Source organism: Cornus florida, unplaced genomic scaffold, assembly GCF_030987335.1.
Source record: "Cornus florida cultivar Cherokee Brave unplaced genomic scaffold, ASM3098733v1 CherokeeBrave_3.0.0_Hap2_Chr06, whole genome shotgun sequence".
Lineage (NCBI taxonomy): Eukaryota > Viridiplantae > Streptophyta > Magnoliopsida > Cornales > Cornaceae > Cornus > Cornus florida.
The window spans coordinates 48,268,794-48,340,882 of NW_026775576.1; the positions used below are offsets into that span (position 1 = coordinate 48,268,794).

The window sequence follows — 72,089 nt, forward strand, 5'->3', positions numbered from 1 at the left end:
TATCTGAATTTGACGAAGAACGAATGAATTCTGCTTTTCGGAATTTCTGAATCTTCAATTATGCTTCAATTCTGATGAGAATCACTCTTGTGTTTATATGTGTGCTCTCAAAAATAAAATTAGAAAAATTGATTGATTTTTTGAATAAAAATATTTCTCAAAAGGCTTTCTTAAAATAATGAATTTTTGTTGCTAAAAGCCATTAATAAGCCTAGATGACTATCAGTGTTTATATAGAGTTTAGAATGTACTAATCCCTCTGAAAATATGAAAAAAATTCGTGCATAAGACTTGGAAGGAAGTTTGGTCCAAAAAGGAATCAAAACGGATAAGGAAACTGAATTTTGGAAACTATCAGGACTTCTTGAACCGGAATTGGATTTTGGGTACCGGTTCAGGATGGTAAAAAGGTTTCTGACTCACTTTGGCTACTGGTTCCCAAAGTGGCTACCGATTCCCAATGGACAGAAGTGAATTTTTCAATTGGCTACCACTACTAGATTTTAGCTACCAATACCAAATGGACAGAATGTAATTTTCTAAACACTTCAAACTTCAAAAACTTCCTAAGTGTTCTTACAAACTCACATACATTTCTAAAGCATTGTTCTCATCATCCCGGAGTGTATTAAAGTATGAACACTTGAATATCTTCAAATCCGCTTCCGATCTTCAATCTTGATATTCTAAACCAAAATATTACAACTCGATCGAACTTATTTTGACAACGAAATTAGCCAATATACAATATATATATATTTCACAATCTCCCCAAAATATTTATCTCACATGTTTTGATTTCAATCTTGGATAGACTTTCTTTATATTGTGTATGCACAAAATTGACTTGGTTTCCAAGTATTTTTAGATCTTCCAAACTTCTATATGATCTCTCTTTTACTTAACATTGAGATACGGCTTTTTGGAACAAAAATTCATTATTTTGAGAATCTTTTGAGAGAAATTTTGCAGAAAATCAAATATGTTTTTTTTTTTTTTTTTTTTTTTTTTTTTTTTGAGAGCACAAACATATATACAAGGGTTATATAGGAGTGTTGTTCTTTATCTCATTGGAATTGGAGCTTAATTGAAGATTTAAAAATTCCGAAAAGCATATCTATTTCTTCTACAATAAATTTAGATTCGAAGAAGAAGAATTTTTGATCACACAGTGAATGGATCAAAGCAATTGCATAGTGTTGTTGATCTACCAGTAATCCTTTTACAAGGTTCGAGGTATAAGTCTGAAGTTGAGAACTGTTAGATAGGAAGTCGCAAAACCAGAAGTGTTCAGCAAATTGGGTCTTAATAAAGTGAAGGGGTGTGGACTTGAGTCAAAGTTCAGTTTACTTTGCTTCATACATAGTGGATCATTTACACTCGGGATAGTGCAAAAATTCTCGAGGTTTTCCAATTGGGTTCCTTACTAAAATCATGGTATCATCTCTCTAACTTTACTTGATTTACTTTTCAGTATTTATTTTTATGGCTGTGGATATTTAATTGATCATATTCTTGGGTAAATTAATTAATCACAAAATTTAGGCAAGTTAACCTAATAATCTCATCTAGGTCTTTTAGGGATTTAATCACAACTAAATTAACTATAAGATTCCGCACTGCGTAACTCAAATTTGGTATCAGAACAAGTTACTCAATATACTGAGTAATCATACTTGTTGATTTGTGCAATTTTTTCATCATGTCTTATAATTCATCTTTTGTTGATGTGTTGCGTCTACCTCCTATTTTTTATTCTGTCACAAGCATGCATATTAAGTGGTTTAAGAAAAAGGATTAAATTTGTTAGAGAAATTAAAACTTGTGGAACTTAATTGACAGAAATATTTATAAGTTAGAAGTTTTTTTCTCTAATAAAATTTGGAAGAACTTGGCCATAAAAGTTTGAATCTTCTTCATAAGGTTGATTTTATGGAAAAATAAAAATAAAAAATAAAAATAAAATAAAATCTTGAACAGGTAAATAGATTTAATAAATCACTTGAGCTTAAAATTAATAGTTTGAGTTACCACTGATACTTGCAAATTTGATAAGTTTAAAGGAGTGGTTAAGAACACTAGTAGTAATAAAGAGTTGGTTTCAACTTCAAATGATTTGTATTTTAAAAAATCTAAAGAAGTTTTTGTAAAAGTTGAAACAGAACCTTCTGTTATCACTAGTTCTCCTAAACTTATTTCAACATGCCATTTTTATGGAGAAAAATGGCATATCAAGTATAAGTGTCAGAACTGAAAAATCGAACTTGGGAAGAATTTGAAAAATCTAGAGAGTTCAAAAAAGAAGAAGAGAATGATTAGAAAGAAAAAGTCTTCTAAGCCTTGTGACACTTTACCTAGGACAATAGGGAATTCATTGCATAATGAATCTAAAATTGTTTGGGTAAAGAAAGATAGTTTTAAATGCCTTGCCATGCACACTAAACTTAGAGCACTATATCCATGTGGTTGGTACTTTAATAGAGGTTACTCTAAGCATATGATAGGGGATAGAACATTGTTTACCATTTTTAAGGAATGCTCAGTTGGAACCATTACTTTGGGTGATGATAATGCTTCTATTATAAATGGTAAAGGTAAGATCAAATTTCAAGCATTGAGGCCGGAGTTAAAAAATGTTCTATATGTTAAAGGATTAGCTGTTAATTTGTTGAGTATTAGTCAAATCTGTGATAAGAAGTTTCAAGTTAATGTTACTCAACAAGGGGGTTTTGTAACTAATGAAAAAGGTGAATGTATTTTGAAAGGAACTAGAACTTCTGATAATTATTATGTTATATATTCAGATCTTCACTTATGTGTTTTTCTGCAATTACTGATTATCAAGGCAATTTTATAGCATAAAAGACTTGGTCATGTGAATTTTAATGAATTGGTGAATTTGTTTAATAATGATCTTGTTCGAGGTTTGCCTAAGTTAAAACTGCCTAAGAATGAGATATGTGACCCATGTCAATTAGGAAAATAAACTAGAGTGTCACATAAGAGACTTAGCCATAGAGTCACTACTTTACCTTTAGAATTTATATATATTGATTTTATGGTCGCATAACACCTGATAGCATTGGAGAAAAAAGATATTTGCTTGTTATGATTGATGATTATTCTCGATTTACATTAATTTCCTTTTTGCAAGAAAAGTATGATGCTTTTGCGAATTTTAGGTCTATTCGCTAACTAATTCAAAATGAGAAAGGATATCGAATAACTCGAATTAGGAGCGATAATGGAGGTGAATTCGAACATAAAGAATTTATTGAATATTGTGATAAGTTTGGCATTAAGCATGAATTCATTTTTGGGCTGAGTCAGTACGCACTACTTGCCATTTCTTAAATAGAGTGTATCTTAGGTCTGAAACTAAAAAGACTTCATATGAATTGTGGTATGATAGAAAGCCCACTGTTAAATACTTTAGAGTCTTTAGAAGTAAATGTAATATCATTAGAGATAGGGAACACTTGGGAAAATTTGACTCTGAGAGTAATTAATGTGTCTTTTTGGGGTATTCACAAACCAGTCGGGCTTATAGGATTTTTAATCTTAGAACCAATGTTGTTATAGAGTCAATTAATGTTATGTTTGATGATACAAGTCCTAAAGTAATCTCAACTCAACTCGATGAGGAGGAGACTGATTTTGAAATTGTAGGAAACAGAGAAGAACCTATAATTCATAAGGAAGAAATGGTTGAGAATTTAGGTGGAGAAGGTAAAGAGGTTGAAGAGTATTATTGACGAGGAATTAAAGATCATCACTGATAAACTTATAGGAATTCTGGCACATTTTTTAAACATTCCCATATCTGGTAGTTCTAAGGTTCAATCAAGTCATCCAGTTGACAATGCGATAAGCCCATAGGATACACCGGGTACTAGGAGTATAGACCGTAGTGATCAGTTTGGACACTTATGCATTGTAAATAATATAAGACACTCATGTCATATGGCTCAGTTTGAACCAAAGAATGTTAATGAAGCTCTTTAAAGTTTTGATTAGCTTATGGCTATACAAGAAGAGTTGCTTCAATTTGTGAAAAATGATGTTTGGGAATTGGTGTCTTGACCTAGTAATGTTAACATCACATGGACTAAATGGATCTTTAAACATAAACTTGATGAATATGGTCTTGTGATATGAAATAAAGATAGGTTAGTTGTACAGGGATACACTCAAGTTGAGTGAATTGATTTTGATGAAACTTTTGCACATGTTGTTATAATTGAGTCTATTCATCTTCTTCTTACTCTTGCATGTCACTTTAAATTCAAATTGTTTCAAATGGATGTAAAAAATGCTTTTCTTAATGGTATTTTGTGGGAAGAAGTTTATGTAGCACAACCAAAAGGTTTTATTGATCTACATAATCCTAATTATGTTTTTCATCTTAAAAAGGTTCTTTATGGTTTAAAGCAAACACCTAGAGTATGATATGAAAAGTTAACTTTTTATCCAATGCACAAGGGCTTTTGGAGAGGGGAAGCGGATAAAACATTATTTATTTTCAGGAAAGGAAAATATTTTCCTGTTGCTCAAATTTATGTGGATAAAATTGTTTTTGGTGCTACTTGTGATAACATTCTTCATGATTTTGATTTAAAAATAAAAAATAAAAAAAAATAAAAAAAATAAAAAAAAAAAAACCTTTTGAGATGAGCATGATTGGTGAACTAACTTTTTAGATTCAAAGTAAAACAATTTGAAAATGGAATTATCATATCTCAATCAAAATATGCAAAGGAGCTAATTAAGAAATTTGGTTTGCAAGATTCAAATCATGTGCAAACTCCTATGAGTATTTCATCCAAATTGCGTTCACACCTTATTCGATGGGACAGTCCATCACTTTCTCGAATTATCTTAGGTTGCATTTGCTCCTTGCGCTAGTTGATTTCATGTACAACTTTTAGCCATAGGTTGATCCCTAAAACAATACGTTACCAAGTTAATGAAGACATAGGAAACAATATGTTACACTAAAGAATATCCTTTGATAGCAGTCAGATAGTATTTTCCTTTAACTAGTTTGATAGCAGTCATAACAATATTTTTTTTATTATTATTAAAATAAAACAACACACAGAATTTCAAATACTTTGAAAAGGTTATATATATATATATATATAGTTAGAGAAAGTAAGAATAAACTGTATAATATAATCAATAATATATATAGTATATATCGTATATCACGTTTCAAAAATTTTAATAGTGTAATGAATATATACATTTGATGTATCATATATTACTATTACTATTATGCAAGTTATAGAGTTTTTATAAAATTGCTATAGGCACAATATATATCTAACAGACTTCTTTTCTTTTCTTATAGCAGCTTTAGATTGATGCATAAATAGTGAAAATAATGTAACAATATACAAATACTCAAATAACCCAAACACTAGTATAATATATATTAATAGAAATTCAAATACTTAATGCCAGTTAATGGTAAATAACATAATTTATCCTTATAATATAATGACAGAAATATGTATAAAACGGTAAAAGAAAGCTCTGGCCTGGGATATGGTGAGGCACGTGTTGGATATGCTCTCCTAAAGCTGCTATTTCTTCCCTACGTGCAGGTGGTGATGGCTATAGCAGTTCCAAAACACAACCCCAATCGCTCATAACCACTGACTCCTCTATCTGCACATTGATAGGAAGTATTTAACCAAGTAGTGGATCAATTGCCCAAAACAAAGTATTATAATAATGGTAGGTGACTATATAGAAGGGAAGGAAGAAAAAGAAGTGAATAGTTTGATGGGGTTGTGTCTATTTCTCTGAATTGTTGGACTCCTATGTATAGTCTGGGAGTCCAATGATAGTAAACAGAGTATGAGAAATATATACTAGAATGTTGACAAAAAGTCATAACAAATTGCAATCTTGAAAGTCTAAAAAAATCTCAACTACAAAAGGATTCCAAAGCAACCGTTCAAAGAGGTTCTGGAAATCTTTATAATATATTAGGCTTGACCTGCATGGGCTCGTGCACGCTCCTTAAATTCCGGCTGGATTGACTCTTATATATACTATATGATAAATGCGAGTGAATTCCTAGTCGAAAATGGGGAGTGTACACAAACCCATGCAAGTCAGGCTAGCGTGGATGTTGGGTCCCAAAAGAGCGTAATTGTGACATGCATCCCACATCTCTTAAGGGAAGAAGTTCCTAACATTTATATGTGTGGACACTTTTTAACAATATAGACGCGTTTTGAGGAAAATTGTGAACACGGAGAGAAAAGTGTATGATGTGGACAACTAGGAAGCACATATACTTCCCTGGAGGTGTCATGGCGGTGTCGGATATGTGTCCAGTACTGATACGCCTAGACACGTGACCGATATTGGGAGAAGTATCCAATTTTTTAAATAAATTTTTTAATTTCGGATACGGCTAGGATATGCCAAGGATACTTCTGGGATACGGTGGGGTTCATATTGTAATATTTAAAATCATGTAGGATGAAAAATGGGGGTCAAATTATAATAAAACAAAAAAACATTTAAAACACTAAAATTACCAAATCAATCCCCACAATTGTTCTTAATTCTCATCCCGTAATTGTTTTTAAAGTCAATTGTTTATTTATGCTTAATTGCTCATGTGTTTGATCTGTTCTTACATTTTTTTTTGGTTTTTCATATCTAAAATTAGTGTTTTTCTTCTTCTATGTTTTTCCTACTCTTACTCTGTAACAACTTCTCCTTGTATATTTTCTTTACTTGCTTTTTTATTTATGAACATGTTAATTAGTACATTTAGATTCATAATATTACGTGTGATTAAAAAACAAAAATTATTTTATTTATTATATAAAAAATATTGCCGTATCCCGTTATACTTGTATCCTACTTTTTAAAAATTTGTCGTATTTTTATATACGTTTCGTATCGTACCTGAGTCGTGTCCGTACTTCTTAAGGGGGCAATATCTACATAGGACATGACAGTCTTGACAAAACCATCTATCAATAATAGAGGGGTAGCTTCTCTCCAATGAAGGAACAGATCTCACCATGAACAAAGTTGTGGGAGCATGTGAGCCCCTTGAATTACCCGCACATTGGGGAACAAAAAAAAAAGGACCAAAACAAAAAAAAAAAAAAAATTACCCTACAGCATTTTCTTCATGCTTATGTCAAATATTGATTCCTTACCAGAATAGTATGAATTAATTAATTATTAAATCTCATGTGGGTCTCACACAATGTTATCTCATGCAATGGGTCATTAGTCCAAGTTATAAACATCTCCCTCCCTCAAAAGGGAGGAATGAATTCTTGTATCTTACTTTGCAATTTGTAGAATGCGTGTTAGTACTTACCTCACACTTTTTAAAAAAATAAATAAATGTTATTGATTTGTTTTCTTATTTTTGTGACAAATAATTTTGGTATTATCCAAACTGCTACTCACGTTTTTTATTACTTTATGTGAGAGCTTTTGATAGGGGTGGCAACGTCGGACACGATACGTTTGGGTTGATCTTAAATAAATTCAGATCGTAAACGGGTCAATGCGATTAACCCGTTTATTTAATCATGTCGTATTTGGATTGAAGTGATTCAGTCTGTATAGTCCGTTTATACCTATTTAACTATACGTGTCATAAACAAAGCTATATTTAAGTTTCAAAATAACTATCTAAATTTGTGTTTTATAATCTACTCTTTTCTACACTAAAGACTATTTAGTAATTTGGTTGGATTGAAACTTATATTTTTATAGTATTTATTGTTTGATTGAGTAATTAATAATTTAAATAATATATATATTTTTTTATTTTAGTAACTAGGTCTTTAAACGGGTAACACGTTTAATAACTAGGTCTGGTTAGCGTTGAGAATTCCTGACACCAATATTAAACGAGTCGTGTTCAAATTGGGTTATTAATATAATACCCTTAAATCGACAAGACATGATTATGACCCCCGAACATAAATTGTTACCCGATACCTATAGAGTCGGTCCATCACTTCAACTAACCAGGTTGCATTACAATTTGAACAGCCAGCCGGTCAATACTATGTTCTTTTTTCTTTTCTTTCTTTGGTTTTATAATAAGTCTTTCTTTATTCACACTGGTGCAACTTGGGTTGGGCAATCCGAAACTAACCTGAGCCCTACCTGATATTTCGTGAACTTAGACAACCAATTTTACAATTAAGATTGAACTTGTGTTGAAAAACTCAACCCAAACTTAATTAAGGTTGGCATTAATTAAGGCCATATCAACCATTAATTAAGGCCATATCAACCGAGCCTAACCTAAACCCGAATCTTAAATATTATTTTAGTATATATACTTTTTATTTTAAATAAATTACGTATAATATTCAAATTATGACTGCCTCTTTTCTTTTCAATTTTCTTGTTTAAATCTTCACTTTGGAAATTTAATTTTTGAAGATTTTGTTTTTAATTAACTAGAAATTTGTAATAAGTTTTTATAAATTTTTATGATTAGGAGTAATTTCATCTTAAACTAATTTAATATTACATTAAATTTTCGATGCTAGGTTGGCCATATAGATAATTTGAACTAACCTGACTTTCGAACAAGAAAGCTTCCAATTTTTCAATTAGTAATTATTATAACATTAAGATTTGTTATGACAATAATGGGAATCTAACCTCTACCCTTTCGAACATAGTTTTAAAATAAATTTCTCGCTTCAATGTTGGTCTAGAGCTCTGCAACAAAGACCACACACCATGGGAAAAGGGGGTAATTTGCAACAGTTAGTAAATTACGGCCTGAATTTGTTGCCAAAAAAAAAAAAAAAGAGTAGAGGAGGTATTTTACAACTTTCTGAAACTACAAGGAGTTTAGTGCAATTAGGTCTAATAATAATATAAAAGAAAATTCTTTAAACTGAAAGTACTCTCAATTTCACTTCTTCTTTTTTTTTCCTTTAAATATTTTTTTTTATAAATGGATGGAATTGTCATTGAGATATTCTAAGCTCTCACGCACAGAATGCGGTCGGCCATCCTAATGATCAATAAAAGATGCAGTGTTACCCTTTAGAGATTTGCTGTCGAGTATCCTTCAAGGGTTCACACCTTCTTCGATGGGGGAGTCCATCACCTTCTCGAAGTATCTTAGGTTGCATTTGCTCCTTGCACTAGTTTCTTTCATGTACAACTTTTAGCCATAGCTTGATCCCTAAAACTAGGATCGCGGCATTGTTAGGTTTAATTAATTGATTAAATCCTGGTCGATTCTTGTTTTGAAGAGATTTTAGTAGCTATTTTTATTTTCTTGAGTTCTTTTATATTAAATATTTCTAACCCAACCAAAATTAGGGCCAAGTTTGTAGAAAGCTGGAGAAACACGGCCATCATTGTTCATATCTTGATAAAGAAGGGAACAAAGTCAGACTTGTTATCTGGTGGATTTTGTTAAGTATTAATTTGTCAACTCAATAAAAATGCAGACGGTGGTTTGTTTATTTATTTATTTTTTTTTTGACAAATCGTTACATAGTCCCGGTTTTCGAAATTATTGGTTGTGACAAATAATTAATTAACATGCAAGCAAAGCTGAATAAAAGGCTGAATAAAACTTACACATGGTTAAAGTATATGTCAACACTAATCCGCTCGGGACGGATGATCTCTCATTTTCGTTACATAGTCCCGATTTTCGAAACTATTGGTTGTGACAAATAATTAATTAACACGCAAGCAAAAGCCGAATAAAAGGCTGAATAAAACTTACACATGGTTAAAAAATATGTCGACACTAATCCGCTTGGGACGGATGATCTCTCATTTTCGTTAGATGATGATTTTCATTGAATAAGCATACGAATAATGTGATATGCTCTAGTAACCCAACATCTCCTCATTTCTTTGAAAAAATTTGTCTTTGGAAGAAAATTAAAATATAGAAGACATCACAAAAAATATGCTGACAAGATTGGTGTTTTAATTTTTTTTCTAACAGGTTATTATCTCCCCTTAGCCAATAAATGTTGGTTTTTGCTTATGCTAGTAAAATGAGATTGCAATTTTGAAACAGAGATTACAAAGGCTATTATATATGATCAGAGTACATAGAGCTAGAATTCAGATACAGTTTATTAAAACTACTAGCGAGCGGCATGCTGTGTTAATTAAAGACAACATTCTGCTGATCGATCGATCCAGGCCACTGAGACAGATACGTAAGGAGCACAGGCATAGTAGTCCACATTATTGCACAGTTCAACATAGATATACATAATTAATAATAAGAAAGCAAGGCGTAGATGGTCTGCAGCAATGTGAGCACAAAGAGGATGATAGCAGCAATTAAAGATATGAATGACCATGGATTACTGAAATAAGTACGTCTGAGTTTAATTAGGAGGCTTGGGCAGCATTGCTTGCAGTAGTCGTTTACATCTTTGCACGGCTTATTGAAGCAGTAATTTTCTGCATTTATATTCTTGCAAATATTGTTGAAGAGAGTAGCCAGTTCTTTTCTCGAACCCAAATTGTTGTGTATGATCCCAGCTTCCTCAAGCAATTTAACATCTTTTGCAGTGTTGATGAGTTTATCCATGAGGAGAGCATGTGATGTGAAGTAGTAATGGTTCTTACCCATGGAATTTAGCTCGAAAGCAATCATGTTTCTCAAGAACGTCTCTGTGTCGTCATATATGCCGAAAGATGGGATTTGAAAACAACCTCTCCTGCACAGCCGAACACAAGAACAATGATCAGTAGTAAACTTCACGTCGAATAGGTGTTTCACATTAGCTGCGGCCTTCAACTTGACTCCTAACATATCAAGATCTGTCGCTGAATATTCCAACTCCGTGTTCTTCACCTCTTTGGCTGTTTGCACTTGAGAAGGCTTGCAGAATTTGTGTAAAAGATGGAGCATATGACAAAAAGTTGCATCCTCCTCCTCCTCCTTCTTCGGTACCATCTCCTCCTCCTTTTTGGTGCAGAATTTGTGTAAAAGATGGAGTATATGAGAAACAGTTGCATCCTCCTCCTCCTTTGCTACCGTCTCCTCCTCCTTTGTTTGAGCCAGCGTGGAATAGGAATTGTTCACGTTCTCTGTTTGGCCTTTCTCCTCCTCTGGTAACATCATAATAGGAGAAAAGAAATACTTTATACAAACAGTAAGGGAGGGAAAGGGAGGGTCCGGAGAGATGTAAAGCTGGGTAATATTGAACAACTTTTGAAGAACAAAGAATGGAATCTGGTTCTCCAATAGGAGCAAATCCTTTCTGATGGGAACAAGCCTCATGCAGTTGCGCAAAATGGGATCATCTTCTTTTTCTTCGTCTTTTTCACAAAACCTGAATAGGAGTTCAATGATGAAGCAACCATCAATCAGCATGGTTTTGGCAAACCTTGATGTGTTTTGGTCATCATCATCCGGTACTAGTGTTTTCATTAATAATCCTTCTGCATAGCATTGCCTGGCACCAGCTTCCAACTCTTTTACAGCATCCTTCAATTTCCTTTTTAGTGTTTCCTGCCGACCATCAGCTCGTTCAAGGAGGCTGTCCATGTAGCACCGTTTGACAGCCTCCATTTCGTGCAGATGCTGGTCCCCACTGTGGAGAGGCCCAATGGATACCATGCTGGGGTGGTAGCAGGCTGATAACATAGGAATTCTGAGAATAGGAATGAAACATGGAGAATTTTTGTCCCAGTTTTTATACCCCATAAGAGTCAGGACATCCATTCTAATCTCTCTCTGGAAATCAGGTTCCACCTCCACACCCCCAATGGGATTGATAAGGGGCGATGAATCCATGGATTTTTTGGCTTTTGTTTCTCTGCTTGCTAACTTATAGAAGAAGAAGAAGTGGGTTTGATGAAGGCAAGCAAGACTCCTCACTTGTATTTATAATTAAAAAATGGACTTCATCCGAAATTAATTTGTTTTATGGATTTAAAATAATGGGAGTAATGTATTGGCCACTTGTTCAGTAAAACTTAGGTTTTAGAAGATGGCTACTTATTACTGTCATGAATAAAGCTAAAACTATATTCCCTTTCAACTAAGTGTCTCTAATTTGAAAATTTAATTTTAAAACTGATTCTTATTATTATTCTTATTTTATTAGTTGTAGTAAAAGAATTATCAAATTTATTTTTATTAGACTTACAATGATTTATTTTGTAAGTTAAATGCAACATGATTAAATTGATAATTTTTTTAAAATTAATATATTGATGCAACAAATTGGGACTTTCATTTACATTACATTACATAACGGGTTAAAATTTGCCAAACAACCAAATATTTATTGTGTAGTTATTCTTTCAATTAAGTGTCTCTTATTTGAGAATTTAATTTTAAGAACATTCTTATTACTATTATTATTTATTATTAAATTTATTTTTATTAGATTTATAATAGTTTATTTCATAAATTAAATGTAACATGATTAAATTAATAATATTATAAATAATTACTGTAATATATTGATGCGACAGATTGAATATATAAAAAAACCTATGTTACTTAAATTTCATCACATAATGGGTCAAAATTTTGCCTAACAACCAAATATTTGTAGTGTAGCGATGCAGAGTCCCACTAGCACTTTTGAGTTGCATCTGTCGATGATGTGACAACGAACACATCGGGCACCACATCTGCAATTTTAAAGATAAGATAAATACGGGGTAAATGCTATATATATATATATATATATATATTGAACCAAAGCACAAGACATGCTGCAAAAATTGAGTATAACTTTTTAATTTCATTTTATTATTAAAAAAATAAGATAAATTGCTGTGACAATTCAAGTATGCCTAAAAGATAGGTAAATATAATTTGAAAAGAGTATAATTCACTCGTCCCATGTTTACAAAGTTGAACAATGACACCTTATTTTATAAATAAGCAGCCAAACCCCCAATTTGAAACTTCATACACATGAGAAGAAGATTATGCCTTCAATAGCTGCAACTGCATGTGAGTTCGATTGAATCCGTGACTGGTTCGTACTGTGGAGGTTGTGATGGTGGTGATTGGTGAGTGGTGGTTGCGGTGGTGATTGGTTAGTGGAGAGAGAGAAGGGGGGGTAAATATATATTTTCATCATGATTGGAGGTATTTTGTCTACTTTTTCAAACTTTTAGGTGATCGAAAAGTAAATATGTATTTTAATCATAGTTGGAATGTCTCTTCTGCTCATTGTGGTCCCTCCACCGAGGGGGCCGCCGGCCAGATTGATTTTCCTACACTATACAACGGTGCATAGTTTCAACCCCACAATTTAGGGATGATTACCGGATTTGTAGGACTGATAACCTCCATTAATGGGTAACACTAATCGTTAATTTTGGTTGTTAGTCTAGGTAAATGGATTGGGTTTTTATTCATTTGTTTTGAACCCTTTCTTTGGGCTGTGTTGCTTGTATATGGGCTTGGGCCAACTATCACTCTTTGTAATTATGTTATTATAATATCAGTTGCTTAAAATTCCAACCAAAAAATAAAAATTAAAAACAATTGTTTATTAAAATTTTTGAGCTGAGGACGATAAGTGAGTAATTGTTTATAAAAGCTTGTTACTCATTTATCCTCCTCAAGTTAGTTGTAATTTGTAACTGAAGGTTTGTGGCAAGCTTGTTGTCAAACTTTAAGGGTGAGTTAGCTCAGGGCCGGCCCTGGGGCCAGGCGACCAAGAAGATAGCCTAGGGCCTCCAATTTGGCCCAATTTATTTAGGCTTAATGAAAAATAAAATTACTAAGGCCCAAAAATTGAAAAGCCACACTTGAGCCCAGCAGACTTATATAGCATGCAGCAATAATTGAAAAAAAAAAAAAAAAAAAGAAAAAGAAAAAGAAAAAAGAAGATAGTAATAGTAGTATGTAAGTTAATGCGACAGTGTGACACTAAATTTTTTTTGGTCACGTGATACTAATTACTAATACTGAATCTAATACATATTAATTAAAACAAATACAGTTATCAGATTACATAAATTTGACATATACTACTTTGTTATTCAATTAAATAAATAAATAAATAATAATTAAACTAACAACCAAAGAAACAATTAATTGAATTAGCCTTTAAAAAAAACAATTAATTGAATTAGATTTAAAAAAAGTAAAATAAAAAATAAAATAAAAAAGGAAAACCAATGGCATACCAAAAGTAGTCAACGTGGTGGAGATTTCCAACACCATCAGAGCACAACCGTTGACCCCGTCAACCGGACACTCCATAAAGAATAAGAAAGATGAAAAAATTAGATATATTATGCCACAACATGATGCTTCTTTTTGTACTTTTTTGTTAAGTACTTATAATATATTTCATGAAATACTGTCAAATATATCTTTGAATATGATTAACAACAAACTAAATCTTATTGCATGAAGACAGATAAGAAGTGGTATTGTCGAAACTAGAATGTCAAAGTCATGGTACACGTTCTTCATCTAATTATTCTTTTTTTTTCTTCTTCTAACTTACTCAATTTGATTTATTTTTTCTAATAATATTAAATATGTACACTATTTATTGGTGGTGATAAATTTATTATTATTGGTCGGTTGTCATATGCAAACTGTATTGGCACACAATTATTTGTTAGTGGTGATAAATTTATAATTATTAATTACTTGTCTTATGTATACTGCACATGCGTACAATTATTTATTGATGATGGACACAATTATATTATAGTAATAGCGTGTGAATATATTTTATGTACTCATCATCTATATTATTATTATTTTTGTGCGTGTGAAATTTTGAGAGTCTTAGGCCAGGCCTAAGTTTGCTTCTTGTGGGCTTGGGGTTCTCCTATATGGAGTCTTTTGTTTCTGCACTTTTGGTGCTATGGCTTAGTCTTGGGCTAACACACAATTCCCCATTCATGGGTCTGTACAATTGTTTATACTTTTATATGAACTTGAACTTTCAAAAAAAAAACAAAGTCCTTCTATTGGCTGTAAATTTCATGCTTTGCAGATGATTATTGGCTTGCACCAGACATTCAGTCAATAATTCTGGAATTGGGTCAAATACTCTTCCGTGATAATTATTTATTACATTGTCTAATTATTCGTGACTAATGACTCAATTTTACTCTCCCACCCAATAGTTATTGCTGGTAGACTTTTTGTAGACTTGCTGCTTTGGTATATTAATAAATGTCTTGAGCGAAATGGAAGAATTTTTATATTACAAAAAAAAAAAAAGAAGAAGCAGAAAATGGAATAATTTTTTTTATGTAAGGACAGATTTATTAAGTTTTATATTATTTTATTTTTATTTTTATAATTCCCTGGACTTCCCATTTCCGGAAAGGGGGGATATTTTCTTAGAACTGATGGTTTGTACGAGTGAGAGGACAAGGTAGACCTATATATACTATTCCATATAATCATTAACCCATAAACAATGCAAGTCATGTCTCACATTTTTTTTTTTTTTAAGGGATTTTTACATAAAAGTGGTAGTAGCAAAAGTATATTACCAACCCATGAGTGTAGTTTCAATATTTACAAATACATGAAACAATTTCTATTTTAGCCCTTTATTAAGCTAAAATTATATTTTCGTCCCTAAAGTTCATTTCATGCATAATTTACCTAAAGAACAACTTGTGTAAGTTCTAGAATTTTGTCAAACAGAACTCAAAAACTGTTACATCGCACGAGAATTAGGCGACAGAACCCTCAACCTACAATGAAGAATTGAAGAACTTAGATCTAGAATTAGTTTAATACAGAATATTTTAGAAGTTAGACGGCAAAGATTTTAGCTAGGTTTATGAGTAGAATAGACTTTAATAATTTAGATAACTCTATCAAAAGACTTAGAGAAAATCTTGATTATATTAAAGAACAAGTAGCACAGAATTCTAGTCCGAATAATTTAGATAATAAAATAATATTAGTCGCCATTAAGGATATAAATAATGATATTAAAAATATTTTTGAAAATCAAAAAATAATTATAGACTATTTAATATCTCTTAAAATTGATATTCAAAGTCTATTACAATAGTTTATGAGCACTAGTGATCATGATTATCTAACAGTTTTAGTCGAACTCAAGAAAATTGACAAAGACCCAATAGAATTTACAAGTTTTAAAACAGATGTACAATCAACTAATATAGGTATTAGACAAAACAACTTTTTAATCTAGTTATTACTCCAATTATCTGAAAAAGTAAAAAATTGGAAGAAAAATTAGAAGTAATACAAGAAAGTATTCTTAGAGAATCTTCTAAGAAATTATCTGAATTGTCAGATAAAATAAAGGATTTCTAAAGTTATCCACTAATCTGTTCTCACCTGTACTCACCAAGTGTGTAAATTTATTACAACCACACAGACAATAGCCATTATCCTTAGAAAAGCCAAAAAAATTATGAGAGTAGAAGATCTGTATGATAATGAGCATGATGCTAAAAAAATATATAGAACAAAGAATGAAAAAGGTAAAAAAAAGTTAACCTTTATCCAATAATTTATTAGATTTCCAAAGCAAGATATATAATTATTTTAGCCAGAGAAAAATAAGTGTAGTAAATAATCAAGTTAGTTTAAATCTAATAACACCCGAGGCTTGTCAAGAGTTAAATGATAATAATCTAGAACTTATGCATTTAGGTGTCATAATGATAGGATTAGCAGGATTAAACAGAGCAGAAATAGGAACTGGAGCACTTGCTTATATTTATGATGATCGATGGAATAACCATCAACAAGCACAAATAGGTAGCGATAAAATAGATCTAACAAATAACGCAGCAATAATAAGATGTATCCCAAATTATACGATGACTACTAGAGAATTCAGTAAACATATCAAGATAGCTATATCTACAAAAAGGATATAGTACGACAGGACAATTTGAAAACCTATTAGTTAATACTTTATTTATGGGAAAAGCAATTAATCAATATAACCTAAAATTTAAAACCCAATTCAGTGAAATAGTTAAACCTTTTAACAGTAAATATGTCCAGATGATAGAAGCTCGAAAAGTAAGCAGTATTACCCATGAAGAAATAGAATGACAATTACCTAACCTCACCACTACAACTAAAAAGATCTCTGAAAGTAATATGATATATGTAAAAAATAGCAGAGAAGCTAGTATAAGGTTTAGTAATTATAAAAGACAAGATAATTTAGTAGATGATACCCAAGAAGACTTTTTGACTACACTGATAGAAATAGAATCTCCTGAAGAAATAAATATCCTTTATGATAGACTAGAAGATGAAGTTCTAGATAAAATAATGTACGATTTTGATAATTTAGAATTAGAAGTCTTGCAAGACAAGTATCCAGAACCTAAATACAAACTTATAGAAAGTATTTACTTAGGACACAGAAATAATGATGATATTAAGAAAAATATTGTAAACGTAGGATTTGAATCCTTCTATACAGTAGCAGAGTTAAACATAGTAAAAGAAGAGTTGAATGTAATAGAACATAGAGAAAGAAAAAAACCAGAAGGATCAGCATCCCAGTTAGTTGACCAAGAAATAACTGACCAAAGAAAGACTAATACCTCAGGTAGTAATACCATAAATGACAACTATACTACTATACAAAGGTTAAATCCCTCACCAGAAACTTATGTAGAAAATAGAAATATACCAGATATGTACACATTGACACAATATCGTAGACATTATGACAATATACCAGCACAACAAGCAAGAACAATATTAGACATAGCAAGACACGATCCACAAGATTGGCTAAAAGTAATTGAAAATTGGGAACAAGATTGTATTAGCCAATCTATTTTAACCATTTTGACAACAGAACTCAGGCCCTAACTTATTGTGAAACTTTATTAAGAGGAACCATCCATGACTGGTGGTAGTCTTACAAAGTAACTTATCCTAATGATTATGCCCTCTTACGAGATAATTTTACAATTCAAGGTTTTACCAACCTAATAAAGAAGGTGTTAGTTGGCAAAGATAGATTATTAGACGAAACTTTAATAAAGCAAAACGAAGCTTTATGTAATTTAGAATTATTACAGATTTGTGATTTTAGATACATAAGATATTATACCAATAAGTTTTTCGAGTATTTTGCAGCCACTGGTAAAACAGGAGATAAAACATTACTCGATAGGTATCTTCAGAAATTACCGGAAGTGTAGGAACTAAAATATGGGAAAAATGCTTAGAAAATCCTAAACGCGATACGTTAACCATCGGAGATAGAGTTAATCATGTGTATAATATGTTAAAAGCAGAATGCAGACAACGTAAAGAATCCAAATGAATCAAAAAATAATTTTATTATACGTGTAGACAAATAGATTTTCCACCTCATTATGGTTATATGCCTCAGAAAAATTATAATTATAAGCGTAATAAACCTAAAAAATATAATCTATGCAAAAATAAGACCTACAAGAAATATCGTAGTAAAAAAACCTTATTTCAAAAATAACCCTAGACAATTCAGAAAGCGGCCTTAGTATAAAAAGTAAAAAATAAATAAAGATAATAAAAAAGATAATAAAAATAACAAAGATAATAAAGTAAACACATTACACACAAAAAAAAGAAATTACAAATATTTTATTTGTGGAGATCCAGGACATATAAGACCAAATTGCCCTTATAGATACAAACAAAATCCTATCAAAAGGATACAAGAAGAGATTAATATACTTGAAGATATTGAAGAACAGATAGAAGAATTGTATGAACTAGAAAGTATTTATGATTCTGACGATGATAATGAGAGTATATATAGTATCGAAAGCCTAGATAACAACTTTGATAATGATGAAGACTTTGAACAAGGACTTCATTCAATGGAAGATTTTGTTTACACTATAAGCAATCCATCATGTCAATATAGTTTAGTTAATTTTCATTTTTCATCCTACAATTGTAAACAATGTGACACACCTATTAAAGAAGGTCATTACTGTGAAAAGCATTTTAAAACCTTATTGTGTCATGATTGCTATACAAAATATGAAGATAAGCAAGAAGATATTCTAGTCGAATCTATAAATTTAATATATAAACCATCTAGTCTAATCCAATTCCCGGTAACATTAGAATTTAGAGAAAAATTAGTTAAAACCTCAGCTATATTGGATACTGGAGCATCCAAAGGCATAATTCAAAAACATTTAGTACCAGATGAAGCCTTAGTAAAGTTAAACTATAATGTTAATATGAGCCAGTTTAATAATGAAAAACTTCCAATAACCTATTGTGTTCAAAACATTCATATATTAATTAATAATGAAAAATTTATTTTACCTCAAACTTATGTAGTTAATAATGTTCCCAGTACTTACGATTTTATTTTAGGATTGAATTTTATAAACTCACTCACTGAAGGATTCATGTATACACCCACAGGTTTACATTTCTTTAAAAAAGGAACATTTATTCTATCTAACCCTTATTCTATTCCTCAAAAAGAAAAATGAGCTATTACTTATGTTAATACTTTACCTATGACAGAAGAAACTACAAAAAATTTATTTGATGTAACCAAATTTTTAGAAGACGTTTCTGAAGCCTTAATGTTTCTTAGTCACTTAGATGAACCAAAGAGTTTTTTTTAATAATAAAGCTATATTTAAAACTCCCAAATTAAACATTGATAATCTTATAAGACTAGCTGAAACCATTGAAATTCTAGGAGAAGATCCCCAGAAACACTGGTACAAAAATAAAATTGAAGCAAAACTAAACATGATAAATCATTTCATAATTATAAAGACACAAGATAATCCTCATACCCTAGATGATCAAGAAGAATTCCAAAAAAAAAAAAAATTAAAGAACTTTTATTAGTAAAAGTAATAAGAAAAAGTAATAGTAGACATAAGAGTCCAGATTTTATGGTTAGAAATCATGCCAAAATAAAAAAGAGGAAAAACTCATATGGTTATAAATTATAAAAGATTAAATGATAGCACATACGATGACAGTTATAAAATTCCTAATGAAGATGTTTTAATAAATCGAATACAAGATAGAAAGTAGTTTTCTAAATTTGACTATAAATCAGGATTTTGGCAAATCTTTATAGATAACGAATCCATCGAATGGACTGCATTTACATATCTCTAAGGACATTATGAATGGTTTGTTATGCCTTTTGGATTTAAAAATGCACCATAAGAGTTCCAACAAAAAATGAATATCATATTCAATAAACATATAAAATTCTGTTGTGTTTATATAGACGATATTTGATGAGCGCTGAAAAGTGCGTATTTAAATTCCTTAAGCTTAGGCATTCTAGTACCTTTATCTATCTTACTTTACCGTTTTAGATTGATTTCATATTATTTTCATTTTCAGGCACTTATCCCGAAAATAAGTTAACTCAGCCAAATAAGAGCAGAAATGAAGCAATTCTTGGATGAATCAAAGAAAGGAGCCAAGTGGAAGCAAAAGGAAGAAAAATGTGGAAATCAATATCTTCGATCGATCTCAGATCAAAGTTCGATCGATCCAACATGATCGATCTCAGCACTTCAAGATGGATCAGAGCCATGATGACATTTTCAGAGGTCTCAAAAGTTCGATCGATCTAACATCATTCTTCGATCAATCGAACTACCTTATCCTTATCCAAATGATTGATCTTATTTAGTTGTACCACCCTACTAATCACTTTTGTCCTTTTCCCAAAAATATCTTCGAAATATCTCAAATTTGTTTTTATTCAAAAAGCGCCGCCATTGAGGATCGATCCAACTTCAGTTCAATAGATCTCAGCCATGTTCGATTGATCCAAGTCCAAGGTTCGATCGATCAAACTTCCTCCAGTGCGAAAAAAGTTAAATTTCCAGTTCACAAAAAGTTGTCCTTTATCCAATCATTGGGGAATATTTACTGTACGACCCCAACTTATTTTGGGTGTCATTTGACCTACCTATATAAGGATAAGGATTACTTTTTACATCATATCACATCATATCATATCATACCTTGTAAAAAACTCTTGGAGAGGAAGCTTAGAGAAAGAGGAGGCTAGAGACACCATTGGAGACTCTTCATCAACCAAGGAGCAAATACCATGAGTGGTTAGACATCCTCTTGGGGCTAGAGTTAGCCCCAAACATGCTTTCTATATCTTGATTTTGTGTATTATTGAGGGATTAGTGTTGTAATATATGTTTTGGCACTTATATATATATATAGATCTTGTTTATTCATTGATTTATGTGGTTTAATGCTTCCAATTGATCATTTCATTCTATCCATCTGTCTATGTATGCTAGAATAGATGTTCATGTGTTTGTTTCTATTTCTTGTATTATTGGTTCATGTCTATGTGTATTAATGCCATAGATCTAGAGATTGTCAAAACATTGTACTTAATAGAATGCTCTTGTAATTTTCTAGATAGTTCATGCTCATTTCTTGATGGATTGTGCCTCTCCCTTAGCTTAATTAGTTTAATTTCATGTCATTAGCTTAATTGTAGTGTAGTGGTAGCATAGTTGTTAGATGGGAGGACAATCCATGCTTGTTGTTTGATGTTCCATACTTTTGAATGCAAGTAGCATATGTCTCTAACCTTGTGGTGTATTTGGCTTGTGAGCTTAATGAAATGATTAATGACTTGCTAGATATATTGTGTTTTTCACATGCTATTTAGACAATATATACTTAATTGTTAGATAAATTGTGCTTTTCACATGTTGATTAGACAATATATGCTTAATTGGTCACCTTTGCTAATTAAATCAACCAAACACACACACACATCAATATTGCAACACACATTTTCCTCATTAGTCACTTGTTAAGGGTGTAGAAAAGCATTGTTTGGTGGTAACCTCTAAACCCCAAGATCTCTCTCTCTTACTTACTCTTTGTTGCATTCAATTATTTAGTTTAATTTGTTCTCTAGTTTAATCAACCAACCAACTATTTGTTTGATCACTCGACCTACTAACCCTAATAGTGATTCCACAACCAAATTCCACTCCAATCCCTTAGGACGAACCGTACTCATCCTAACTATATTTTTAGTGAAGGTAGTAGTGGCTTTTATAAATGTAAAACTTGGCCCTCACCTTAGTGCACGCTTTTTAAGCTTGTGGCGTAACGACCTCTGCCACCACCAAGTTTTTGGCGCCGTTGCCAGGGATTAGGCAACGTCATATTTGTGGAATTCATTAAGAATTAGTACTCTTTTGATCGTGTCTTTACTTTGTTTTTGTTTTTCTTTTTGATTACTTATTGCGTTTGTTCGTCTTTGATAAGAAGCATTGAGCTAAGAAGCAAGCAAAGGAGCGAAGCAAACGAGGAAAAATGATAAATTTTTTTTAAAAAATTGCTAAGCTAAGCTATAAATTTGGAGTTGAAGTGCTAAAGGACCTTTGTAAGACTTTCTTTACTCAATCCCTTAGTTAAATCGTCGGCCCGCGTGGAGGCTAGTTTTTAAATTCTTAGATAAATCGTAAGCCTACGTGGAGGCAATTTACTTTTCTTGCATATTGTTTGAGCATGGGAGTATGGGAACATTGTATGTGGAGGAAGTTTGTTGATTGTTGATTTGTTGCGAATGAGGAGTGCTTGCTTGTTTTGTTGTGATTTGTGTGTCGCTTGTAGTCGAAAATAGACATTGTCATATCATTCATTCTAGGCATTCACATGGAAAATCTAGAAGGTAATCTTGGCTACTTAGACCCACGTTTCATGCAAAACCCACTTCTTAATCAACATGGCCCCGGAGTTCAAGCTCCACTTCCTCCAATGGTCCTTTGTGATCATTATAATCTTCATGCATACTATGCACCTACTTGCATTGTGTTGCCTAATTTTGAGGCTAATCAATATGAAATGAAGCCCGAGACCATTCACATGTGTCCACTTTTTTATGGCTTAGATGAAGAGGAACCATATAGGCATCTTAATAAATTTCTTGAACTATGTTCCACCGTGAGGTACATGGATGTCCCAGAGGAAGTCCTTAAATTACTTCTCTTCCCTTTCACGCTTAAAAATAAAGCAAAGCATTGGTTCAATACTTTAGGGGTAAATTCAATAACATCTTGGGCGCAAATGCAAAATGAGTTTTTTTTAAAAATTTACCCCGCAAGTTTGACCAATGTAATGTGTGCTTCAATTAGAGAATTCGCTCAAAGGGAAGGAGAGTTGTTGCATGAGGCTTGGGAGAGATTGAATGACTTGCTAAGAAAGTGCCCACATCATGGTATTCCAAAATGGTAAGTTGTCCAATACTTCTATGAAAGCCTATCCAACATGCAAAAGGACATAGTTGATACCTCATGTGGAGGTTCGTATTTTGGAAAACATGAAGATGATGTTTGGCACCTTTTTGAAAAAATGAGTGAAAATTCTTTGCACAAATATTACACTTCTCGGCTTGATCATGGTTTTAATAAAAAGGAGAAAGTGTAACAGTGTGTCAAATTGAAAGTTCAAGGGAAATTATAGCCGAGGTTAAAACTCTCTCTAAAAAACTTGATCAATTCTTGTTGAATCAAAAGCCATCTATCAATTCATCTCCTTTTCATCATACAACTCATCTTTGTGAGCCTTGCATGACATGTTCAAGTGTTTTGCATACTACTTTTGATTGTCCCCATGGACATGTTGTTAATGAACACTTTGAATAAGTTAATGCTACATTTGCTCACCCTTATTCAAATGCATATGTTCCATTGTAGAATGAAAGCTCAAGCCCTTATCAAGCTAAAAATTTTCAAAGAAAATACATTCCCCCTCATAAAAGAAATGGAGGTTCTCAAGGGTTTGTTTCTTCTTCTTTCGATCATCAAAGAATGAATGACCTCTCACATCCTTAAATGTATGATTCCCAAGTTGGCTTTCATTATCCTCAAGCACTTTCTAGTAATTCTACATTTGAAGATAAGGTTTTGATGGCCTTGGGTAGCTCAGAGAAGGATACCAACTTGTTGCATTCCCACTCTCAATCCATATCAAAGCTTGAATCCCAAATTGGGACCATAGCTAATGCATTGAATGAAAGAGAAATTGGGGAATTACCTAGTCAACTTGAGAGGAATCCAAAAGCCCAATTTTGTGTGGAAGCAAACCTTACATCAGGGTGTTCTTCCCAAGCTTAAGCGCAAGCCATCACCACCTTGAGAAGTGGTAAGCAAGTGGACAATAGGGTTGAACTACCAAAGGAAGATAGTGAATCGGTGCAACCTAAAGTTGTCACCCATCCAATTCCCAATTCCACTCCTACTTCCTTGAATGAAAATGTTCCTAACCGGAACTCTCAATCTTCTCCATAATCCTCTCAAATTACAAAGTCTTATGAGCCAAAAGCTCCATTCCCCTATGCTTTAAAAGAAACTTCACCTTATGGGAGGCAAGAAGGGAAAATACATGACATGAGGAAGTTTTTAAGCAAGTCAACATCAATCTTCCTCTTTTGGATGCCATTAAGCAAATTCCACCTTATGCAAAATTCTTATAAGATCTTTGCACACAAAAGAGGAAGAGCAAGGGACCAAGCCCTAAAAAAGTGTTCCTCACGGAGCAAGTGAGCTCCATTCTTCAACAAAACACTCCACTTAAGTTCAAAGATCCCCGTGCTCTGACTATTTCTTGTGTAATTAAAACCCATGAAATTCGTAGAGCTCTTCTTGACTTAGATGCAAGTGTTAATTTGATTCCTTACTCCGTATATGTCCAATTAGGGTTGAATGAGTTGAAGCCAACCTCAGTGGTGCTTCAAATGGCCGATAGATCTGTCAAAACACCTAGGGGCATGGTTGAGGACATCTTCGTCAAAGTGGATAAATTCTACTTTCCGGTTGATTTTGTAGTTCTTGATACCGAACCGGTTGCTAATCCCACCAACCACATCCCAATCATCTTGGAAAGACCATTCCTTGCCACCGCAAATGCAACAATTAATTGTAGATCCGGGATTATGGACCTTTTTTTTGGCAATATGATGATCAAACTTAATGTTTTCCATACAAGTCTAAATCCCATAGATGAAGATGAGTGTTGCTTTGTTGATGTGTTAGATGAGGTTGTTGAGGAATCAATTCCAACGATGGTAATGAAACAACTAATTAAGGATAGTCTTTCATCTCTTTTATCCGATGATCCTCTTGCTTCTTGTCTTTTTGAAATGTATGAAAATTGTGGGTTTGATGATGAAAGATCAATGAATGAAGTAAGCAATCTCATGGAATCTATTGCAAGCTTAGATTTTCCATCTTGGAAAACTCCAATAGAACATCTCCCTCCACTCTCTAGCACTCCACCAGTTTCATCTTTAGTCTCTCCACCAATTCTTGAGCTTAAAACTCTGTCTTCCAATTTTAAATATGCATTCCTAGGACCAAAAGAGACTCTTCCAGTTATCATTTCTTCAAGTCTTGAAAAAGACCAAGAAGATGCTCTTTTAAGTGTGCTTAAAAAAAATAAGGAAGCCATAGGATGGAGTGTGGCGGATCTTAAGGGAATTGACCCTTCTATTTGTATGCATCACATATTTATGGAAGATGATGCAAAACCCTTTAGGGATGCCCAAAGGAGACTTAATCCAAACATGAAGGAGGTAGTTAAGAAGGAAGTTGTCAAACTCTTAGATGCCGGAATCATTTACCCAATCTCCGATAACAAATGGGTAAGTCCAACTCAAGTAGTTCCCAAAAAATCGGGGATTACAATGGTTGAGAATGCTAAGGGTGAGGAAATCTCTAAGCGTACCACCAATTCATGGCGTGTATGCATTGATTACCGCAAATTGAATACCGCCACTAGAAAGGATCACTTCCTCTTGCCATTCATTGATCAAATTCTAGAGAGATTAGTCGGGCAACAATATTATTGCTTCCTTGATGGCTATTCGGGATACAATCAAGTAGCCCTCGACCCATTAGACTAAGGGAAAACCACCTTCACATGTCCATTCGGCATATTTACTTATAGACGGATGCCTTTTGGTTTGTGCAATGCACCCGCCACATTCCAAAGGTGTATGATGTCAATTTTCTCGGATATGGTGGAAGAGTATCTAGAGGTTTTCATGGATGATTTTTCTGTTTTTAGGTCTTCATTTAATGCATGCCTCAAAAATTTAGATCTAGTGCTTAAGAGATGTCGTGAAACCAACCTTGTACTTAGTTGGGAAAAGAGCCATTTCATGGTTCAAGAGGGTATTGTTTTGGGTCACGTTATCTCAAGGAGAGGAATAGTGGTAGATAAAGCGAAGGTCGAGCTTATTTCTAAATTGCCTCCACCTTCAACGGTGAGAGAGGTTCGCTCCTTTCTAGGTCATGCTGGCTTTTACCGCCTTTTTATTAAAGACTTTAGCAAAATTGCTCGACCCTTGTGCAATCTTCTTGCCAAGGAAACTCCTTTTGTCTTTGACCAAGCATGCTTAGACGCTTTTCATAAATTGCGTGAATTATTATCATCCGCTCCTATCATGCAACCTCCCAATTTGTCATTGCCATTTGAAATCACGTGTGATGCTTCTGATTATACCATGGGAGCAGTTTTGGGACAAAGAGTGGGTAAACTTTCTTGTGCCATTTACTATGCAAGTAAAACTTTCTTGGGAGCTCAATTGAATTACTCCACTACCGAGAAAGAATTACTTGCCGTAGTGTATGCTCTTGATAAATTCTGTTCCTATCTCTTAGGGTCCAAGGTTGTTGTTTATTCTTATCATGCCACTTTGAGACATCTATTGACAAAAAGGGAAACAAAACCTAGGTTAATTAGATGGATTTTGCTTCTTCAGGAATTCGATTTTGAAATCAAGGATAAGAAAGGCACCAAAAATGTGGTTGCCGATCATCTTTTTAGGTTATCGAAAGAGCCTTTCCCTAGTGTTACAATTTGTGACTCTTTTCCGGATGAACAACTCTTTCAAATTTTCAATGGAAAAATGCCTTGGTTTGCCGACATTGTGAATTATTTGGCAGTAGGCAAGCTACCAACTTCTTGGTCGAAGAACGAAAAGAATCGTTTCTTTGCCAACATCCCGAATTACTATTGGGAAGACCCTGTCTTGTACAGATATAGTCCGGATCAAATTGTGAGGAGATGCATTCCGGAGAGTGAAATTCCAAGTGTCCTAGTGTTTTGTCACATTCTTGCATGTGGTTGGCATTTTAGTACAAAGAAGACCGCCTTGAAGGTTCTTCAAAGTGGGCTCTTTTGGACCACTATTCATAGAGATGCCTACAATTTTTGCAAATCATGTAAGAGATGTTAAAAGATGAGGACAATGTCTAGAAGAGATATGATGCCCTTGACCAATATACTTGTTGTTGAGATCTTTGATATATGGGGCATTGATTTTATGGGTCCATTTCCTATGTCCTATAATTTTCAATACATTCTTCTTGCCGTTAATTATGTTTCCAAGTGGGTGGAAGCGTGTGCTACGAAAACAAATGACCACTCCGTGGTCATTCAATTCATTAAATCCAATATCTTTGCTCGTTTTGGTATGCCAAGGACTATAATAAGTGATGGAGGAAAACATTTTTGTAATCAATTCCTAAGGCATTTATTTCTTAAATACTCCGTCACTCATAAGGTAGCCACTCCCTACCATCCTCAAACAAGTGGGCAAGTTAAAGTGTCTAACCGGGAAATTAAGCTTATTCTTGAGAAAATGGTTAACACCTCTCGGAAGGATTGATCAAGGGAGCTAAATGATGCTTTGTGGGCTTATTGGACGGCATATAAGACTCCTATTGGCATGTCTCCTTATGGGCTTGTATATGGAAAGCCTTGCCATCTTTCGGTTGAGTTAGAACATAAAGCCTTGTGGGTGGTTAAAAAGCTCAATCTTGGCCTTGACAAAGCAAGAGAGAATAGGCTACTTTAATTGAGTGAGTTAGAAGAATTGAGACACAATGCTTATGATAATGCCAAACTCTACAAAGAAAGAACCAAAACCTTTCATGATAAGCATATTGTGAAAAAGTCTTTGGAACCCGGTCAAAAAGCTTGGCTTTTCAACTCTAGACTGAAACTCTTTCCTGGGAAATTGAGAACCAAATGGGAGGGTCCTTTTGAAATCATCTCTGTTGCACCACATGGGGCAGTTGAAATCAAATTTTGAAGAAGGGAAACATTTTTAAGGTTAATGGACAGAGGTTGAAACCTTACATAGAGGGTCAAGTCTTTCAAAGACATTTGGAAGCTGCACATCTAGTTGACCCGGTGTATGAAAACATAGAAATTTGCATTAACAAGGGACCAAAAGCTTCTTTTGAACTTAATCCAACAAGTTCTTCAAAGAACCATTTGTTGGGTGGAGTTCAAAGCATCTATCACCCTAACAAGGAGGGGATGCTGATGAGCGCTGAAAAGTGCGTATTTAAACCCCTTAAGCTTAGGCATTCTAGTACCTTTATCTATCTTACTTTACCATTTTAGATTGATTTCGTATTATTTCCATTTTCAGGCACTTATCCCGAAAATAAGCTAACTCAGCCAAATAAGAGCAGAAATGAAACAATTCTGGGATAAATCAAAGAAAAGAGCCAAGTGGAAGCAAAAGGAAGAAAAATGTGGAAATCAACATCTTCGATCGATCTCAAATCAAAGTTCGATCGATCCAATATGATCGATCTCAGCACTTTAAGATGGATCAGAGCTATGATGACATTTTTGAGATCTCAAAAGTTCGATCGATCCAATATCATTCTTCGATCGATCGAACTGCCTTGTCCTTATCCAAATGATTGATCTTATCTAGTTGTACTACCCTACCAACCACTTTTGTCTTTTTCCCAAAAATATCTTCAAAATATCTCAGATTTGTCTTTATCCAAAAAGCGCCACCATTGAGGATCGATCCAACTTCAGTTCGATAGATCTCAGCTATGTTCGATCGATCCAAGTCCAAGGTTCGATGGATCGAACTTCCTCTAGCGCGAAAAAGTTGAATTTCCAGCTCATTGAAAGTTGTCCTTTATCCAATCATTAGGGAATATTTTGTGCATGACCCCAACTCATTTTGTGTGTCATTTGACCTACCTATATAAGGATAAGGATTACTCTTTACAGTATAACATACCATATCACATCATATCATCTCATACCTTGTAAGAACTCTTGGAGAGCAAGCTTAGAGGAGGAGGAGGCTAGAGACACCATTGGAGACTTTTCATCAACCAAGAAGCAAATCTCTACCATGAAGTTAGCCCTTGAGGGTTGGAAAAACACTACCATGAGTGGCTAGACATCCTCTTGGGGCTAGAGTTAGCCCCAAGCATGCTTTCTACATCTTGATTTTGTGTATTATTAAGGGATTAATGTTGTAATACATGTTTTGGCACTTATATATATATAAATCTTGTTTATTCAATGATTTTTGTGGTTTAATGCTTCCAATTGATCATTTCATTCTATCCATATGTCTATGTATGCTAGAATAGAAGTTCATGTGTTTGTCTCTATTTCTTGTGTTATTGGTGCATGTCTATATGTATTAAAGCCATAGATCTAGAGATTGTCAAAACATTGTGCTTAATGGAATGCTCTTATAATTTTCTAGATGGTTCATGCTCATTTCTTGATAGATTGTGCCTCTTCCTTAGCTTAATTAGTTTAATTTCATGTCATTAGCTTAATTGTAGTGTAATGGTAGCATAGTTGTTAGATGGGAGGACAATCCATGCTTGTTGTTTGATGTTCCATACTTTTGAATGCAAGTAGCGTATGTCTCTAACCTTATGGTGTATTTGGCTTGTGAGCTTAATGAAATGATTAATGACTTGCTAGATATATTGTGCTTTTCACATGCTATTTAGACAATATATACTTAATTGTTAGATATATTGTGTTTTTCACATGTTGATTAGACAATGTATGCTTAATTGGTCACCCTTGCTAATTGAATCAAGCAAACACACATATTGCAACACACATTTCCCTCATTAGTTACTTGTTAAGGGTATAGAAAAACATTGTTTGGTAGTGACCTCTAAACCCCAAGATCTCTCTCTCTCTTACTTACTTTTTATTGCATTCAATTATTTAGTTTAATTTGCTATCTAGTTTAATCAACCAACCAACTAACTATTTGTTTGATCACTCGACCTACTAATGATCGGTTGGTCAATTAACATCAACCTTCGCAATAGCACGAATCATTGTAAAATAGGGCTATTGGTCGGGTAAGTCGAACCACAGGGACTACGCTAGTCTAATACAACCTAAATGTCTAGAATCATTCTTAGAATGATGAAGGGTGTATAGAGGTTTTGTTGGATGTCACTTAAGCTAGGAAATTAAAAGTGCATAAAACAATAAATTGCAAGAATTCAAGGGAGTGAAGTACAAGTAAAGAAGGCTAGAGAAATGAATCCACCTCCATCCCTATACACATGCTAGGTTAAGATTAATTTAAGGGGAAAACAACATATATGATAGTCATGATACATAACAATACTAGGTTGCTATAATATCCTTAAGAAGTTCATTTAATTAGAAAGGCAAGAATAAACCATCAAAGGTTCACATGATCAACTACCTAAACTAAAATGTAGCTTAGAACATGCTTACTAAGCCAAGGATTATCAAGCCCTAATTTAAATGGTGAATGCACATAAAGCTAAGAATCAAGTATAGCCCATCAAAGGGAAACCCTAAGCCATGAACTATCTAGGTTCTCCAACTCCATGCCATTAAAACCATTCCATGATCTAACTTCCATTGTCACCATGGAAGTGCAAGCAATATGATTAAGAAAGGCAACCATCCAAGACAAGATGAATAACTCACAATAATCATTTAAAACATTCAACATTCATTACAACAAAAATGAGGCTCTTGACCATGGAAAGACTATCAAAAATACATTGTAATCCCCAAAAATAAACTATACTAACACATGCTTACAAGGGAGGGGTTTCATCACCTCCCTAGATGAGGTTTAGTTACCCATTGGTGAGCTAGAAGAAGGAAGAAGCATCATCCTCATCTCCATTTTCGAGCTCCTACTGTAGCACTCAAGAACACCCTCTCCTTGCTCTCTTCTCTCTCCTTTTCTCTTGCTCAAGATAAAGCTTAATGATATATGTGGCCTTTGGGTAGCCTTTTATGCTCCAACCATACCCTCTCTCCTCCAAGGGACACCTCCAACCACTTCATAAAGAGGGAAGATGGCATTGAGGAATCCAATGTGCAAGTGGGCTGAAATGAGCCATTTCCGAAGGGCATTCTGCCTGATTTTCGAGCGCACGCTTGGTGACATCGAGCACTCTAACTTAGTGCAATGTGTAACATGCTCCTCTTGCTCAGTGCTGACCTATTTTGGGAAAACTGCTATAACTTTGTGCCCCGAACTCCGAATGACGATCTGTTTGAAGCTTTAGAGAGCTGATTCAGTGCTTTAAAAACTTCATGTTTTGATGAAGACCCAAATCTCAAGTCTGGTTGGTCGAAAATGGGGAGAAAGGCAGTACATCAGTGCTGCCAGGCAGTTCTGCGCACCTCTGTTGTGAAGATCATAACTCTCTGCTCCGAACTCCGAATGATGAACCACTTGAAGCTTTGGAAAGCTGATTCAGAGCTCTAAATCTTTCATGTTATGAAGGAAGTCCAGATCTCGAGTTTGGAAGGTCAAAATGGCAAGCAAAGACCAGGCTCTACTGCTGCCAGAATTCAGCATTGGCACCCTTTTGTTGCTCAAGACTCCACAAGGCCTTATTCTTGTTCCATTTTGGCCAATGAACCTGAAAATGCATAAAAACATAGAATTGGAGTTAATCTACATAAAATAATTAATAACTGGACTTTGTTAATGTAATTTAGGGCGCTTGAATATACATTATTCGGCGCTCATCACACCCCCAAACTTACATTTTGCTAGTCCCTTAGCAAAACTACAATGAAAAACATAAAGAAAAGACAACCATGGGCATGCTACTACAAAAAATATTCTCCATGGTAAAATGAGATAGATACATAGCTCAAATACAACTTGAAACAGACAAAAACTAGAGATGGGGTCATTGGGAAAACTACCTTGCATATATGAAGCATTGATACAAAAATTGGCTACATACATTTCCACATACATGCATCAACATCAAAGTCTATATAAATAACTCAATTATCATCTCTTGAATGGAAATCAACTCTAGCTTCAGTGAAAGTGAATTGGATTCTCAACATGCGGCTTTTACTTTTTTTTCCAATTCCAAGGTACAAGTTTTCAAGTCAATGAATTCCCTTTTACATGAAGTCCCTAAGGCATGATTTTATTTTCAAGACAACTTTTGTTGCTTGTTAACAATTTATTTCAACACATAAGCGAAACATAGAATGGTTGTGCAATGCTGAAGTCCCTTAAGCTTTCTAACCAACCCTTGTAGCAAGCGTTAGGCCAACAACTCCCAAACCAGATGACTTTAGGGTGTTAAGTGTAGAGACACTCCATAGGGCTTAATAGCTCAAGTTGGAAAGGCTACGAACTCCAACGAACCATGTTTATTACCAGTTTATTTTTTTTTTTTGAATGACCGTGCAATGTTTAAATCCCTTAAGCTTTCTAACCAACCCTTGTAGCAAGCGTTAGGCCAACAACTCCCAAACCAGATGGCTTTAGGGTGTTAAGTGTAGAGACACTCCTAGGGCTTAATAGCTCGAGTTGGAAAGGCTACGAACGTCAACTGGTCATTATTTTCTTTCCTTTTCAGTTTTTTTTTTTTTTTTTTTTTTTTAAAAACAACTTAAATCATGCCAAAGATATTCATCTATCAGGTTCATCAAATCAAATTAACTAGGCCAAGGTCAAGGTCGATCAAGTTGCATGCCTCACAGTTAAGTTTCCAATGTGCATCTGTGCATTGTGAAGCTTAAAAGAGTGTCAAATCCAGCGAGAATTTAATTGAGACATTTATACAGACTAATTTGAATCTACATGATCATTTCAACTCAAATTTTCTTTATTTTCAAAAATATCAGCTGCTTCTATACACAAAGTTTTAAACATATGCTTTCATCTCCAGCAAGTTTCAAATTCCATTATCATTGCTTATCAAAAATGCAAAACCAAAAATGTCTAAATGCAAAACCAAAAATGTACTATTGCACCCCAAACTTGAATGTCACATTGTCCTCAATGTGTGAAGACAAGCAAATCAAAATAAGCGTAAAGAGGGTAAAAGAACAATAATACCAAGTGGAGTGACGACGACGTAGATGTTCAGCCATGTGAGTGCGCAACGGCGTCCCCCAAACTTGGACATGAAGACCTATCAAAACAGAACTAATGTACACAAGTGAAAGCATAGGTCTCTTAAGAAAAATCAAAACAGAAAGAAAAATACTAACCTGAATGTGATTGCAAGGTAAAAATCCATACAAAAAACAAATTGGCACACATGAGTCATAAGTTTAAAATGGAAAACAAAAAGGTGCCAAAAGCCGTGCATTTAGAGAGATGAAGTTGGCTTAGGCAATTCGGCAAACACGTGGTGTGCAAGACGAAAAGGAAGAGGGCCAAAGGTTGATTAGAGATGAGAAAATCCAAAAATTTGGCCCTGCAAATGCAATACACAACTCCCAAACAATCACAAATCCTTCACACAAGCAATCCCATCCTCCATTGATCAAAAATTGAAAGAAAAAGAGGGTTAGACACTTACCCAACAATGGAGAACACAAGGCCCATTATTTGTGGTTAATGGAAGATGTGGATGAGAGATTGATGGATGGGTGGGTAAGCATGCATGGGGAGTGGAAGGAAATGGATAAGCATGTATGGAGAGGTGCATGCATGCATGCATGGTGGGAAATGTGGGGTGGAAGTGGTGGTGCATGCATGAATGCATGTCCTTGTGTGGTGGTGTGGTTATGGAGGCATGCATGAGGTGGTGGGTTTGGATAGTTGGGTTGGAGCTTAAGGGTGCCGAGAGGTTGAGTTTGGAGGATGGTGTGCATGGTTGCCGAGAGAGGTGTAGTGGATTTGGGAGAGGGTTGTGAGGTGAGGTTGATGAGTTGTGGAGAGGTTGAGCCGAGTGAGAGGGAGTTGGTTGGTTGAGGTTGTGTTTAAAAGAGAGGTGGCTTGGTTCGAGCACTCGAAGTGTGTCTTCGAGTGCTCTAAAATGGGGCAGTGGGCTCGGGTGTTTGTTGTGTGAGAACTCAAGCAAGTGCGAGCACTCGAAGCTTGGCTTCGAGTGCTCGAAAATATGGCAGAGAGGTGAGGGGAGCTTTGTGCATGAAAATGTAGGTTGTGGGGTGGCTTGGGGTTGGCATGGAGTGGGTTGTTAGAGAGTTGGGGTTGTGGATTGAGATGCCGAGAGGGTGGGTTTGATGGGTTGAGGTTTGCCGAGAGAGATGAGGAAGGTTGGGGGGTTGATGGTGGTGAGTTATGGGTTGCATGCATGGTGGGATGAGATGAGGGTGGTGAAGTGAGGTTGATGCGTTTGAGATGAAGGTTGTGCATGCATGATTGTGCATGCATGGGTGTGGGTTGATTGGGTTGGTTGAGGAGTTGCCGAGAGGGAGAAGGGTGGTGTGTGGGGTTGAGGTTGAGTTGGTGGTTTGCAGGTGAGGGAGACGGATGCATGTAGTGGGTTGAGGAGAGAAAGAGAGAAGGTGGTGGTTGGGTGAAGGGGTGGCGAGAGAGAGAAGTGTTCAGTGGTGAGGTTGGAGTTGGGTGGTGTGTTACATGGGGCTGATGGTGGAGGGTGAAGATGGATGCGTGGTGGTTGCTGGGTTGCCGAGAATGGGAGAGGTGGTGAGGTGAAGGGGTTGTGGGTTGGTTGGAGGTTGGTGGAGAGGATGGGGTGAAGAGGTTGGTTGATGATTGGAAGGTTGCTTGGTTTGTTGCATGGTGGGCATGTTGGCTAGGCTCGAGCACTCCAAATGGGAGCTAGAGTGCTCGAGCTTGGGGCAGAGAGATTGGCAAGATGTGGAGGAGGTTCGAGCACTCAAAATTGGGATTCGAGGGCTCGAAATAGAGGCAGTAGCTACGAATGATGGGCTGAAATTGGTGTGCAGCTGCGAGCACTCTAACTTGGATCTTGAATGCTCGAAATTAGGACAGTGGTGCATGCAAGATTGGAGGCAGCAACGAGCACTTGACAGGGAAGGTAGATTGCTCGAAATTGGATCAGTAGGCTCGAAAATGAATTCATTGCAATGGAATGTGCAATGTGAGCAACATGGAAATGAATTTTTCAGCCAACATGAATGCATGGATGAATGTAGAAAAAATTTTAAAACTTGCAATGTCAATCCAATGCATGGATTAATTTTTGAAAATTCTTCAAACTTTGCAATTGTGTGCCAATGCTTGGATGAATTTAAAAAATTTTTAAACTTGGCAACTTTTCTCTAATGCATGGATAATTTTTCAAACTTGCAAATTCAGTCCGTTCCAATGCATGGGTGGAAAATTTTTGGAAAAATTGTCAAATTGCTCAACATTTCTAATGCCTGGATGAAAAATTTTTCAAACTTTGCATTTCATCTCCAATGCATGGAAAATTTTGAGAAAATTTTCAAACCTTGCAGCTTCTCTCTAATGCATGGAGAATTTTGAGAAAATTTCCAACTTGTGCATTAAAAATGAGAAAATATGCACATGAGAAGCATTCTCAAGATCCGATGAAATTGCTAGGAAGCGATGGAAATTTTCGGGAATGAAAATTAGGGCTGAGAAGGTCTAAGAAGCAGGTCTAAAATTGCGGAACACAACTGAAGACCATTTCAGAAAAATGAAATTTTTGGCTTTTCGAAACCATTTCCCAGAAAATTTCAAGGCACGAGCAATTTGAGAAGGTAGGGAAGCTTGGAACATCGAAAGAATTTATTCCCTTGCTTTGCTAAATTTAATGTCGATAGCTAGACGAAGTTAGAGCAGGCACTAATCCTCAAAAATCTCGATAGCTAGACACACCGAGATCAAGTTAGTCCTCCTTACCCTATACCATGTCTCTCTAGAGATTCAAGCTTCCCTAAGTAAGAAAGTTCTTTTGGAAGCGGAAGGAAAAGAGCTTGAAGACAAAAGTTGGAAAGAGGTAATGGAAAGACCTCAATCCACTCTTCATCTTCAATGAAGAACTTTGGATTATTTAGGGGCTGATTTGGATAAGGGAAAGGTGGATCAAGTGAGGGCACACCTAGCAAAGGTTTTTGAAAAATCATATTTAGCACGGGAATGCCCGGAGAATTGTCCTTCAAACTTTCAACATCCTCCCCACACTTATCCGGTGGTTCGGGCTCAACAGCTTGAGATAACTCAGGAGAAGGAATGAGATGAGATGCAAGCTCCCAAGAAAGAGATACATTTGATGTTGACCAAGGAAGAGAATGAATAGGTGGATGAATATTAAGCAAAGAATTCATCTCTGAAATGGAATTGTCAACATTAAAATCCTCACAATTGAAATGAGCCAAACAAGCTTTTAGAGGATCCTCCATTGAAGGAGGTGCATCAAGCAAAGGATTATTTAGGGGTTGTTCTAGAGTTTTAAAGGATGCAATCTCATCATCTTTTTCCTCATTTTTAACCACAAATTCTTCCATTTTATGAGTGGCAACAATTTGATCTTCAACCACTATTTCATCATTTTCATATGTGATGACCACTTGATCATTCTCATGGTGAAAGTTACTAGGAGTAATCTCATCATTCATAGAATTTTCTTTTGGATTGGCCATAAATTCAAATGAAAATGTTTCCTCCTCTTCATGATTTTTAGCATTAATCCTTTGTTGAATTTGAGATATTTGGTCATCTATCATTGCACTAACTTGGGACTGGTGATATGGTACCACTTGATTGATAGACTCTACTATGGATTGCATGCTAGCAAGGGAGGCCAATAGTTGATTGTTGGAGTCCATCATTTGCGTGTGCATAGACTCCATCATTTGTTTGTTAGCAACAATTAGCTCATCCAATGGAGACAGTGGAAAAGGAGAAGAGGGCGGGAAAGAATGATCATTGGGTTGAAAAGGTTGCATATGAGATTGTGGGGTTGAATTTCCTATGTCATGCCACAAGAAGTTTTGTTGGTCTCCCCAACCCGAGTTGTAACCATTGAAGTATGGATTACTACCCGGTTCAAAGAAATTTTCATTTGGTTGCTCTAGATAAAAATCCGAGAATTGTCTCGTTGGAAGACAATCTCTTGTATGATGTGAATTACTAGAGCAAAAAGCACAAAACGCATGTGGTGTGTAGAATTGAGTTGGGGGATAATTATCCTCCATCTAGGAGTAATTCAACAACACACAAAGCAATCAACATAACAATTCTTTATCATCAACTCCACATACAATGATCCCTTTCTCCTCAATTATCAACAAGATAGGAAATAAATGGCCACGACAAGGACCGATGCTTGAACACAAAATTTAAACAGGATAAGAGCCTCAACAAGGGCTTCACAACTAAACTAAAACTAAATTTAACACATGCACAATATTCACAACTCGAAACTAGAAGTCACGAGACTTACCTGGGGTCCTCTAGACTTACAATTTGCTAGCATTCCCACGGCGAGCTTCGAGTCCCTAGAATCTTACAACACTTAAAACACAAAGATGGTCAAAACACACAAGGAATATTCACAAGACACAATATTCACAATCAAACTAAAATTAACCCTAAACTTTGGTTGCTAAACCGTTTGCAGTCCCCGGCAACGGCGCCAAAAATTGATCGGTTGGTCAATTAACATCAACCTTCGCAATAGCACGAATCATTGTAAAATAGGGCTATTGGTCGGGTAAGTCGAACCACAGGGACTACGCTAGTCTAATACAACCTAAATGTCTAGAATCATTCTTAGAATGATGAAGGGTGTATAGAGGTTTTGTTGGATGTCACTTAAGCTAGGAAATTAAAAGTGCATAAAACAATAAATTGCAAGAATTCAAGGGAGTGAAGTACAAGTAAAGAAGGCTAGAGAAATGAATCCACCTCCATCCCTATACACATGCTAGGTTAAGATTAATTTAAGGGGAAAACAACATATATGATAGTCATGATACATAACAATACTAGGTTGCTATAATATCCTTAAGAAGTTCATTTAATTAGAAAGGCAAGAATAAACCATCAAAGGTTCACATGATCAACTACCTAAACTAAAATGTAGCTTAGAACATGCTTACTAAGCCAAGGATTATCAAGCCCTAATTTAAATGGTGAATGCACATAAAGCTAAGAATCAAGTATAGCCCATCAAAGGGAAACCCTAAGCCATGAACTATCTAGGTTCTCCAACTCCATGCCATTAAAACCATTCCATGATCTAACTTCCATTGTCACCATGGAAGTGCAAGCAATATGATTAAGAAAGGCAACCATCCAAGACAAGATGAATAACTCACAATAATCATTTAAAACATTCAACATTCATTACAACAAAAATGAGGCTCTTGACCATGGAAAGACTATCAAAAATACATTGTAATCCCCAAAAATAAACTATACTAACACATGCTTACAAGGGAGGGGTTTCATCACCTCCCTAGATGAGGTTTAGTTACCCATTGGTGAGCTAGAAGAAGGAAGAAGCATCATCCTCATCTCCATTTTCGAGCTCCTACTGTAGCACTCAAGAACACCCTCTCCTTGCTCTCTTCTCTCTCCTTTTCTCTTGCTCAAGATAAAGCTTAATGATATATGTGGCCTTTGGGTAGCCTTTTATGCTCCAACCATACCCTCTCTCCTCCAAGGGACACCTCCAACCACTTCATAAAGAGGGAAGATGGCATTGAGGAATCCAATGTGCAAGTGGGCTGAAATGAGCCATTTCCGAAGGGCATTCTGCCTGATTTTCGAGCGCACGCTTGGTGACATCGAGCACTCTAACTTAGTGCAATGTGTAACATGCTCCTCTTGCTCAGTGCTGACCTATTTTGGGAAAACTGCTATAACTTTGTGCCCCGAACTCCGAATGACGATCTGTTTGAAGCTTTAGAGAGCTGATTCAGTGCTTTAAAAACTTCATGTTTTGATGAAGACCCAAATCTCAAGTCTGGTTGGTCGAAAATGGGGAGAAAGGCAGTACATCAGTGCTGCCAGGCAGTTCTGCGCACCTCTGTTGTGAAGATCATAACTCTCTGCTCCGAACTCCGAATGATGAACCACTTGAAGCTTTGGAAAGCTGATTCAGAGCTCTAAATCTTTCATGTTATGAAGGAAGTCCAGATCTCGAGTTTGGAAGGTCAAAATGGCAAGCAAAGACCAGGCTCTACTGCTGCCAGAATTCAGCATTGGCACCCTTTTGTTGCTCAAGACTCCACAAGGCCTTATTCTTGTTCCATTTTGGCCAATGAACCTGAAAATGCATAAAAACATAGAATTGGAGTTAATCTACATAAAATAATTAATAACTGGACTTTGTTAATGTAATTTAGGGCGCTTGAATATACATTATTCGGCGCTCATCAACTAACCCTAATTGTGATTCCACAACCAAATTCGACTCCAATCCCTTGGGACGATCCCTACTCACCCTAACTATATTTTTAGTGAAGGTAGTAGTGGCTTCTATAAATGTAAAACTTGGCCCTAGCCTTAATGCACACTCTTCTTAAGCTTGTGGAAGGAGGACGACGAGCTGCCACCAGTTTTTGGCGCCATTGCCGGGGATTAGGCAACATCGTATTTGTGGAATCAATTAATAATTAGTACTCATTTGATCGTGTCTTCACTTTGTTTTTATTTTTCTTTTTGTTACTTATTGTGTTTGTTCATCTTTGATAAGGAACATTGAACTAGGAGGCAAGCAAAGGAGCTACCAAGCAAAGGAGCTAAGCAAGAAAGGAAAAATGCTAAAAGTTTAAAAAAAATTGCTAAGCTAAGCTATTAATTTGGAGTTGAAGTGCTAAAGGACCTTTGTGAGCTTTTTCTTACTCAATCCCTTAGTTAAATCGTCGGCCCACGTGGAGGCTTGTTGTTTTTAATTCTTAAACAAATCATGAGCCCGCGTGGAGGGAATCTTAATTGTTCTTTGCATCATTGTTGTTAAAGCATAGGAGTATGGGTTAAGTGTTTGTGGAGGAAGTTTCATTGAATTGTTGTGAATTCGAAGTATTTGTTCATTTATTGTGTTTGTGTGTTTTTACATTATGCATGCATAGTCGTAGATCACTAAGACCAACTCTTGTCCCTCTTGATTTGCATCTTGAATCCGTAGTTAGAAATCCTAGGGGAAGGAAATTCTAGTTCTACCCAATCCATTACATCAATGGAAGGCCATAATGAAGAACATGTAGAGGACCTTGGTTACATAGACCAACAAAGTATCCTCCATCCAAATGTGCATCATGAGAACATTCAAGCACCATTAGATATGCCTAGGCCATTCATTCACCAACCACAACAACAACAAGGCCAAGTTCCATTTGGAATGCCAAGGCCAATGTACGCTCCACAACCTCCTATCATTCAAGGAAATCAAAATCAAGGTGCCCATGTTGCACCTCAAATTACTAATCCTCCATTTGCTTTAAGAGATCACTATGTGCCTAATGAATACAATGCACCCACATGCATTCAATTGCCACCATTTAGAGCACATCACTATGAAATTAAGCCACAAACCATTCAAATGCTTCCTAACTGTCATGGACTTCCAAGTGAAGAACCTTACAAGCATTTGGATGAGTTTCTAGAAGTATGTTCCACCGTAAAATATACGGACATGCCGGAAGAGGTCTTAAGACTCAAACTTTTTCCATTCACCGTAAAAGATAAGGCAAAGTATTGGCTTAACAATCTTAGGCCTTTTTCAATCTCTTCTTGGGCAGAAATTGTAATACCCTGATATTTTAAAGGAATTATTAATTGAAATTAATTACTTTTATTTTATTTTAAATGATTTATATGGTTTAATTTGATTTAATTGTGTTTATTTTATTTTATTTTTTATTTGTTTTATTGAGTGCTTAGATTAATTGTTTTATTTATTTATATTTCGTGAATTATTGGTATGATGATTGATTATTTGTGTACTTAATTATTGATTGAATTGTTGGCGTGTTGATATGATGTGACTTAGTTGTACATTCTTGTTTGTTTATATGCTTCATGTAATTAGTTTTTTTAATTTAAGTGTTTATTGAATTATTTTATTTATTTAAATTAATTGGACTTTTTAAGGGAAGTTGGACCAAAAGATGTGGTCGTGGGCTTGTATGAAGCCTTATTGGGTTAATTAATAAAGGCCTGTGGTTATTTAATTATTATCATTTTTGGTATTCATTATAAATATATAAAATTATATATAAATATAATTAATTAATAATTGTTAGGGAAAGATATATATAGAGATATATATATATATATATATATATATATATAGATATATATAGATTTATATGATTTAATTAACTAACGCTTAATTATGGAAGATAAATATATATATGCTTGAAATATAATATATGTATATATATATATTATATTAACTAAAGATTATTATCTTATTAGTAGTCCTAGTTGGAATAGGAGTTAAGTTTTAATGTGTATAAATATACACATAAGGTTTAGGGTTAAAAAGTTTATACGTTAGAAAAATAAGAGAAGTAGAGAGAAAGAGAAGAAGAGGAGTCCGGCAAGGAGGAGACCAAATTGGAGAAAGAGGATGTCAGGATTCGAAAAGTCTTGAAGCGTCGGTTTTGTTTTAAAACCTTCAGGCGAGTTCTTCTCTATCTTTCCTCTTAGAACTCATAAGCTTATCACCTTGATTATCGAAATTATAATTTTATTTTATTAAATTAAATTATTAATCGGATTAGATGAGCATGTTTATTCTTTACAAAACTATAGGTTTAAACATGTAAATATATGTATGTATCGTAATTTAAATTTTGTATGTGAGGTTAGCTTAATTGAACTTTGTTTTTTTTAATTTTTATAGGTTGCTTTTATTTTGTATAGCATGATTAATTAAATTAAACAGATCTTAATTTAATTATATGTGTTCATTTATGCTCAGAATAATAAATAAAGCTTTTGGGATTTTTCTGGAAATTTTCTGGAATTAATTTAGATTTTTAATGTTACTTTAGGAATTTATATATATATATCCTGTTATATATATATATATATATATATATATATATATTTGTTGTTATACACATACTGGGTTGGATTCAAATCGGCGCAATCCAGTGCATTGCAGTCCATGGTGGTATGGCGTGCCGCGGATCAGGACCATGGATGGGGTTGATCAAAGGGAGGATGATCTGGTGTGTCGCAACCCAACACGCTATGGTGCATGCGCGGATCAGAACTGCTGATGGCGGCTTGATTATAGGAAGCGGATCCGATGTGGGCAAGCTTACCTGGACACAAGGGGAGGACCAATGGAGGCACGCCAGCATACGCAGAAGGCTCACAAAGGCGCGTGGGGCGCATGGACGCGCCTGCCAGTGTGTTTTAGCGCGTGGAAGCATGTGCAGAAAGTGGAGGCTCGTTTGGCGGCGCGTGGGGGCGCGTGTGAGGGTGTTTGAGGTTCCGGTGAGGTCCTGTGAGTTTCCAGATTTAATTTTAAGTCTGTGAATGTTGAAATTAGCCACTAGAGGTGGTATTCCTAAGGTTTTGGAGAGCCGTTAAGTATTACTAAATATATAGTAGCATTTAAGGAGGCATGGTTGAGTTGCCAATATATAAATAGATATATTGTAATAGCATGGTTGATTTGCCAATGTATAAATAAATATACTTAAGGAGGCATGGTTGAGTTGCTAATATATAAATAAATATATTGTAATAGCATGGTTGATTTGCCAATGTATAAATAAATATACTTAAGGAGGTATGGTTGAGTTGCCAATATATAAATAGATACATTGTAATAGCATGGTTGAATTGCTAAAGCGTAATTAAATTATTATGTGTTAGATGATTAAAATATCATCTATGGTTATTGTATGTATAGGTTGGATTAGGTTTAAATATTCTTAAATTAGAATAGTCTAGTACTTACAGGTTAGTGTATTATTTTATGCATATTAATAAAATAATACTGGTGGAGACATGGATGATTTGTCAAAACTTAGATTTTGGATATGTGATTTAAATAATTAAAATCATTATCGGGTTTGGGACTAAATATTATATTCTTTTTATTATAATTTATTATTTAAATGATTAAACAACTGACTAGAATGGGATTAAGGTTAAATGAGTTTCTTTTTAAAATAAATGGAAGATTGGTCTAGGAATGATTATTATTTTAATAATTATTTAATAGGTATGAAAATTTAATAAACCTATTAATGGATGTGATTAGTATAGTATATATAATTATATATAGACATGTATATCGTGCTTTATTAAAGTTAAAACTTTATTAGGTTTGGTTTTGATCAGAGATAATCTGCTTATTGGTTTTCAGAGGCCTGGTAGAGTGAACTTGCTTGTAGGGTTTAACTCACGATTTATATTTCAGGTTATTAGAGGTTCTAGTCTCGAGGTTGAGGATCCGCAGCTGGGAGACTGCCATTCATCTATTCATCTTGTGTATTTTTAAGTAGTATTAGATTATTGGATAATGTTTTAAGGGATCCTTGAGTTATGAGATTCCCGAGTTGTAATTGTTGGAGAATCATTAATTAATTTTTATTTATTAGTTTTTCTTCAGCGTATTATTTATTCTTTTATTTCATTTTGTACTCTGTGCTTGTTAAATACTTTAATTGTTTAGATATCCCTTAATTTTGTGCACGGATTTGATCAACCCGTATTCCGAAATTAGGGGGTATCACAGAAATGCAACAAGAGTTCTTGAAGAAGTACTATCCGATTTCAAAGACCAATACCATGAGAACCTCAATTCGGGAATTTTCACATGGGGATGGAGAAACGTTTTATGAGGCATGGGAATGTTTTAATGAATTTCTTAGGAAGTGTCCACATCATGACATGCCCAAATGGCAATTAGTTCAATATTTCTTTGAGAGCTTATCGGACAATTACAAAGGCATGGTTGATGCTTCCATGGGTGGCTCATACATTGATAGGCATGAGGATGATGTGTGGCATCTTTATGAGAGCATGAGTGAAAATTCTTTGCATAGAACATTATCATTAAGTCGACCATTTAAATGAAATAGCCGCTGAAATGAAATCTTTATCTCAAAGATTTGATCAATTTTTTATTAACCAAAACTCAGCGAATCAAGTATCTTCCTTCCCTAACCATTCTCATCGTGCGTCAAATGAAACTTGTTTGACTTGTTCTAGTGTTATTTATTCTACTTCTCATTGTCTTCACGAACAAGTGCAAAATGAACCTAATAAACAAGTCAATGTAGCTTTTGTGAACCAAGAGAACAATCCTTATGGTACTCATTATAATCCAAGTTGGAGAAATCATCCGAATTTCTCTTGGAAAAACCAAGGAGAGGGCTCAAACCCTTCCCAAGGCAGTTTTCAAGGGAAGTACATTCCACCTCTACTTCAAAACCAAGGATCCCAATGTTATAGACCTTATCAATCACAAGGGAATCAATTTGCTAACTTTCATTTTCCCAACCAATCTTATTCCCAAGGAAATGCTAGAAGCCCTGCCTTTGAAGAAAAAGTTTTGAATGCTTTGGGCACTCTTGAGGCAAATACACAATTGCTTCATTCCCACTTTCAATCTATTGCGAAGCTAGAAACCCAAGTAAGGCAAATAGCTAGCACTCTTAATGCTAGAGAGAAGGGAAAGATGCCTATGAATACCCCACCTAAGCAATAATGTGTTGTGGAAACCCATTCCTCATCGGAAGGCCACACCATTGAACATGTTAATGCAGTGACTACCTTGCGAAGTGGTAGGATTGTGGATAATCAAGTTAAAATGTCCAATAAAGAGAGTGAACCGGTGCAACCTCAAGTTGTCACCCGTCCCGTTTCACATCCCATTCCTCCTTCATTGCATATACATGATCTTGTGAATGAGAAAAATTCAAAATGTGATTTTAAGAGTGATTTTGAAAATGATTTGAAGAAAGATTTGCCGAAAAATGAGTTTGAACAGATTTTGTTGAAAAATGATTTGAAACAAAGTGATTTGAAAAATTCTTGTGTTGAAAAGTTTTCAAAAGAAAATTGTGAAAAGAGTTTTGAACTAAAAGTTCCATTTCCGGATGCCTTAAAAAGATCCATCTCAAAAGACAAGCAAAAGGCAAAAACCATTGAAATCATGGAAATGTTTAGGCAAGTGAAAGTCAATCTTCCACTTTTGGATGCAATCAACCAAATTTCGGCTTATGCCAAATTTTTGAAAGACTTGTGCACCCAAAAGCGGAAGAACAAGAGCCAAGCACCAAGAAAAGTGGTTTTAACCGAGCAAGTAAGCTCAATTTTGCAACATAACACTTTACCAAAGTTTAAGGACCCCGGTTCACCTACTACTTCATGCATTATTGGTGATCATATCATTAATCGAGCGCCTCTTGACTTAGGAGCAAGTGTTAACCTTCTTCCATACTCGGTTTATGTCAAATTGGGCGTAGGTGAATTAAAACCGACGTCGGTAGTCTTACAACTTGCCGACCGATCCATTAAGAAGCCTAGGGGTATAATTGAGGATGTATTGATTAAGATTGACAAATTCTTCTTCCCCGTTGATTTCGTTGTCATTGACACGGAACCGGTCCCCAATCCTAAAAGCCAAATTCCCGTTATCCTTAGCCATCCTTTTTTGGCAACCGCTAATGCCAACATCAATTGTAGGACGGGGATAATGAAGATCTCATTTGGCCATATGAAGGTGAAGTTGAATATCTTCAATCCCACACCCAATTCATTTGACAAATAAGAAGGAGAAGTTAATGTTGTAGATAAATGTCATGATCTTCAATATCAAGGAAGTGAGCTTTTGTCTAAGACCAAAACTTCAAAAGGATCATCTTCAACCTTGCATTCTCAAAGTGTTATTTCAAATTCTTACTTTGAAAGGGCATGGAAGCCCAAAGATTGTGATTGCATTGACAAGGGATCAAAAGTTTCTTTTGAGCTTAATCCAACAAGTTCTTCAAAGAACCATTTGTTGGGTGGAACTCAAAGCATCTATCACCCCATCAAGGAAGGGATGCATAACAAGATCTTTGATCCGGACTAAAAGAGCCCAATGTCTTGCTAGAGACGTTAAAGACTAGTAAAACATTTCGTAGGGTGTCAAAACCCTATTCCTCCCTCATTTCTATCTTAAATTTCATTTCTTGCGAAGTCTAAATACTTGTTTTTGGTTCATATGCATTGCTAGGAACTGTGATTAGGATTGTATGAATTTTTATGTTGTGATTGAGCATTTTGCATAAGTTCGATCGATCTCAAATGAGAGTTCGATCGATCGAACTTCCACCTGCATCCAACACTTAGAAAAATTTTCAACCTGCATCCACCTGCATCCAAATCACCTCTCTGTCCCATCGTTCGAACTTATTCTCAGATCGATCAGAAGACCTTAGATCGATCCAACTTCAAAGTTCGATCGATCTTGAGATCCAACACTTAGAAAATTTTGAGCCTGTATTAACCTGTATATTTCAGCTCTGTGTCTCATCGATCGAAATCATTTTAAGATCGATCTGAAGTTTTTCGATTGATCCAACTTCAAAGTTCGATCGATCTCGTGTTCCAACACTTAGCCAAATTTTTGAACCAAAAATCTACATATTTTTGCTCTCTGTCTGATCGATCGAACATTTTGTTCAGATCGATCTCAATTCTTCAATTCTCTATTTTGACCTTTGTTTGACTTTATTTGACTTTTTAAATTTTAAAAAATTCAAAAATATTTATTTCATTTTATTTTATTTCATTTTATTTTCCAAAAAAAAATCCAAAAATATTTTTATTTTTATTTTTATTCTATTTTTCAAAATTTCAAAAATATTTTCTATTTTTCAATTTTAATTTTTAATTTTTAATTTTTAATTTTAGTTTTTAATTTTTCAAATATTTCAAAAATTCCAAAAACACTTTGAAGAGAGATCATTAAAGTTCGATCGATCGGAAATCTCGGTTCGATCGATCGAACTAATCGGAAAAAGTTTTTAAAAATAGACCTAGAGGGTCTCAAGATCTATTCATTAGATTGATCCAACCCTCCAAACCCTTGTCCCTCATCCTTCATCACCACTGCACTCACCCATCTTCATCATCTTCTCCGGCGAATCTCCGGCGAGATCCAAACTTTGATTCTTTCTCTCTCTCCTCTCGGATTCTCATCTCCATCTTCTTCTCATTTTCTCTCGCGACTTGAGGTAAGATCCAAGCCACATCTCATGATTTCAAGCCTCCACTTGTTCAAAACATCTTTTAAATGTTGAATCCATGATATTTTGTTGATGATATACTCCATTGATGAAGCTTAAAGCATGTTTGTATATATGTGTATATATATGTATATATGGTTATATATGTTTGAGTTTTGATTTGAATTGTGGGAGTATGGGCCATGCTATGTGACTAGGATTGAGGATTTGTTGTGTTGATGGGCCCACAACACTGTTCGTGTGGCTCCCGTGCTTTCAAAGTCACTGATCTGTGACTTTTCAATTTTTATCTTCTCACAGTTCGATCGATCGAACTTCTATCGATCTTGAGAGATCGATCGAACTCAGTTTTTCAAATTTCTCAGATCAATCGAAGTTTTGAGATCGATCTCAAACCTTTTTGTGATCGATCGAACTTTACAGATCTCATACACACACTTCATTCATCATGTATTATGTTCATGCTATCTCATATATGCCCAATGCCAGTGACATTCCACATTGGATGCATTTCATACTTACATTGTTTAGCACGCTTCATATCCTTTCACTTGTATAGATTCATGTCATTTATATGTTTTGTCTATTTTATTTGGCATGCATGTTTCTATTTTGTGCCTTCAATTCTTATTCTAGCACTAACTCCCATTGCAAGTTTCACTTTCCTTTTTGTAGGACATGACTAAACAAAAGTATGTTCGGACACAGGAGCCGGCAGAGTCCTCCCAAGTTCAGACTGCCCATTCTGCTACTCCACCTGCATATGAGGCTCTTGATCAAATAGCTGGACTTGAAGCACAAATGCAGGTTTTGGAAGATACCCTGCTTGCCATTAGAGCTGACATTGCTTCCTTCCGTGCAGAGGTCATGACTGCACTCTGAGACTTATCTCGCGATATCTGCGGAGCTCGCCCAGCCCGTCCTGCCTCATCCACCTGAGATTTCCAGTTCTTCTATCTTTTCATATTACACCTCTGCGCTCTATACTTCATTTTTATCACTGTATATTATTTGCAGCCGGTCTGTCGGCTTTGATCTTTTGATGTATCCAGTACTCTATTTTCCTTATATATGCTTTTGTTATGGATGTCATGTGTTATATTCTTATCTCTGTATATTTGACTCCATCAGTTACATCACAGTGACTTCAGTGAGAGAGTGCTACCCAATTTTCAGGACCACCCTTATATCCCTCTCAATGTTTTATTTCATTTACACTTGCATATCCACTGTACACTGATTATCCCTTTTTGTTATCTGATGAGTTTATCCGAGTGCTAAATTTCAGGACCATAGTTAATCCCAAGTTTAGGGGGGCTATACTACCTACTTCGGATACTTCAGTCCCAGCCATTCTTTGCCTTAATTGCACCGGTATACTCTTTTTGTTCTCTTTGCACATTAAGGACATTGTTCCGTTTAAGTTTGGGGGTAATGGTGTATATTACAGTGTTTTTGAGAGATTTTCTATTATTGGTCCATATCTAGCTATGATTTTGATCTTTGAGGACTATATTGCTTAAAATTTAACAATTGTTTGACTTGAGAGTCCAATACTCCTTGTATACCTAATGGGTGCCATTTAGGAGTAAATTTTTCGAAAGATTGATATCTTACTTGCACTTATGGTCCACATCATCCTGATTTTGTGATTATTTTGAGATTCACTTTAGAATTCTACACTAGCATCGGTGCACACTAGAATTCATTTGTGGGGTACATGCTTTGTTGATTATTGAATTGGTTATATCCCAATTAGACTAGTAGTGCATTGAAAGTTTTCATTCTTGATAAAGGTGGATAATAACCCCTTTTCACTGAGTAGCCGGGATTCTAGCCTCATCAAGCACTGAACTTCTCGCGCCGAAAGGTGGAGGGCCCAAACTCTAGGATAATAATTGAACTTGCTTGAAAAAAAAAAAAAAAAAAAAAAGTGAGGACTTCTCCCAAATGGTGAGAAGTGGGAAATAATTAGATGGAGGTTGTATTGATTTGTAGCGTAGTTGATTTGAGCTTGTAAGTCTATAAGGGTGTTTGAACGCCTAATGCCATAAAGCCGTCTGGTTTGGGAGTCATTGACCTAACGCTCGACCTCATGAATCACTAGAAAGCTTAATAGATCAACACATTGCACCATACTTCCATCTTTGAACCTAAAAAAAAAAAATTCAAAGGAAAAAAATAAGCGCACCTAGAACAATAAAGCTTTAATAAAAGGTCCACTTTTTGTTTTGATGATCGGTACTAGATTTGCGTGCTAGTTTGAGAGTAAGGATGTGATCATTTCTTTAGTTGGCTAAGATAGCAACATATTTGATGTTGGTCCACTCAAAAAGGATTCTAGAGTTGTTTTGATTTGCATGATCATTTTCTTGATGTGTGGAGGACCATACTTGCTTGCTTGATGTTGAGATTTTGGGAGATTGCTAAGAAATCTTTGAAACAATGCATACTTGAGGTAGTTTTCTCCCAAAGCTTGTTTGCAATATTGGCGCCTCTTTTGAAAGAATGAGCTTAATATTTGTGCGTATCATTTCGGAAAACCCTTACGAGACTTCACTCGTCTACTAGGGGTAACCTAGGGGTTTAAAAGGCTTGTTGCATATGCTAAGTGCAATCGTGTTCCCTACGAAAGTGGCGTTATCCATTTATTGTTTTCTAGTTCATACTTGTATAGTTGTTCATTTCATTCCTTTACTTTCTAGTTCATTGCTAGGGACTAGCAATATTTAAGTTTGGGGGTGTGATGAGCACTGAAAAGTGCGTATTTAAACCCCTTAAGCTTAGGCATTCTAGTACCTTTATCTATCTTACTTTACTGTTTTAGATTGATTTCGTATTATTTCAATTTTCAGACACTTATCCCGAAAATAAGCTAACTCAGCCAAATAAGAGTAGAAATGAAGCAATTCTGGGATGAATCAAAGAAATGAGCTAAGTGGAAGCAAAAGGAAGAAAAAGGTGGAAATCAACATCTTCGATGGATCTCAGATCAAAGTTCGATCGATCCAACATAATCGATCTCAGTACTTCAAGATCGATCAGAGCTATGATGACATTTTCGAGATCTTAAAAGTTTGATCGATCTAACATCATTCTTCGATCGATCGAACTGCCTTGTCCTTATCCAAATGATTGATCTTATCTAGTTGTATCACCCTACCAACCACTTTTGTCCTTTTCCCAAAAATATCTTCAAAATATCTCAGATTTGTCTTTATCCAAAAAGCGCCACCATTGAGGATCGATCCAACTTTAGTTCGATAGATCTCAGCTATGTTTGATCAATCCAAGTCTAATGTTTGATCGATCAAACTTCCTCTAGTGCGAAAAAGTTAAATTTCTAGCTCATTGAAAGTTGTCCTTTATCCAATCATTGGGGAATATTTTGTGCACGACCCCAGCTCATTTTGGGTGTCATTTGACCTACCTATATAAGGATAAGGATTACTTTTTACATCATAACATAACATACCATATCACATCATATCATCTCATACCTTGTAAAAACTCTTGGAAAGCAAGCTTAGAGGAGGAGGAGGTTAGAGACACCATTGAAGACTCTTTATCAACCAATGAGCAAATCTCTACCATGAAGTTAGCCCTTGAGGGTTGGAGAAGCACTACCATGAGTGGCTAGACATCCTCTTGAGGCTAGGGTTAGCCCCAAGCATGCTTTCTACATCTTGATTTTGTGTATTATTGAGGGATTAGTGTTGTAATACATGTTTTGGCACTTATATATATATATATATATATATATATATATATATATATATATCTTGTTTATTCATTGATTTATGTAGTTTAATACTTCCAATTGATCATTTCATTCTATCTATATGTCTATGTATGCTAGAATAGAAGTTCATGTTTTTGTCTCTATTTTTTGTGTTATTGGTACATGTCTATGTGTATTAATGCCATAAATCTAGAGATTGTCAAAACATTGTGCTTAATGGAATGCTCTTATAATTTTCTAGATAGGTCATGCTCATTTCTTGATAGATTGTGCCCCTCCCTTAGCTTAATTAGTTTAATTTTATGTTATTAGCTTAATTGTAGTGTAGTGGTAGCATAGTTGTTAGATGGGAGGACAATCCATGCTTGTTGTTTGATGTTCCATACTTTTGAATGCAAGTAGCATATGTCTCTAACCTTGTGGTGTATTTGGCTTGTGAGCTTAATGAAATGATTAATGACTTGCTAGATATATTGTGCTTTTCTCATGCTATTTAGACAATATATACTTAATTGATATATTGTGTTTTTCACATGTTGATTAGATAATGTATGCTTAATTGGTCACATTTGCTAATTGAATCAACCAAACACACACACACATCAATATTGCAACACACATTTCCCTATTAGTCACTTGTTAAGGGTGTAGAAATGTATTGTTTGGTGGTGACCTCTAAACCCCAAGATCTCTCTCTCTTTTACTTACTCTTTATTGCATTCAATTATTTAGTTTAATTTGCTCTCTTGTTTAATAAACCAACCAACTATTTATTTGATCACTCGACCTATTAACCCTAATTGTGATTCCACAACCAAATTCGACTCCAATCCCTTGGGACGATCCTTACTCACCCTAACTATATTTTTAGTGAAGGTAGTAGTGGCTTCTATAAATGTAAAACTTGGCCTTCGCCTTAATGCACACTTTTCTTAAGCTTGTGGTTGGAGGACGATAAGCCGCCATCAGATGTATAATAAGATCTTTGATTCGGGCTAAAAGAGCCCAACGTCTTGCTAGAGACGTTAAAGACTAACACAACATTTCGTAGGGTGTCAAAACCCTATTCCTCCCTCATTTCTATTTTAAATTTCATTTCTTGCGAAGTCTAGATATTGGCTTTGGGTTCATACACATGGCGAGGGACTGTGATTAGGATTGCATGAACTTTTATTTTGTGATTGAGCATTCTGCATAAGTTCGATCGATCTCAAACGAGAGTTCGATCGATCGAACTTCTATCTGCATCCAACGCTTAGAAATTTTTTTGACCTGCATCCAAATCACCTCTCTGTCCCATCATTCGAACTTATTCTCAGATCGATCTGAAGTTCTTCAATCGATCCAACTTCAAAGTTCGATCGATTTCGTGCTCCAACACTTAGAAAAATTTTGAGCCTGCATTAACCTGCATCTTTCAGCTCTCTGTCCCATTGATCGAAAACATTTCAAGATCGATCTGAAGTTCTTCGATCGATCCAACTTCAAAGTTCGATCAATCTTGAGTTCCAACACTTAACCAAAATTTTGAACCAAAAACCTACGTATTTTTGCTCTCTGTCTAATCGATCGAACATTTTGTTCAGATCGATCTCTGTTCTTCAATTCTCTATTTTGACTTTTGTTTAACTTTTTATTTTTATTTTTTTTAAATCCAAAAAGATTTTTATTTTATTTCATTTTATTTTATTTTCCAAAAATTCCAAAAAGATTTTATTTTATTTTATTTTTAAGAAAAAAAACCAAAAATATTTTCTCTTTTTCAATTTTAATTTTTAATTTTAGTTTTTAATTTTTCAAAAATTTCAAAATTCTAAAAACACTTTGAAGACAGATCATCACAGTTCGATCGATCTGAAATCTCAGTTCGATCGATCGAACTGAACGGGAAAAGTTTTTAAAAATAGAACCTGAGGGTCTCAAGATCGATTCATTAGATTGATCCAACCCTCTAAACCCTTGTCCCTCATTCCCATCACCACTGTGCACCCATCTTCATCATCTTCTCCGGTAAATCTCCGGCGAGATCTGGTGGGTGTTGACTTCTCTCTTCTATCGAATTCCATCACCCCTTCGTATCTCCACTTCTCTCTTCTATCGAATTTCATCACCCCTTCGTATCTCCACTTCTCTCTTCATTTAGGGTAAGATCCGAACCCTAACTTTGAATCTAATTGTTGCCTAAATGTTTATATGCTAGATCTAGGTTGCTTAGATGATGAATCTGCCATTGTTGAGCTTCGAAGCATTGTTTATATATATATATATATATATATATATATATATATATATGCTTCGTGTTGATATATTTTTGTATTTTGAATCCATTTTGGGAGTATGGGCCATGCTATGTGAGTAGGATTGATGATTTGATGAGTTGATGGGCCTACGACCTTGTTCGTGTGGCCCCCGTGCTTCCAAAGTCACAAATCTGTGACCTTTCAATTTTCATCGTCGCACAGTTCAATCGATCGAACTTCTATCTCAGATCGATCTTGAGAGATCGATCGAACTCATCTTTTTTAGTTTCTCAGATCGATTGAAGTTTTGAGATCGATCTCACATTTTTTTGTGATCGATCGAACTTCACATATTTCATACACACATTCCATGTATCTTATCTTGTGTCCATGTTATCTCATTCGTGCCCAATGCCTGTGATATTCCACATTGGATGCATTTCATACTCATATTGCTTAGCATGTTTACCTCCTGTCACTTGTATAGATTCATGTCATATATGTTTTGTCTATCTTATTTGACATGCATGTTTCTATTTTATGCTTTCAATTCTTTATTCTGGCACTGACTCCTTGCAAGTTTTAAATTATTTTTCAGGCCATAACTAAGCGCAAGACTATTGCCAAGAGGCAACACAGGCCTCAGAAACATATCCGACCTAGGATAAAGGAGCCAGCAGAGCCCTATCATATACAGGAGGAGCCGTTAGAGCCTATTCCACCTCAGTCACCTTCTCATGAGGTTGAGGCTGATCATATTCCATCTACTTCTGAGGCTCAGCCTGCGTTTACACCGTATCCATCTCCATCACAGGCTGAGGCTGAGGCTGAGCATTCACCATTACCATCTCCACTACACCAGCCACCTCAGCCAGCTCAAGAGCGTGACAGGCCAGCACCTAGATATGCACATATGACAATGGACCATGAGTCAGTTTTTAACACAGATTTCTTCTCTAGATCGGTGCTGACCCGATCAGCTTACGATGATATTATCTAGAGGGGCCTTGTAACTATTCTTGCCCCAGTTACTGAGCCAGTCTACTCGCGGCTAGTATGGATGTTCTTCTAGAACCTCCGACCGTCCCCACGTACCACAGCAGAGCTAGTCACTACCATAGATGGCCATCAGATTTCTCTTATTGTTGACACACTATCCAGATCATGCCATTGTCCACACCGATACCCTCCGGAACTACTGGAGCTTTATCCTAGGCTATAAAGGCCTTCTTATGCCGACATGGCAGTATTTCTGACAGGTCACCATGCCGATGGCGAGACTTTTGCCACCCGCACGCTGACCAATGGTTCTTTGATTCTGTTCTCTTTTGGAACATATATATGGCCGGGCACAAGATTCAGTGGCGAGGAGACTATCTGACAACCCTCTACACATTTTATACAGGCCACTGGGTATCTATCCCCGCGCTCATCTAGAGCATGATGAGGAAGCTCTTCGATGAGTATATCAGCAAGGAAAAGCCCAGAAGGGCTAAGTCTCTCCCATTTGGCCACCTCATCACCCAGATACTGATTGATTAACGCTATCCTTTCCATCCTTAGGAGTACCCTGAGAGAGGTTCCTGTCACTTCTTGAAGAAGGACTAGGACAAGAGCTACAATGCTATTATCACCAGACTGTAGGACCACGTAGTAGTAGCTGCAGAGTAGCTCAAGGCAGAGGCAGCAGCAGCAGACCCCGCAGCGGACGACGTACTAGTAAGTCCAGCTGCCGAGTACATAGACATTGATTTAGAACGACCTGCAGATGACGCAGAGCAGCATTCTCCAGCTGGGTCACCAGTACACGAGGAGGAGCAGACTCAGGATCTTTCTTCTGATTCATCCATACCTGAGGCTCCTAGTCAGACCCCCGGCTTTGGAGAGCGTTTTCAGGCTCTTGAGGATGCAGTGATTGCTATCAAAGCTGATATTGCTGCCATTCGAGCCGATGTTGTAGCCCACCAAGCTGATTTTGCTATATTCCGCACAGATGTCATGACTACACTCTGAGACTTATCTCATGATATCTGCGAAGCTCGCCCTGCCCATCTTGCCTCGTCCACTTGAGATTCCCAGTTTCTTCTATCTTTTTATACTACACCTCTGTGATCTATACTTTATTTTTGTCACTGTATATTATTTGTAACCGGATATGTTGGCTTTGCTCTTTTGATGTACTCTATACTTTATTTTCTTTATATATGTTTTTGCTATGGATGTCGTCTATTATGTTCTCATATCTATCTGTTTGACTCCATTAGGTGCATCACAGTGACTACAGTGAGAGAGAATGCTACATAATTTTCAAGACCACCCTTTTACCTCTCTCACTGCTTTATTTCATTTACACTTGCATCTCCACTGTGCACTATTTATCCCTTTTGTTATCTGATGTATTTATCCGAGTGCCAAATTTCAGGACCACAATTAATTCCAAGTTTGGGGGGGGCGATGCCACCCACTTTGGATACTTCAGTCCCGATCATTCTATGCTTTAATTGCACCGGTATACTCTTTCCTTTGTTCTCTTTACACATTGAGGACATTGTGCCGTTTAAGTTTGGGGGTAATGGTGTATGTTACAGTGTTTGTTTTTAAATTCAAAATTTTGAGCATGACTTGTGTATTTGAAAAAATTTCTATGATTGGTCCATATCTAGCTATGATTTTAATTTTTTGAGGACTATATTGCTTAAAATTTAAAAATTGCTTGACTTGAGAGTCCAATACTCCTTGTATGCCTTGAGGATGCCATTTAGGAGTAAATTTTTTGGAAAATTGATATCTTGCTTACACTTGTGGTCCACATCATCTTGATTTTTTGATTGTTTTGAGATTCACTTTAGGATTCTACACTAGCACAGGCGCACACTAGCATTCATTTGTAGGGTACATGCTTTGTTGATTATTGAATTGGTTATATCCCAATTGGGCTAGTAGTGCATTGAAAGCTTTCATTCTTGATAAAGGTGGATAACAACCACTTTTCACTAAGTAGCCGGGATTCTAGCCTCATCAAGCATTGAACTTCTCACGCCAAAAGGTGGAGGGCCCAAACTCTAGGTTAATAATTGAATACAAAAAAAAAAAAAAAAAAAAAAAAAAAAAAAAAAAAAAAAGAAGAGAAAAGAAAAGAAAAGAAAAAGAAGTTGCAAAAGCAATAAAAAGTGAGGACTTCTCCCAAAAGGTGAGAAGTGGGAAATGATAAGATGGAAGTTGTTTTGATTTATAGCCTAGTCGATTTGAGCTTGTAAGTCTGTAAAGGTGTTTGAAGGCCTAATGCCCTAAAGCCGTCTGGTTTGGGAGTCATTGACCTAATACTCAACCTCATGAATCGCAAGAAAGCTTAATAGATCAACACATTGCACCATGCTTCCATCTTTGATCCTAAAAAAAAAAAAAATCGAGTAAAATGAATAAGCGCACCTAGAATAATAAAGCTTTAATAAAAGATCCACTTTTTGTCTTGATGATCGGTACTAGATTTGTGTGCTAGTTTGAGGGTAAGGATGTGATCATTTCTTTAGTTAACTAAGATAGCAACACATTTGATGCCGATCCACTCAAAAGGATTCTAGAGTTGTTTTGATTTGCATGATCATTTTCTTGATGTGTGGAGGACCATACTTGCTTGCTTGATGTTGAGATTTTGGGAGATTGCTTAGAAATGTTTAAAAAATTGCATACTTGAGGTAGTTTTCTCCCAATGCTTGTTTGCAATATTAGTGTCTCTTTTGAAAGAATGAGCTTAATGTTTATGGGTATCATTTCTGGAAACCCTCACGAGACTTCACTCGTCCACTAGGGGTAACCTAAGGGTTTTAAAGGCTTGTTGCATATGCTAAGTGCAATCGTGTTCCCTACGAAAGTGGCGTTATCCATTTATTGCTTTCTAGTTATAGTTGTTTAGTTGTTCATTTCATTCCTTTACTTTCTAGTTTATTGTTAGGGACTAGCAATATTTAAGTTTGGGGGTGTGATAAGCGCTGAAAAGTGCGTATTTAAACCCCTTAAGCTTAGGCATTTTAGTACCTTTATCTATCTTACTTTACCGTTTTAGATTGATTTCTTATTATTTCCATTTTCAGGCATTTATCCAAAAAATAAGCTAACTCAGCCAAATAAGAGAAGAAATGAAGCAATTCTAGGATGAATCAAAGAAATGAGCCAAGTGGAAGCAAAAGGAAGAAAAGTGTGGAAATCAACATCTTCGATCGATCTCAGATCAAAGTTCGATCGATCCAACATGATCGATCTCAGCACTTCAAGATGGATCAGAGCCATGATGACATTTTTGAAATCTCAAAAGTTCAATCGATCCAACATTATTCTTCGATCAATCGAACTGCCTTGTTGATCGGTTGATCAACTATACATCAACCTTCGCAATAGCACGAATCATTGTAAAATAGGGCTATTGGTCGGGTTAGTCGAACCACTGGGACTGCGCTAGTCTAATACAACCTAAATGTCTAGAATCATTCTTAGAATGATGAAGGGTTTATAGAGGTTTTGTTGGATGTCACTTAAGCTAGGAAATTAAAAGTGCATAAAACAATAAATTGCAATGAAATTGAAGAAGTGAGATACAAGTAGAAACGACTAGGGAGATGAATCCACACTACACCCTAAGTACATGCTAGATTAGGTCTACATTTGGGGATAAATAGCATATATGCAATGGTCAAGAAATATGAAGCGACTCCGTTGCTTAATAATCATCAAGAAGTTCGCTTAATCAAAACAAGAATGATCCATCAAAAGCTACCATAGTTGAACTACTTAAACTAAGGTGTAGAATCAAATACACTATCTCAAGCAAAAGACCATCAAGCTTTCAATCAAATGGTGAAGCACATGAAGGTAGAAATCAAGTATAAACCATCAAAGGAGGTACCTAAGCAATGGAATATCAAGTTTCAAAATCAACATGCCTTGAAAAACATTCATAGTCTATATTTTCATTGTCACTATGAAAATAAAAGCAATAAGATTGATCCAAGAATCATCAAAGATATGACAATGAACTTACATCAACCATTTACATATTAAAATTCATTACAAGAAGGAAAATGCTCTTAGACTAAGAAACTTCCACACATTATACATTATAGTCCCCAAAAGTATAGCCTAATTTAGAACATGATCAAAAGAGGAGGCTTCATCACCTCCCTAGATGGAGGTTTAGCTCTTCATTGATACAAAAATGGAAGAAGAAGAAGAAGAATACCACTTCATTTTCGAGCTCTACTGTAGCACTCAAGAACACTCTCCTCCTTGCTCTCTTCTCTCCCCTCTATCTTGCCAAATGTGTGGCCTTTGGTAGCCTTTTATTCTCCAACAAAACCCTCTCTCTCCTCCAAGGAACACCTCCAACCACTTCATAAAGAAGGAAGATGGCATTGAGGAAACCAATGTGCAAGTGGCTGAAATTGAGCCATTTCCGAGTGCAATCTACCTGATTTTCGAGCACTCGAAAAGTGATCTCGAGCACTCTAAATTAGTGTAATGTGCAACATGCTCTTCTTGCTCAGCGCTGACCTACTTTGGTAAAACTGCTATAACTTTGTACCCCGAACTCCGAATGATGATCTGTTTGAAGATTTGGAGATCTGATTCAGTGCTTTAAAAACTTCATGTTTTGATGAAGACCCAATTCTAAAGTCTGGTTGGTCGAAAATGGGGAGAAAGTCAGTACTTCAGTGCTGCCAGGAAGTTCTGTGCACCTCTGTTAAGAAGATCATAACTCTCTGCTCCGAACTCCGAATGATGAACCACTTGAAGATTTGGAAATATGATTAAGAGATCTAAATCTTTCATGTTATGATGGAAGTCCAGTTCTTGAGTTTACTAGGTCGAAAATGGTGACAAAATTCAGGATCACTGCTGCCAGAAATTCAGAAATGGCACCCTTTTTGTTCAAAATTCCACAAGGCATCATTTTTGCTTCCTTTTTGCACTTTAACCTGAAAATGCATAAAAACATGCAAATGGAGTTAATCTACATAAAATAATCAATTAATGGACTTTGTTAATGTAATTTAGGGCGCTTGAATATACAGTATTCAGCGCTTATCACTTGTCCTTATCCAAATGATTGATCTTATCTAGTTGTACCACCCTACCAACCATTTTTGTCCTTTTCCCAAAAATATCTTCAAAATATCTCAAATTTGCCTTTATCCAAAAAATGCCACCATTGAGGATCGATCCAACTTCAGTTTGATAGATCTCAGCCACATTCGATTGATCCAAGTCCAAGGTTCGATCGATCAAACTTCCTCGAGTGCGAAAAATTTAAATTTCCAGCTCACAAAAAGTTGTCCTTTATCCAATCATTGGGGAATATTTGCTGTACGACCCCAGCTTATTTTGGGTGTCATTTAACCTACCTATATAAGGATAAGGATTACTTTTTACATCATAACATACTATATCACATCATATCATCTCATACCTTGTAAGAACTCTTGGAGAGCAAGCTTAGAGGAGGAGGAGGCTAGAGACACCATTGGAGACTCTTCATCAACCAAGGAGCAAATCTCTACCATGAAGTTAGCTCTTGAGGGTTGGAGAAGCACTACCATGAGTGGCTAGACATCCTCTTGGGGTTAGAGTTAGCCCCAAGCATGCTTTCTACATCTTGATTTTGTGTATTATTGAGGGATTAGTGTTGTAATACATGTTTTGGCACTTTTATATATATAGATATTGTTTATTCAATAATTTATGTGGTTTAATGATTCCAAATGATTATTTCATTCTATCAATATGTCTATGTATGCTAGAATAGATGTTCATGTGTTTGTTTCTATTTCTTGAGTTATTGATGCATGTCTATGTGTATTAATGCCATAGATCTAGTGATTGTCAAAATATTGTGCTTAATGGAATGCTTTTGTAATTTTCTAGATGGTTCATGCTCATTTCTTGATGGATTGTGCCTCTCCCTTAGCTTAATTAGTTTAATTTCATGTCATTAGCTTAATTGTAGTGTAGTGGTAGCATAGATGTTAGATGGGAGGACAATCCATGCTTGTTATTTGATGTTCCATACTTTTGAATGGAAGTAGCATATGTCTCTAACCTTGTGGTGTATTTGGCTTGTGAGCTTAATGAAAGGATTAATAACTTGCTGGATATATTGTGTTTTTCATATGCTATTTAGATAATATACACTTAATTGTTAGATATATTGTGCTATTCACATGTTGATTAGACAATATATGCTTAATTGGTTACCTTTGCTAATTGAATCAACCAAACACACACACATACACACACATCTGTCACCCAAGAATTAACTCTAGAGGAGGGGTGAATAGAGTCAATGGCCAATTTTCGCAAATTATAGAAGTACAATTTCAAATCAATAGTATAACCAATTATGTAATAAACAAGATATGAAAGTAATCAATTTAGCATAATTGTAAAAGAGATAAGGGAAGAAAATTTGCAAACAATAACACGGCAATTTTTGCGAGGTTTGAAAACTCCTACTCCTCGGCTCAAGATCCCTGTTGAGACTTCCCAAATTCCTTAGAGCTTCTCTTTAATGGTGGAGAGCAAACCTTCAATTGAAGCAAGACCTTACTTCTCTTTCTTGCTAGGAGAACACCCTTCTCCTAGGCTTCCTTTTGGGTCACACCAACCCTTTACAATAACTTGTAATAGAAATGAAGTGTACAATGAATCTCTCAAAGATAGTAGTACAATTTTTAGCTCACAACTAGAGTATTGATGAATATAAATGAAGCTCAAACTCTATGAATGAAATGAATGAGAGAAGATGAAATATGTGAAGAAAATAAGCTCATATGAATTCAATAGAATCTCTCAAGTGTAAAATAGAGCAAAAACTCTATGAAGAATAAAACAAGAGCAAAAGCCCTTTTAATCTTTACTGGAATCTCTCAAGATGGAATAAGAGTGAAATGAGAGAGATGAAGAGAAGATTGAGAACAAAAGCTCTCTTTGCAATGAAATATGATGTCTCTTAAAATCGTGTATACTTTGCAGACAAGTCCTCTGTATATATAAAGAAATTTATAGCTCAATATAGCTGTTAGAAGTGGTTAGAGGAAATAAATGTAGAAAAATTGCCGTTGTAATTCAAAACCCTCAAAGGAGCCGACTCTTTGCAAAAGTAGAGGCGGCTTAATTTCAAATGGAGGCGGCTCCATTAAAAAAGTGGAGCAGGCTCTTTTTCTAAAATGGAGACGGCTCAATAGAAAAATGGAGCCTTCTTTAGTTTTGTAGAGCCTTCTCTACTTTCCTGAGCCTTCTCTAATTTTGTAGAGCCTTCTCTAGTTTTTCATTGACCCTTCTCTACTTTCCTGAGCCGTCTCTAATTTTGTAGAGCCTTCTCTAGTTTTTCATTGAGCCTTCTCTATTCTTTGAGAGAATTGGCTCTATTTCTTATAGAGGCTGCTCTTGCTTCATGAAGGCTGCTGCTAAATTGGACAGAAAAAAGTGCATGTCTTCAAATGGACATAACTCAGTCCATAAAACTCCAAATGAGGTGAAATTTGAGTCTAAATTTATTGTCTTGAAGTCAACTATCTAAAACCACCAGCCTTGCTAAAAAAATTCCAATCATAGAAAAAGTTATGGCTATTTAAGTGCAACCTGGTCAGAATTTTCGCGGAGCAGAATCAGGTATTTTGTGAAGCTCATATCTCAGTCATTTTTAATCCAATTTAGGTGAAATTTGAGTCTAAACTCAAGGGCTCAAAGTCAGATTTCCAATGCCACTGGCCTTGTGTAAAAATTCCAACTACACAAATAGTTATAGTAGTTTTAGTGAAAGATGGTCTGAAATTTTCTAGGCTGAAAATAGCTTCTTTTGAGATATCCATCTTTCTAGCACCTAGGACTTTGATGAATGATTCAATTAAGTTCAAGGCCTGTTTCTAAGAGTCTAGGGACATATGAAGATGATAAATTTCAAGTGCATTGTATTCTAGAGTCATTTACCAAATTTTGGCAACAAAGGCTTTAAAGATGAAAAATTAATTCAATGCCTTTTCCTTTTCTTTTTAGAGACCAAAATAAATATAATAATTAATGTGCATGGTCCTAGAATTTCTAGCTTAAAAAATGAGTTCTTTCAAAGCTTATCAAGCTTGAACTAACTCTTTCTTAGCAAAGATTTCATATGACAATATATATAAATGAAGTTCCTAGTCTATTGCTAATGGTCATAGGAGCATTTGAATGATATATGATATGCATGGTCCTCTAATTTTGAGCTTCAAAAAATATTCAAATATACCTTGACATTCAATCTTAAGCTCTCACCATCCTATCTACTCTTTTCTTCATTCTTTGACCATGATCGTTTAGGCTTGATGAAGACTTACTTTCTTTCTTTGAAATGCTTTGTGTGATCTTTGAAGTCCGAGTTTTTCTTTGATTTCTTGCAACTTTGATGCTTCCTTGAATCCATTGCTTGAATGTTTGGAATGCTTGGAATGGATCTTCTAGTTCATCATTGAGGATTGAATGTTGATCAACTATATATCACTCAATGAAAACATTAGTACTTAAACATCATTAATGGTTTGTAATCATCAAAACATAAGATTGACCTTTAGATAAAATCCTTAGGCCAACAGCATGAATATTGCAGCACACATTTTCCTCATTAGTCACTTGTTAAGGGTGTTGAAAAGCATTATTTGGTGGTGACCTCTAAACCCCAAGATCTCTCTCTCTTACTTACTCTTTGTTGCATTCAATTATTTAATTTAATTTGTTCTCTAGTTTAATCAACCAACCAACTATTTATTTGATCACTCGACCTACTAACCCTAATAGTGATTCCACTACCAAATTCGACTCCAATCCCTTGGGATGATCCCTACTCACCCTAACTATATTTTTAGTGAAGGTAGTAGTGGCTTTTATAAATGTAAAACTTGGCCCTCGCCTTAATGCACGCTTTCTAAACTTGTGGCGTAGTGACCTCCGCCACCACCAATATTCTAGTCTTCAGTTAGACTTAGGAAGAACATATAAAACATCTTGAAGTTATATTCAACGAATTTATAATACAGGGACTCATTATAAGTAGTAAAAAGATGATATTAGAAAAACAAGACATTGAATTCTTGGACTTATACATAAAGGACAGAAAAGTAGAATTACAATCACATATTGTTCAGAAGATTTTGGACTTTCCTGATAAATTAGAAGAAACTGGTGTGGCTCGGGACGTCAACCCAAACCCACTGTTTGTGATACCTAAAGATAACGGTGTAGAGCTATGATGAATGTGGCCAAGTTTTACATTTAGAAATTGCCATTACTACCTTTCACTAAAAATATAGTTAGGGCAAGTAGGGATCGTCCCAAGGGATTGGTGGGTCGTACTAGGTTGATGAATCAAGATTAGGGTTAGTAGGTCGAGTGATCAAAAGATTGGTTAGTGGTTGAATTACACTAAGATGCAATTTAAACTAAAGTAGACAATTAAATGTAATGGAGAGAAAATAAGAGAGAAATCTTGGGGTTTAGAGATCACCACTAAACATAGCTTTTCTACACCCTTAATGAATGATTAATGAGGGCGAAAATATATATTGCAACAAAGTGTGTGTGTGTGGTTGTTTCAACAAGCATGGATGACAAATTAAGCATATAGTGTCTAAGCAACATGGTGGATAGCACAACATATCAAATTAAGCCATTAATCCTTTCTTTAAGCTAAAAACCAAACACATCACAAGGTTAGAGATATGTACTACTTACTTTCATAAGTATAGAACATCAAGCAACAAGCATGAATTGTTCTCTCATTTAACACCTAAACTACAACTATACTACAATTAAGCTAATGACATGAAATTAAACTAATTAAACTAAGGGAGAGGTATAATCCATCAAGAAATGAGTACAAACCATCAAATAAACCACAAGAACATTCCATTAAGCACTATGTCTTAACAATCTCTAGATCTATAGCATTAATACATATAGACATACATCAATAACATAAGAAATAGAGACAAACATATGAACATCTATTCTAACATACATAGACATATGGATAGAATGAAATGATCAATTGGAAGTATTAAACCATACAAATCATTGAATAAACAAGATCTATATATATATAAGTGTTTAAACATTTATCACAATACAAATCCCCTCAAAAATACAAAAATCAAGATGTAGAAAGCATGCTTAGGGCTAACTCTAACCCTAAGAGGATGTCTAGCCACTCATAGATGGTGTCCTCCAACTCTCAAGGGCTAACTCCATGGTAGAGATTGCTCCTCTTCTTGGTTGATAGAAGAACTCCAAGCTTGTGTCTCTAGCCTCCTCCTTTTTTTTCTTCTTCACTAAGAATATCAATATTGTGCCTCTCAAGTATATCAAAAGTCTCCCTCAAAAAGTGGCTCATATTGCTTATATAGGTAGGTTAAATATGACCCCAAATGAGCTGGGCTCGTACACCAATATTCCTTCCAATGATTGGATAGGAGACAACTTTTAATGAGCTGGAATTTGAATTTTCTCGGGATTTGAGAAGTTCGATCGATCAAACTTGTGGTGAGATCTATCGAACATGGCTAAGATCTATCGAATTGAAGCTGGATCGATCCTCTATGGTGGCGCCTTTTTGGATAAAAACAAATCTGAGATATTTTGAAGATATTTTTAGGAAAAAGACAAATGTGGTAGGTAAGGTAGTACAAGTGAATAAGATGGAATCTTTTCAATCGATCGGAAGAAAGTTGGATCGATCAAACTTTATGGGATCTTTGGATAAGGACAAAAGAGTTTGGATCCATCTTGGAATGCTGAGATCGATGAACTTTCGATCGATTGAATATATTCTGAGATCTATCGAACTTACTGAATTTCCACCACTTGCTTCCTTTTGCTCCCACTTTGCTCCTTTCTTTGATTCATCTCAAGATTGCTTCAATTAGGCTCTTATTTAGCTGAGTTAGCTTATTTTGGAGATAAGTACCTAAAAATGGAAATAATACAAAATCAATCTAAAATGGGAAAATAAGATAGATAAAGGTTCTAGAACACCTAAGCTTAAGGGGTTTAAATGCGCACTTTTCAGCGCTCATCACACCCCTAAACTTAAATATTGCTAGTCCCTAGCAATGAACTAGAAAGTAAATGAATGAAATGAACAACTATACAACTATGAAGTAGAAAGCAATAAATGGATAACGCCACTTTCGTAGGGAACACGATTGCATTTAACATATGCAACAAGCCTTTTAAACCCCTAGATTACCTCTAGTGGACGAGTAAAGTCTCGTGAGGGTTTCCAAAAATGTTACCCACAAACATTAAACTCATTCTTTCAAAAGAGGCACCAATATTGCAAACAAGCAAGTATGCAATTTTTCAAACACTTCCAAGCAATCTCCCAAAATCTCAACATCAAGCAAACAAGTATGGTTCTCCACATATCAAGAAAATGATCATGCAAATCAAAACAACTCTAGAATCCTTTTTGAGTGGACTGACATCAAATATGTTGTTATCTTAGCCAACTAAAGAAATGATCACATCCTTACCCTCAAACTAGCACATAAATCTAGTACCGATCATCAAGACAAAAAGTGGACATTTTATTAAAGCTTTATTGTTCTAGGTGCGCTTATTCTTTTCACTCGATTATATATATATATATATATATATATATATATATATAGGATCAAAGATGGAAGCATGGTGCAATGTGTTGATCTATTAAGCTTTTTAGCGATCCATGAGGTCGAGCGTTAGGTCAATGACTCCCAAACCAGACGGCTTTAGGGCATTAGGCGTTCAAACACCCCTAAGGACTTACAAGCTCAAATCAACTAGGTTACAAATTAAAACAACCCCCATCTAATCATTTCCCACGTCTCACCTTTTGGGAGAAATCCTCACTTTTTTTATTGCTTTTGCAACTTTTTCTTTTCTTTTCTTTTCTTTTTTTTTTTTTTTAATCAATTATTAACTTAGAGTTTGGGCCCTCCACCTTTCGGCGTGAGAAGTTCAATGCTTGATGAGGTTAGAATCCCGACTACTTAGTGAAAAGGGGTTGTTATCCACCTTTATTAAGAATGAAAGCTTTCAATGTACTATTAGCCCAATTGGGATATAACCAATTCAATAATCAACAAAGCATGTACCCCACAAATGAATGCTAGTGTGTGCCTGTGCTAATGTAGAATCCTAGAGTGAATCTCAAAACAATCACCAAATCAAGATGATATGGACCATAAGTGCAAGCAAGATATCAATCTTTCGAAAAATTTACTCCTAAATGGCATCCACAAGGCATACAAGGAGTATTGGACTCTTAAGTCAAGCAATTTTTAAATTCTAAGCAATATAGTTCTCAAAAAATCAAAATCATAGTTAGTTATGGACCAATCATAGAAAATCCCTCAAATACACAAGTCATGCTAAAAATTTTGAATTTAAAGCAAACATTACAAATCACACTATTACCCCCAAACTTAAATGGCACAGTGTCCTCAATGTGCAAAGAGAACAAAAGGAAAGAGTATACTAGTGCAACTATAGCAAAGAATAGCCGGAACAGAAGTATCCAAAGTAGGTGGCATAGCCCCCCCAAACTTGGGATTGACTATGGCCCTGAAAATTTGGCACTTGGATAAAACTCATCAGATAACAAAAGGGATAATAACAGTGCACAGTGGACATGCAAGTGTAAATGGGATAGCAACTGAAAATAGAGAGAGGGATAAGGGTGGTCCTGAAAATTTGGGCAGTACTCTCTCTCTGAAGTCACTGGGATATACCTGATGGAGTCAATCACAAACAGATATATCAATACAAGGTATGACATCCAACATATAGCATGTATAAATAGAAATAATATACATCATAGTAGAGTATCAGGGCCAATAGACTAGCCGCAAACATAGAGTAACAGTAATAATGTATCACAGATATATAAAACAATAAGAGTAAAGGGATAGAGAGATCAAGAAGAGGAGGTAGGACGGGCAGGGCGTGCTCCACGGATATCTCGAGATAAGTCTCACAATGCAGCCATGACACCGGTATGGAGAGATGTAATGTCAGCTCGGATGGAGACAGCATCCTCTCGGATAGAGACCGTGTCGGCACAGATAGATACTACAGCATCCTCCAAAGCCTAGAGTCGTTCTCCAAAGCCAAGTGTCTGTGCTGGAGTTTTAGGTACCGCTGAAGCGGGAGAATGATTATCCTGAGCCTGCTCCTCATCATAAATGGGCGACCCAGTTAGAGAGTGATGCTCCTGGTCCTCTGTGGGCTGCTCCAAGTCAATATCCATGTGCATGGCAGGTGGATCTACTGGTACATCATCCGCTACCTACGCTGCTGCTGCTGCCTGCTCCATCTCCTCTAACTCCTCAGCTGCCTTAACAGCGTCGTCCCGCAGACTCTTAATAAGAGCATTGTAGCTCTTATCCCAATCCTTCTTCTTGAATGTGCAAGCCCCGGACTCAGTATGCTCCCGTGGCTAGAGGGGATAACGCTGGTCTTTCAAATTCTGTGTGATGAGATTGCCGAATAGGAGATACTTAGCCCTTTTAGGCTTGGCCTTGCTAATATGGTCAACATACAGCTTCATCATAACGCTCCAGATGAGCGCAAGAACGGACAGCCAGTGCCCTGTATAGAAGGCGTATAAAGTTGTAAGATAGTCGCCGCGCCTTTGTGTCTTATGGCCGGCCATAAAAATATTTCGGTATAGCACCGAATCGAAGAACCACAAGTAGTCTGGCAGATAAGTTCGGGTGGCGAAAGTCTCGCCACTGGCATAGTGACCTGTGAGTAAAACGACCATGTCTGCATATGTGGGCCTCCAAAGAGTATGATAGGTATCTTGGAGATTAGGAGGGCAAACGTGTGGACAACGACAGGATCTAGAAAGAGTGTCCACCATGGTACTGATAGGGTGGCCATCGATGGTAGTCCGTAATTCTGCCAGGTTACTCAGGGCAAGTCAAAGGTTCTGGAAGAATTTCCGTACCAACCTCGGGTATACTAGGTATGTGACAAGGGCTAGTATGGTTGAGATGCCCCTCCGGTCTATATCATCATATACTGCTCTGGTAAGAACAGACTGGGAGAAGTATTCTATGTCAAAGACCGACTTGTACACCACCCAAAGGCGTGAGTATCTCGGTAATGGCCGGTTTAAGTGCTGGGCTGGCTGAGTTGGCGGTGGTGATGGAGATGGTATGTGCTTAGCCTCAGCGTCAACCTGTGAAGAGGATGCCTCAGCTAAAGACTGTAGTCGACTGTTAGCTGGAGACTGAGGTGGAGTGGGCTCCGCTGGCTCCTCCTGAATGGGGTCCTAGGCATGAGATGGACCTGCCTCGTCATCCAAACTCCGCCTGGCCCTGCGGTGATAGTGTCTGCAAGCAATAGTCTTGACCCTAGCCATGGCCTGCAAAATAAAAGGGAAACTTACAAAAAGGAAGTCAGTGCCAGAATAAAGAATTAAAGCACAGTTGATAGAATCATGTATGTCAAATAAGATAGACAAAACAGATAAGGAACATGAATCTATGCAAGTGACAAGGAATGGGTGACATGATATGAGACATGCTAGACAGTATAAGTAATTAAGTATGGAATGCATCTAATGTGGAAAACACAGGCATTGGGCATGTATGAGATAGTATGAAACACAAGAGATGGTGTGTGAAATGTGTGAAGTACATCTGTGAAGTTCGATCGATCACAAAAATGTGAGATCGATGTAAGTTCGATCGATCGAGAATAAGTGAGATCGATCTGTTACAGATCGATCAGAGAAAAAGTTCGATCGATCGAACTGTGAGGTGAAACTCAAAAAGTCACAGATCTGTGACGTGGATGGCATGGGGCCTTCATGAACATGGTCGTGGGCCCATCTACACAACAAAGCATCAACATTGGTCACTTGATTCGGCACGTGACCCCCAAAATCAAATCAAATCAAGAACTATTCAAAACATATATACATATATATACATATATATACACAGAGGTTCGAAGCTTCATCTATGGTGATACGCATCATCAAAATAACATAGATCTAACATTTAAAGCATGGATTCATCAAATCAAAGCTTGAAGTCACAGATGAGATCTCGGATCTTACCGGAATCGAAAGAGAAGATGAGATGAAGATGAGATCCTAGATCCGAGAAGAGAAAGAGATTCAAAATGAGATAAAGATTGCTGGAGTGTTCGCCGGAGATGGAGAAGAGTTGAGATGCAGCGGCGAATGGTGAAACGAGGGTTTGAGATCGATTCTTGTGAAATCGATCGAATGACCCTAAATCAATTTTTTTAAAACGTTCCCTTGCTAGTTCAATCGATCGAACTGAAATCGATCTCTCCTCTTAAGTGACAAAATATTTTTTGGATTTTTGAAAAATAAAAATAAATAAAATAAATAAAAGTAAAAGTATTTTTAGGATTTTTGAAAAATATTTACTTATCTATATTATTTTTTTATTATTATTACTATATTATTATTTATTATTTTTATTATTATTATTTTTTTATATATATTTATTTTTTTTGGAAAATGAAAATAAAAATAAAAATGACAATAAAAATAATAAAATATTTTTTTTTGGAATTTTTGAAATTAAGAAGTCAAAACAAAGTCAAAATTGAAAATCAAATAACAAAGATCGATTTCTCCAAGATCTATCTAAGAATACTTTCGATCGATCGAGAATGCAAAGATTTAAAGAAATGTTCGATTGATGATACATAGAGGCTTTTGGATGCAGGTGGATGTAGGTTCAAAATTTTTCTAAGTGTTGGAACTGCAGATCGATCCAAGATAAAGTTGGATCGATCGAAGAACTAAAGATCGATCTAGGAACAAGTTCAAACGATAGGACAGAGAGCTAAAATATGCAGGTTTTGTTCGAACGATTAGACAGAGAGTGATTTGGATGTAGGTTTGATGCAGGTGGGAAGTTCGATCGATCGAACTCATTTTGAGATCGATCGAACTTATGGAAAATGCTCAATTTCAACATAAAAGTGCATGCAATCCTAATCACAATTCCTAGCAATGCATATGAACTCAAAGCCAATATCTAAACTTCGCAAGAAATGAAATTAAAGATAGAAATGAGGGAGGAATAGGGTTTTGACACCCTACGAAATGTCTTGCTAGTCTTTAATGTCTCTAGCAAGACGTTGGGCTCTTTTAGCCCGGATTAAACATCTTATAGTGCATCCCCTCCTTGATGGGGTGATAAGTGCTTCGAACTCCACCCAACAAATGGTTCTTTAAGGAGCTTGTTGGATTAAGCTCAAAAGACGTTTTCGGTCCTTGGTCAAAACAATCTTTAGGCTTCCATGCCCTTTCAAAGCAAGAATTTGAAACAATTTTCTTAGAATGCAGGGTTGAAGATGAACTTTTTGAAATGTCGGTCTCACACAAAAACTCAATTCCTTCATATTTAAGGTCATGACATTTATCCACAACATTAACTTCTTCATGCTTGTCAAATGAATTGGGGGTTGGATTAAAGATATTCAACTTTACCTTCATGTAGCCAAATGAAATCTTTATTATTCCCGTCCTACAATTAATGTTGGCATTTACGGTTGTGAAGAAAGGAAGGCCAAGGATAACGGGAATTTGGCTCTTAGGATTTGGGACCGGTTCCGTGTCAATGACAACGAAATCAACGGGGAAGAAGAATTTATCAATCTTAATCAATACGTCCTCAATGATACCCCTAGAATTTTTTATGGATCGGTCGGCAAGTTGCAAAACCACCGACGTCGGTTTCAAGTTTCCTAAGCCTAATTTGACATATACCGAGTATGGAAGAAGATTAACACTTGCTCTTAAGTCAAGAAGAGCCTGATTAATGATATGATCTCCAATGATGCATGAAGTGGTAGGTGAACCGGGGTCCTTAAACTTCGAAAGAGTGTTATGTTACAAAATTGAGCTTACTTGCTCGGTTAAGACCACTTTCCTAGGTGCTTGACTTTTGTTCTTCCTCTTTTGGGTGCATAAGTCTTTCAGAAACTTGGCATAAGCTGGAATTTACTTGATTGCATCTAAAAGTGGAAGATTGACTTTCACTTGCCTAAACAAATCCATAATTTCATTTGTTTTGGCCTTTTGCTTGTTAGTTGAAATGGATCCTTTTAAGGCATCCGGGAATGGAGCTCTTGGCTCAAAAACCTTTTTAGACATTTTCTTTGAAGTCTCTCCAACACAAGAAGTTTTGAAATCATGTCGCAAATTTTTCTTTTCAAAATCACTTTTCAAATCATTTTTCAAGGTATTCTCATTTAAAAAATCATGTATATGCAATGAAGGATGAATAGGATGTGAAAAGAGACGGGTGTCAACTTGTGGTTGTACCGGTTCACTCTCTTCATTGGACATACCCACTTGGTTGTCCACAATCTTCCCACTTCTCAAGGTTGTCACCGCATTGACATACTCTATTGTGTGACCTTCTGAATAGGAATGAATCTTCACAACACATTGTTGCTTTTGTGGGGCATTCAAAGGCATTTTCCCTTTCTCTCTAGCATTCAAAGTACTAGCTATTTGGCCTACTTGGGTTTCTAGCTTAGCAATGGATTGAGAATGGGAATGAAGCAATTGAGTATTCGCCTCTAGAATGCCTAGAGTAGTCAAAACTTTCTCTTCAAAAGCGGGACTCCTAGCATTTCCTTGAGAATATGATGGTTGATTAGGAAAATGAGAATTAGAGAATTGGTTTCCTTGTGATTGAAATGGTTTATATCCTTGGAAACCTTAACTTTGCATCGGAGGTGGAACATACTTCCCTTGGAAACCATATTGAGGTGGGTTTGAGCCTTCCCCTTGGTTTTTCCAAGAGAAATTCAG

General features: G+C 35.7%; 1 protein-coding gene and 1 pseudogene across 1 annotated transcript; both read right to left on the reverse strand.

The window, feature by feature from the left end:
* Window positions 1-10,100: 10,100 nt before the first annotated feature.
* Window positions 10,101-11,871, reverse strand: LOC132311452 (UPF0481 protein At3g47200-like). The gene has a single exon (XM_059809357.1). It carries the CDS (start codon window positions 11,798-11,800, stop codon window positions 10,268-10,270), a length of 1,533 nt encoding a protein of 510 aa, XP_059665340.1. The 5' UTR covers window positions 11,801-11,871; the 3' UTR covers window positions 10,101-10,267.
* Window positions 11,872-43,786: 31,915 nt separating this feature from the next.
* Window positions 43,787-43,885, reverse strand: LOC132315200 (small nucleolar RNA R71; annotated as a pseudogene).
* Window positions 43,886-72,089: the final 28,204 nt, after the last annotated feature.

What these genes read in the sequence shown, in the direction of transcription:
- LOC132311452 (XM_059809357.1), bottom strand. Translation starts at nt 11,800, where the DNA reads ATGGATTCATCGCCCCTTATCAATCCCATTGGGGGTGTGGAGGTGGAA.